Genomic DNA, 72,089 nt, shown 5'->3' with positions numbered 1-72,089 from the left:
GCAAGGAATAGAGTGAATTGGATCGATGTGGTATACCGGGGTTGACGTGCTGTCAGTGGGTTGAATCAGGGCATGTGAAGCGTCTGGGGTAAACCATGGAAAGCTGTGTACCCTACTGTACCCTGTGTACCCTACTGTACCTAATATATATTATTATTTTTTTTTTTTTTTTTTTTATACTTTGTCGCTGTCTCCCGCGTCTGCGAGGTAGCGCAAGGAAACAGACGAAAGAAATGGCCCAACCCCCCCCCATACACATGTACATACACACGTCCACACACGCAAATATACATACCTACACAGCTTTCCATGGTTTACCCCGGACGCTTCACATGCCTTGGTTCAATCCACTGACAGCACGTCAACCCCTGTATACCACATCACTCCAATTCGCTCTATTTCTTGCCCTCCTTTCACCCTCCTGCATGTTCAGGCCCCGATCACGCAAAATCCTTTTCACTCCATCTTTCCACCTCCAATTTGGTCTCCCTCTTCTCCTCGTTCCCTCCACCTCCGACACATATATCCTCTTGGTCAATCTTTCCTCACTCATTCTCTCCATGTGCCCAAACCATTTCAAAACACCCTCTTCTGCTCTCTCAACCACGCTCTTTTTATTTCCACACATCTCTCTTACCCTTACGTTACTCACTCGATCAAACCACCTCACACCACACATTGTCCTCAAGCATCTCATTTCCAGCACATCCATCCTCCTGCTCACAACTCTATCCATAGCCCACGCCTCGCAACCATACAACATTGTTGGAACCACTATTCCTTCAAACATACCCATTTTTGCTTTCCGGGATAATGTTCTCGACTTCCACACATTTTTCAAGGCTCCCAAAATTTTCGCCCCCTCCCCCACCCTATGATCCACTTCCGCTTCCATGGTTCCATCCGCTGACAGATCCACTCCCAGATATCTAAAACACTTCACTTCCTCCAGTTTTTCTCCATTCAAACTCACCTCCCAATTGACTTGACCCTCAACCCTACTGTACCTAATAACCTTGCTCTTATTCACATTTACTCATAACTTTCTTCTTCCACACACTTTACCAAACTCAGTCACCAGCTTCTGCAGTTTCTCACATGAATCCGCCACCAGCGCTGTATCATCAGCGAACAACAACTGACTCACTTCCCAAGCTCTCTCATCCCCAACAGACTTCATACTTGCCCCTCTTTCCAAAACTCTTGCATTTACCTCCCTAACAACCCCATCCATAAACAAATTAAACAACCATGGAGACATCACACACCCCTGCCGCAAACCTACATTCACTGAGAACCAATCACTTTCCTCTCTTCCTACACGTACACATGCCTTACATCCTCGATAAAAACTTTTCACTGCTTCTAACAACTTGCCTCCCACACCATATATTCTTAATACCTTCCACAGAGCATCTCTATCAACTCTATCATATGCCTTCTCCAGATCCATAAATGCTACATACAAATCCATTTGCTTTTCTAAGTATTTCTCACATACATTCTTCAAAGCAAACACCTGATCCACACATCCTCTACCACTTCTGAAACCACACTGCTCTTCCCCAATCTGATGCTCTGTACATGCCTTCACCCTCTCAATCAGTACCCTCCCATATAATTTACCAGGAATACTCAACAAACTTATACCTCTGTAATTTGAGCACTCACTCTTATCCCCTTTGCCTTTGTACAATGGTACTATGCACGCATTCCGCCAATCCTCAGGCACCTCACCATGAGTCATACATACATTAAATAACCTTACCAACCAGTCAACAATACAGTCACCCCCTTTTTTAATAAATTCCACTGCAATACCATCCAAACCTGCTGCCTTGCCGGCTTTCATCTTCCGCAAAGCTTTTACTACCTCTTCTCTGTTTACCAAATCATTTTCCCTAACCCTCTCACTTTGCACACCACCTCGACCAAAACACCCTATATCTGCCACTCTGTCATCAGACACATTCAACAAACCTTCAAAATACTCATTCCATCTCCTTCTCACATCACCACTACTTGTTATCACCTCCCCATTTGCGCCCTTCACTGAAGTTCCCATTTGCTCCCTTGTCTTATGCACCCTATTTACCTCCTTCCAGAACATCTTTTTATTCTCCCTAAAATTTACTGATAGTCTCTCACCCCAACTCTCATTTGCCCTTTTTTTCACCTCTTGCACCTTTCTCTTGACCTCCTGTCTCTTTCTTTTATACTTCTCCCACTCAATTGCATTTTTTCCCTGCAAAAATCGTCCAAATGCCTCTCTCTTCTCTTTCACTAATACTCTTACTTCTTCATCCCACCACTCACTACCCTTTCTAAACAACCCACCTCCCACTCTTCTCATGCCACAAGCATCTTTTGCGCAATCCATCACTGATTCCCTAAATACATCCCATTCCTCCCCCACTCCCCTTACTTCCATTGTTCTCACCTTTTTCCATTCTGTACACAGTCTCTCCAGATACTTCTTCACACAGGTCTCCTTCCCAAGCTCACTTACTCTCACCACCTTCTTCACCCCAACATTCACTCTTCTTTTCTGAAAACCCATACTAATCTTCACCTTAGCCTCCACAAGATAATGATCAGATATCCCTCCAGTTGCACCTCTCAGCACATTGACATCCAAAAGTCTCTCTTTCGCACGCCTGTCAATTAACACGTAATCCAATAACGCTCTCTGGCCATCTCTCCTACTTACATAAGTATACTTATGTATATCTCGCTTTTTAAACCAGGTATTCCCAATCATCAGTCCTTTTTCAGCACATAAATCTACAAGCTCTTCACCATTTCCATTTACAACACTGAACACCCCATGCATACCAATTATTCCCTCAACTGCCACATTACTCACCTTTGCATTCAAATCACCCATCACTATAACCCGGTCTCGTGCATCAAAACCGCTAACACACTCATTTAGCTGCTCCCAAAACACTTGCCTCTCATGATCTTTCTTCTCATGCCCAGGTGCATACGCACCAATAATCACCCACCTCTCTCCATCAACTTTCAATTTTACCCATATTAATCGAGAATTTACTTTCTTACATTCTATCACATACTCCCACAACTCCTGTTTCAGGAGTATTGCTAGTCCTTCCCTTGCTCTTGTCCTCTCACTAACCCCTGACTTCACTCCCCAGACATTTCCAAACCACTCTTCCCCTTTACCCTTGAGCTTCGTTTCACTCAGAGCCAAAACATCCAGGTTCCTTTCCTCAAACATACTACCTATCTCTCCTTTTTTCACATCTTGGTTACATCCACACACATTTAGGCACCCCACTCTGAGCCTTCGAGGAGGATGAGCACTCCCCGCGTGACTCCTTCTTCTGTTTCCCATTTTAGAAAGTTAATAAAAAAAAAAAAAAAATGGGAAACAGAAGAAGGAGTCACGCGGGGAGTGCTCATCCTCCTCGAAGGCTCAGAGTGGGGTGCCTAAATGTGTGTGGATGTAACCAAGATGTTATATATATATATATATATATATATATATATATATATATATATATATATATATATATATATATCCAAGATGTTATATATATATATATATATATATATATATATATTATTTATTTTTTTTTTTATTATACTTTGTCGCTGTCTCCCGCGTTTGCGAGGTAGCGCAAGGAAACAGACGAAAGAAATGGCCCAACCCCCCCCCCCATACACATGTATATACATACGTCCACACACGCAAATATACATACCAACACAACTTTCCATGGTTTACCCCAGACGCTTCACATGCCTTGATTCAATCCATTGACAGCACGTCAACCCCGGTATACCACATCGCTCCAATTCACTCTATTCCTTGCCCTCCTTTCACCCTCCTGCATGTTCAGGCCCCGATCACACAAAATCTTTTTCACTCCATCTTTCCACCTCCAATTTGGTCTCCCTCTTCTCCTCGTTCCCTCCACCTCCGACACATATATCCTCTTGGTCAATCTTTCCTCACTCATTCTCTCCATGTGCCCAAACCACTTCAAAACACCCTCTTCTGCTCTCTCAACCACGCTCTTTTTATTTCCACACATCTCTCTTACCCTTATGTTACTCACTCGATCAAACCACCTCACACCACACATTGTCCTCAAACATCTCATTTCCAGCACATCCATCCTCCTGCGCACAACTCTATCCATAGCCCACGCCTCGCAACCATACAACATTGTTGGAAACACTATTCCTTCAAACATACCCATTTTTGCTTTCCGAGATAATGTTCTCGACTTCCACACATTCTTCAAGGCCCCCAGAATTTTCGCCCCCTCCCCCTCCCTATGATCCACTTCCGCTTCCATGGTTCCATCCGCTGCCAGATCCACTCCCAGATATCTAAAACACTTCACTTCCTCCAGTTTTTCTCCATTCAAACTCACCTCCCAATTGACTTGACCCTCAACCCTACTGTACCTAATAACCTTGCTCTTATTCACATTTACTCTTAACTTTCTTCTTCCACACACTTTACCAAACTCAGTCACCAGCTTCTGCAGTTTCTCACATGAATCATCCACCAGCGCTGTATCATCAGCGAACAACAACTGACTCACTTCCCAAGCTCTCTCATCCCTAACAGACTTCATACTTGCCCCTCTTTCCAAAACTCTTGCATTTACCTCCCTAACAACCCCATCCATAAACAAATTAAACAACCATGGAGACATCACACACCCCTGCCGCAAACCTACATTCACTGAGAACCAATCACTTTCCTCTCTTCCTACACGTACACATGCCTTACATCCTCGATAAAAACTTTTCACTGCTTCTAACAACTTTCCTCCCACACCATATATTCTTAATACCTTCCACAGAGCATCTCTATCAACTCTATCATATGCCTTCTCCAGATCCATAAATGCTACATACAAATCCATTTCCTTTTCTAAGTATTTCTCACATACATTCTTCAAAGCAAACACCTGATCCACACATCCTCTACCACTTCTGAAACCACACTGCTCTTCCCCAATCTGATGCTCTGTACATGCCATCACCCTCTCAATCAATACCCTCCCATATAATTTACCAGGAAAACTCAACAAACTTATACCTCTGTAATTTGAGCACTCACTCTTATCCCCTTTGCCTTTGTACAATGGCACTATGCACGCATTCCGCCAATCCTCAGGCACCTTACCATGAGTCATACATACATTAAATAAATATAATATAAATAAATATAAATAATATATATATATATATATATATATATATACATATATATATATATATATATATATATATTATTATTTATTTATTTGTATATTTTATTATACTTTGTCGCTGTCTCCCGCGTTTGCGAGGTAGCGCAAGGAAACAGATGAAAGAAATGGCCCAACCCCCCCCCATACACATGTATATACATACGTCCACACACACAAATATACATACCTACACAGCTTTCCATGGTTTACCCCAGACGCTTCACATGCCTTGATTCAATCCACTGACAGCACGTCAACCCCGGTATACCACATCGCTCCAATTCACTCTATTCCTTGCCCTCCTTTCACCCTCCTGCATGTTCAGGCCCCGATCACACAAAATCTTTTTCACTCCATCTTTCCAACCCCAATTTGGTCTCCCTCTTCTCCTTGTTCCATCCACCTCCGACACATATATCCTCTTGGTCAATCTTTCCTCACTCATTCTCTCCATGTGCCCAAACCACTTCAAAACACCCTCTTCTGCTCTTTCAACCACGCTCTTTTTATTTCCACACATCTCTCTTACCCTTACGTTACTCACTCGATCAAACCACCTCACACCACACATTGTCCTCAAACATCTCATTTCCAGCATATCCATCCTCCTGCGCACAACTCTATCCATAGCCGACGCCTCGCAACCATACAACATTGTTGGAACCACTATTCCTTCAAACATACCCATTTTTGCTTTCCGAGATAATGTTCTCGACTTCCACACATTCTTCAAGGCCCCCAGACTTTTCGCCCCCTCCCCCACCCTATGATCCACTTCTGCTTCCATGGTTCCATCCGCTGCCAGATCCACTCCCAGATATCTAAAACACTTCACTTCTTCCAGTTTTTCTCCATTCAAACTCACCTCCCAATTGACTTGACCCTCAACCCTACTGTACCTAATAACCTTGCTCTTATTCACATTTACTCTTAACTTTCTTCTTCCACACACTTTACCAAACTCAGTCACCAGCTTCTGCAGTTTCTCACATGAATCAGCCACCAGCGCTGTATCATCAGCGAACAACAACTGACTCACTTCCCAAGCTCTCTCATCCCCAACAGACTTCATACTTGCCCCTCTTTCCAAAACTCTTGCATTTACCTCCCTAACAACCCCATCCAAGGAATAGTGGTTCCAACAATGTTGTATGGTTGCGAGGCGTGGGCTATGGATAGAGTTGTGCGCAGGAGGATGGATGTGCTGGATATGAGATGTTTGAGGACAATGTGTGGTGTGAGGTGGTTTGATCGAGTGAGTAACGTAAGGGTAAGAGAGATGTGTGGAAATAAAAAGAGCGTGGTTGAAAGAGCAGAAGAGGGTGTTTTGAAGTGGTTTGGGCACATGGAGAGAATGAGTGAGGAAAGATTGACCAAGAGGATATATGTGTCGGAGGTGGATGGAACAAGGAGAAGAGGGAGACCAAATTGGGGTTGGAAAGATGGAGTGAAAAAGATTTTGTGTGATCGGGGCCTGAACATGCAGGAGGGTGAAAGGAGGGCAAGGAATAGAGTGAACTGGAGCGATGTGGTATACCGGGGTTGACGTGCTGTCAGTGGATTGAATCAAGGCATGTGAAACGTCTGGAGTAAACCATGGAAAGCTGTGTAGGTATGTATATTTGCGTGTGTGGACGTATGTATATACATGTGTATGGGGGGGGTTGGGCCATTTCTTTCGTCTGTTTCCTTGCGCTACCTCGCAAACGCGGGAGACAGCGACAAAGTATAATAATAAAAAAAAAATATATATATATATAAATATATCCCTGGGGATAGGGGAGAAAGAATACTTCCCACGTATTCCCTGCGTGTCGTAGAAGGCGACTAAAAGGGAAGGGAGCGGGGGGCTGGAAATCCTCCCCTCTCGTTTTTTTTTTTTTTTCCAAAAGAAGGAACAGAGAAGGGGGCCAGGTGAGGATATTCCCTCAGTGGCCCAGTTCTCTGTTCTTAACGCTACCTCGCTAACGCGGGAAATGGCGAATAGTTTGAAAAAAAAAAAAAAATACTTATATATATATATTTTTTTTTCATACTATTCGCCATTTCCCGCGATAGCGAGGTAGCGTTAAGAACAGAGGACTGGGCCTTTGAGGGAATATCCTCACCTGGCCCCCTTCTCTGTTCCTTCTTTTGGAAAATTAAAAAAAATTGAGAGGGGAGGATTTCCAGCCCCCCGCTCCCTCCCCTTTTAGTCGCCTTCTACGACACGCAGGGAATACGTGGGAAGTATTCTTTCTCCCCTATCCCCAGGGATAATATATAAGTATATATATATATATATGGCCAGAGAGCGTTATTGGATTACGTGTTAATTGACAGGCGTGCGAAAGAGAGACTTTTGGATGTTAATGTGCTGAGAGGTGCAACTGGAGGGATGTCTGATCATTATCTTGTGGAGGCTAAGGTGAAGATTAGTATGGGTTTTCAGAAAAGAGGAGTGAATGTTGGGGTGAAGAAGGTGGTGAGAGTAAGTGAGCTTGGGAAGGAGACCTGTGTGGGGAAGTACCAGGAGAGACTGTGTACAGAATGGAAAAAGGTGAGAACAATGGAAGTAAGGGGAGTGGGGGAGGAATGGGATGTATTTAGGGAATCAGTGATGGATTGCGCAAAAGATGCTTGTGGCATGAGAAGAGTGGGAGGTGGGCTGTTTAGAAAGGGTAGTGAGTGGTGGGATGAAGAAGTAAGAGTATTAGTGAAAGAGAAGAGAGAGGCATTTGGACGATTTTTGCAGGGAAAAAATGCAATTGAGTGGGAGAAGTATAAAAGAAAGAGACAGGAGGTCAAGAGAAAGGTGCAAGAGGTGAAAAAAAGGGCAAATGAGAGTTGGGGTGAGAGACTATCAGTAAATTTTAGGGAGAATAAAAAGATGTTCTGGAAGGAGGTAAATAGGGTGCGTAAGACAAAGGAGCAAATGGGAACTTCAGTGAAGGGCGTAAATGGGGAGGTGATAACAAGTAGCGGTGATGTGAGAAGGAGATGGAATGAGTATTTTGAAGGTTTGTTGAATGTGTCTGATGACAGAGTGGCAGATATAGGGTGTTTTGGTCGAGGTGGTGTGCAAAGTGAGAGGGTTAGGGAAAATGATTTGGTAAACAGAGAAGAGGTAGTAAAAGCTTTGCGGAAGATGAAAGCCGGCAAGGCAGCAGGTTTGGATGGTATTGCAGTGGAATTTATTAAAAAAGGGGGTGACTGTATTGTTGACTGGTTGGTAAGGTTATTTAATGTATGTATGACTCATGGTGAGGTGCCTGAGGATTGGCGGAATGCGTGCATAGTGCCATTGTACAAAGGCAAAGGGGATAAGAGTGAGTGCTCAAATTACAGAGGTATAAGTTTGTTGAGTATTCCTGGTAAATTATATGGGAGGGTATTGATTGAGAGGGTGAAGGCATGTACAGAGCATCAGATTGGGGAAGAGCAGTGCGGTTTCAGAAGTGGTAGAGGATGTGTGGATCAGGTGTTTGCTTTGAAGAATGTATGTGAGAAATACTTAGAAAAGCAAATGGATTTGTATGTAGCATTTATGGATCTGGAGAAGGCATATGATAGAGTTGATAGAGATGCTCTGTGGAAGGTATTAAGAATATATGGTGTTGGAGGCAAGTTGTTAGAAGCAGTGAAAAGTTTTTATCGAGGATGTAAGGCATGTGTACGTGTAGGAAGAGAGGAAAGTGATTGGTTCTCAGTGAATGTAGGTTTGCGGCAGGGGTGTGTGATGTCTCCATGGTTGTTTAATTTGTTTATGGATGGGGTTGTAAGGGAGGTAAATGCAAGAGTCCTGGAAAGAGGGGCAAGTATGAAGTCTGTTGGGGATGAGAGAGCTTGGGAAGTGAGTCAGTTGTTGTTCGCTGATGATACAGCGCTGGTGGCTGATTCATGTGAGAAACTGCAGAAGCTGGTGACTGAGTTTGGTAAAGTGTGTGGAAGAAGAAAGTTGAGAGTAAATGTGAATAAGAGCAAGGTTATTAGGTACAGTAGGGGTGAGGGTCAAGTCAATTGGGAGGTGAGTTTGAATGGAGAAAAACTGGAGGAAGTGAAGTGTTTTAGATATCTGGGAGTGGATCTGTCAGCGGATGGAACCATGGAAGCGGAAGTGGATCATAGGGTGGGGGAGGGGGCGAAAATTTTGGGAGCCTTGAAAAATGTGTGGAAGTCGAGAACATTATCTCGGAAAGCAAAAATGGGTATGTTTGAGGGAATAGTGGTTCCAACAATGTTGTATGGTTGCGAGGCGTGGGCTATGGATAGAGATGTGCGCAGGAGGATGGATGTGCTGGAAATGAGATGTTTGAGGACAATGTGTGGTGTGATGTGGTTTGATCGAGTAAGTAACGTAAGGGTAAGAGAGATGTGTGGAAATAAAAAGAGCGTGGTTGAGAAAGCAGAAGAGGGTGTTTTGAAATGGTTTGGGCACATGGAGAGAATGAGTGAGGAGAGATTGACCAAGAGGATATATGTGTCGGAGGTGGAGGGAACGAGGAGAAGAGGGAGACCAAATTGGAGGTGGAAAGATGGAGTGAAAAAGATTTTGTGTGATCGGGGCCTGAACATGCAGGAGGGTGAAAGGAGGGCAAGGAATAGAGTGAATTGGAGTCATGTGGTATACAGGGGTTGACGTGCTGTCAGTGGATTGAATCAAGGCATGTGAAGCGTCTGGGGTAAACCATGGAAAGCTGTGTAGGTATGTATATTTGCGTGTGTGGACGTGTGTATGTACATGTGTATGGGGGGGGGGGTTGGGCCATTTCTTTCGTCTGTTTCCTTGCGCTACCTCGCAAACGCGGGAGACAGTGACAAAGTATAAAAAAAAAAAAAAAAAAAAATATATATATATAAGTATATATATATATATATGGTGAGAGTAAGTGAGCCACGAAAGGAGACTTTTGTGAGGAAGCACCACAAGAGATTGAGTGCAGAATGGCAAAAAGTGAGAGAAAGTGATGAAAGGGGAGTGGGGAAGGAATGGGATATATTTAGGGAAGCAGTGATGGTTTGTGCAAAAGATGCTTGTGGCATGAGAAAGGTGGGAGGTGTGCAGATTAGAAATGATAGTGAGTGGTGGGTTGAAGAAGTAAGACAGCTAATGAAAGAGAATTAGAGAGGAGTTTGGACAATTTTTGCAGGGAAGTAGTGCAAATGACTGGGAGATGTATAAAAGAAAGCGGTAGGAGGTCAAGAGAAAGGTGCAAGAGGTGAAAAAGAGGGCAAATGAGAGTTAGGGTGAGATAGTATCATTAAATTTTTGGGAGAATAAACAGATGTTTTGGAAGGAGATAAATAAAGTGCATAAGACAAGAGAATAAACGGCAACATCGGTGAAGGGGGCTAATGGGGAGATAGAGCGAGTATTTTGGTTTGTTGAATGTGTCTGATGATAGAGTGGCAGATATTGGGTGTTTTGGTCGAGGTGGTGTACAAAGTGAGAGGGTCAAGGAGAATGGTTTGGTAAACAGAGAAGAGGTAGTAAAAGCTTTGCGGAAGATGAAAGCCGGCAAAGCAACGGGTTTGGATGGCATTGCAGTGGAATTTATTGAAAAAGGGGGTGACTGTGTTGTTGATTGGTTGGTAAGGATATTCAATGTACGTATGGTTCATGGTGAAGTGCCTGAGGATTGGTGGAATGCATGTATTGTGCCAATGTACAAAGGCATAGGGGATAAAGGTCAGTGTTCAAATTACAGAGACACAAGTTTCTTGAGTATTCCTGGGAAATTATATGGGAGGGTATTGACTGAGAGGGTAAAGGCATGTATAGAGCATCAGGTTGGGGAAGAGCACTGTGGTTTCAGAAGTGGTAGATGATGTGTGGATCAGGTGTTTGCTTTGAAGAATGTATGTATGAAATACTTTGAAAAACATATGGATTTGTATGTAGCATTTATGGATCTGGAGAAGGAATATGATAGGGTTAATAGAGAAGCTTTGTGGAAGGTGTTAAGAGTATACGGTGTAGGAGGTAAGTTGCAAGAAGCCGTGAAAACTTTTTACCAAGGATGTAAGGCATGTGTACGAGTAGGAAGAGAGGAAAGCGATTGGTTCCCAGTGAAAGTTGGTTTGCAGCAGGGGTGCATGATGTCTCCATGGTTGTTTGATTTGTTTATGGATGGGGTGGTTAGGGAGGTGAATGCAAGAGTTGTGGAGAGAGGGGCAAGTACACAGTCTGTTTTGGATGAGAGGGCTTGGGAAGTGAGTCAGTTGTTCGCTAGTGGCTGATTCAGGTGAGAAACTGCAGAAGTTGGTGACTGAGTTTGGTAAAGTGTGTGAATAAGAGCAAGGTTATCAGGTTCAGTAGGGTTGAGGGACAAGTAATTTGGGAGGTAAGTTTGAATGGAGAAAAACTGGAGGAAGTGAAGTGTTTTAGATATCTGGGAGTGGACTTAGCAGCAGATGGAACCATGGAAGTGGAAGTGAGTCAAAGGGTGGGGGAGGGGGTTCTGGGATCACTGAAGAATGTGTGGAAGGCGAGAATGTTATCTCAGAGAGCAAAAATGGGTATGTTTGAAGGAATAGTGGTTCCAACAATGTTATATGGTTGCGAGGCATGGTCTATAAATTTGGTTCCACGGAGGAGGGTGGATGTGTTGGAAATGAAATGTTTGAGGACAGTATGTGGTGTGAGGTGGTTTGATCAAGTAAGTAACGAAAGGGTAAAAGAGATGTATGGTAATAAAAAGAGAGTGGTTGAGAGAGCAGAAGAGGGTGAGGGTGTATGAAAGCTTAAAGTTGGCATTAAAATTGATTCATATCAGAACTAATGGTAGAGATGATCGAAGAGACTTACAAAAGTACCAGCCCGTCAGAGCTGTAATGGGGATATTATATAGCACTTAACAACCTATTCTACTGTTTAAAGATACAAATTAAACCAATCCATATGACAGTGTCACTTTCAGTATGACTGCTTGGCACTTTGACAAAACCCCAAAGTAAATTTTCGAAAGTGTTGTTTGCCACTTCAGTCTACAGTAAATTTACAGTAATTCATTGATTTAGTCAGTACCTGTTTACTTCCAAATATGTGTGAGAATGTTTGTGCAATATTCATTTTTTAATCTTATGTCGCCATGTATGTATGATCGCATCCTCTGATGTGTATTGGTATTCATATATATAACAAGTAGTGGTGAAGTGAGATGGAGTGAGTATTTTGAAGGTTTGTTAAATGTGTGATGATAAGAGTGGCAGATATAGGGTGTTTTGGTCGAGGTGGTGTGCGAAGTGAGAGGGCCAGGGAGAATGATTTGGTAAACAGAGAAGAGGTAGTGAAAGCTTTGCAGAAGATGAAAGCCGGCAAGGCGGCAGATTTGGATGGTATTGCAGTGGAATCTATGAAAAAAGGGGGTGACTGTATTGTTGACTGGTTGGTATGGATATTCAATGTATGTATGGTTTAAGGTGAAGCGCCTGAGGATTGGCAAAATGCATGCATAGTGCCACTGTACAAAGGCAAAAGGGATAAACGTGAGTGTTCAAATTACAGAGGTATAAGTTTGCTGAGTATTCCTACAAAATTATATTGGAGGATATTGATTGAGAGGGTAGAGGCATATACAGAGCATCAGGTTGGTGAAGAGCAGTGTGGCTTCAGAAGTGGTAGAGAATGTGTGTGTGGATCAGTGCTTTGAAGAATGTATGTGAGAAATACTTAGAAAAACAAATGGATTTGTATGTAGCATTTATGGATCTGGAAAAAGCATATGATAGAGTTGATAGAGATGCTCTGTAGAAGGTATCAAGGTGTGGGAGGTAAGTTGTTAGAAGCAGTGAAAAGTTTTCATCAAGAATGTAAGGCATGTGTATGAGTAGGAAGAGAGGAGGAAAGTGATTGGTTCCCAGTGAATGTCAGTTTGTGCCAGTGGTGCACGATGTCTCCATGGTTGTTTGATTTGTTTATGGATGAGGTTGTTAGGGAGGTGAACGCAAGAGTTTTGGAGAGAGTAGTAAGTATGCAATCTGTTGTGGATGAGAGGGGTTGGTTGGTGAGTCAGTTGTTGTTCGCTGATGATGCAGCACTGGTGGCTGATTCAGGTAAGAAACTGCAGAAGTTGGTGACTGAGTTTGGTAAAGTGTGTGAAAGAAGAAAGCTGAGAGTAAGGTGAATAAGAGCAAGGTTAATAGGTTCAGTAGGGTTGAGGGACAAATAAATTGGGAGGCAAGTCTGAATGGAGAAAAACTGGAGGAAGTGAAGTGTTTTAGATATCTGGGAGTGGAGGGAATGAGGAGAAGTGGGAGATCAAATTGAAGGTGGAAGGATGAAGTGAAAAAGATTTTGAGCGATCGGAGCCTGAACATGCAGGAGGGTGAAAGGCGTGCTAGGAGTAGAGTGAATTGGAACGATGTGGCATACCGGGGTTGACGTGCTGTCAATGGATTGAACCAGGGCATGTGAAGTGTCATCAGGGGTAAACCATGGAAAGTTTTGTGGGGCCTGGATGTGGCAGGATGGCGACAGGAATGGATGAAGGCAGCAAGTATGAATATGTACATATATATATATATATATATATATATATATATATATATATATATATATATTTTCTTTCTTCTTTCTTTCATACTATTCGCCATTTCCCGCATTAGCGAGGTAGCGTTGAGAACAGAGGACTGGGCCCTTGAGGGAATATCCTCACCTGGGCCCCTTCTCTGTTCCCTCTTTTGGAAAAAAAAAAAAAAAAAAAAAAAAAAAAAAAAAAAAGTGAGAGGGGAGGATTTCCAGCCCCCCGCTCCCTCCCCTTTTAGTCGCCTTCTACGACACGCAGGGAATACGTGGGAAGTATTCTTTCTCCCCTATCCCCAGATATATATATATATATATATATATATATATATATATATATATATATATATATATATATATATATATATATCTTTTTCTTTCTTTTCTTTCAAACTATTCGCCATTTCCCGCATTAGCGAGGTAGCGTTAAGAACAGAGGACTGGGCCTTTGAGGGAATACCCTCACCTGGCCCAATTCTCTGTTCCTTCTTTTGGAAAAAAAAAAAAAAAATGAGAGGGGAGGATTTCCAGCCCCCCGCTCCCTCCCCTTTTAGTCGCCTTCTACGACACGCAGGGAATACGTGGGAAGTATTCTTAATCCCCTATCCCCAGGGATCATATATATATATATATATATATATATATATATATATATATATATATTATATATATATATATATATATATATATATATATATATATATATATATATATATATATATATATATATATATATATATGTCTGTGTATGTATATGTATGTATATAATGAAATGTATAGGTATGTATATGTGAGTGTGTGGGCATTTATGTATATACATGTGTAAGTGGGTGGGTTGAGCCAATCTTTCATCTGTTTCCTTGCACTACCTCACTAATACGGGAGATAGCAACTAAGTATAATGAAAAAAATGAATAACATAAAACATGGATCAGAGTGTAAAGCCATAACACTTACTTGTTGCAACTGGCAATGTCCTACTGCACATGCAAATTAATGCTTACCTGTTCTGTGCATCATATGACACATCCATTGCAGGCTGCTCTGCATGTCACATGATGTTTTGGTGGCTCTTGTCATCACTTGAATTCCCACTGATGTGCAATTCCTCCAATTACTCACAAAAGTCATTAGCATACTACTGCCACAACTGGAAAAAATATAACACCTCTTATCATCTACAGATGATCATAGAAGAGGCAAGTCAATATAGCATGATGCCATATGTGTAAAGCTTGTATACATTATAATTTTCAACTGAAGTTCAATAGGAACAGAAATATGAGTTTGTAGAAGGCAGAGTGAGAAAAACAACAGAACTACAAATTTTGACAAAAAGATAAATGATGATAACTGTTAGATAATGAATACTTGTATCAAGATTTTTGCTTAAGCAACATCTTTACAGTGGCATTCAGGATATCTATTTGTCAGATGAACTTTGCAACTGGGAATTCATTTAAGTGTCAATCATTCAACATTACAAACATGGACAATCATGAAGAAATAAAGTACACTGATGTATTGGAATGTCTTTTGTAAGCTCTTACTCTATCTCTTACTCAAATAATAGCAAAAATTTAGTTTGTTTTAAACTAAACAATTACTGTAGCATTGGTTCATATATTATTGTTGATACAATTATTTATGAATTTACTCATGTTCACACAACAAACAATCCTAAACTTATGTCTGTGTAAATAATGCATGCATGTAGCATATGTCTAGTGCGATGAAAAATATACAAAACATGACAGGAACATTCACCAGTTTGCTGGGGATCCTCCCTCATCAGTTAATGATAGGGAACCTATCATGTCTTCGGTGAATAACGATGGAATAGGATTTAATGTGGAAATACTGAACACAGAATTAGAAAGAGAAGATAGCTCTTGTCACTGGTTGAGTTGCCCTTGGAGTAGGGCAGGGTGAAATATAACAACTGTCCCAATTTCCCAATTGAGTTTGATTTTTCAAGACTCTAAGTTGTTAACTTGCACAAGATGGGGCTGGCATATTTAGATCAATCTACTTTAACAAGAATAGATGATCTAGCGTACATCATTTAAACACTGTCAATTGCAAAAACAAATTCATGATTCAGTAAAATGTACCTAATCCTCAAAATGCTTCTTCAGCACTTTCTCCATATAATGTTGTCGACTTTACACTGCACAGCATACTTTACAACAGGAAACCTTCATTTGCTTTGTTACTTTGACGGCGTTCTCCAAAATGATGGTGAAGACAACTGCAATTTGTTAAATATCTGCCACCTATCTGTATTTCTGATGCCAGTTCCAACTGGTACTCCCTCAAAGGGGTGGCCACAGCAACAGCAACAGAATGAGGAGAAGTGGGAGATCAAATTGGAGGTGGAAGGATGGAGTGAAAAAGATTTTGAGCAATCGGGGCCTGAACATGCAGGAGGGTGAAAGGCGTGCAAGGAATAGAGTGAATTGGAACAATGTGGCATACCGGGGTTGACGTGCTGTCAACGGATTGAACCAGGGCATTTGAAGTGTCAGGGGTAAACCATGGAAAGTTTTGTGGGGCCTGGATGTGGTGGGATGGCGAGAGGAATGGATGAAGACGGCAAGTATGAATATGTACATGTGTATATATGTATATGTCTATGTATGTATGTATATGCCTATGTATGTATATGTATGTATACAATGAAAAATGTATAGGTACGTATATGTGAGTGTGTGGGCATTTATGTATATACATGTGTAAGTGGGTGGGTTGGACCAATCTTTCATCTGTTTCCTTGCACTACCTCGCTAATGCGGGAGACAGCGACTAAGTATAATGAAAAAAAAAATGAATAACATAAAACTTGGATCAAAGTGTAAAGCCTTAACACTTACTTGTTGCAACTGGCTGCAATGTCCTACTGCACATGCAAATTAATGCTTACCTGTTCTGTGCATCATATGACACATCCATTGCAGGCTGCTCTGCATGTCACATGATGTTTTGGTGGCTCCTGTCATCATTTGAATTCCCACTGATGTACAATTCCTCCAATTACTCACAAAAGTCATTAGCATACTATTGCCACAACTGGAAAAAATATGACAACTCTTTATCATCTACAGATGATCATAGAAGAGGCAAGTCAATATGGCATGATGCCATATGTACACGCCCAATATCTTATGATATGTATTATACACAGGGTTAAAGGTGAAATGAAAAGCTTGTATACATTATAATTTTCTACTGAAGCTCAATAGGAACAGAAATATGAGTTTGTAGAAGGTAAAGTGAGAAAAACAACAGAACTACAAATTTTGACAAAGATCAATGATGATAACTGTTAGATAATGAATACTTGTATCAAGATTTTTGCTTAAGCAACAGCTTTACAGTGGCATTCAGGATATCTATTTGTCAGATGAACTTTGCAACTGGGAATTCATTTAAGTGTCAATCATTCAACACTACACACATGGACAATCATGAAAGAATAAAGAACACTGATGTATTGGAATGTCTTTTGTAAGATCTTACTCTATCTCTTACTCAAATAAAAGCAAAAATTTAGTTTGTTTTAAACTAAACAATTACTGTAGCATTGGTTCATATATTTTTGTTGATACAATTATTTATGAATTTACTCATGTTCACACAACAAACAATCCTAAACTTATGCCTGTGTAAATAATGCATAAATGTAGCATATGTCTAGTGTGATGAAAAATATACAAAACATGACAGGAACATTCACCAGTTTACTGGGGATCCTCCCTCATCAGTTAATGATAGGGACCCTATCATATCTTCAGTGAATAACGGTGGAATAGGATTATATGCGGAAATACTGAACACAGAATTAGAAAGAGAAGAGAACTCTTGCCACTGGTTGAGTTGCCCTTGGAGTAGGGTAGGGTGAAATACAACTGTCCCAATTGAGTTTGATTTTTCAAGACTCCAAGTTGTTAACTTGCACAAGATGGGGCTGGCATATTTGGATCAATCTACTTTAACAAGACAAGATGATCTAGCATACATCATTTAAACAATGTCAAGTGCAAAAACAAATTAATAATTCAGTAAAATGTACCTAATTCTCAAAATGCTTCTTCAGCACTTTCTCCATATAATTTTGTCGACTTTACACGGCACAGCATACTTTACAACAGGAAACCTTCATTCACTTTGTTACTTTGATGGCGCTCTCCAAAAAGGTAGGGAAGACAATTGAAATTTGGTAAATATCTGCTACCTATCTGTATTTCTGACACCTGCTCTAACTGGTACTCTACTCCCTCAAAGGGGTGGCCACAGCAACAGTCTCCATAACTAAAGAATTCCAGTGCTGCTTCTTAATCTTTAGTGCCTCATCTTTAACAGGCCACTGACAGAAAGCAAGTCTAGCGTAGTGTTTGCAGAGGCTCCTACCTAATATTCCTAATGACTACTGCTATCTAATGCTCCTACCTTCTACTTAATTTTACTACCTACTGCTCCTGCCTAAATCTTCCTACCTACTACTTCTATCAACTGCTCCTACCATTTTGCCAAAAGGCAGGACTAGTGCATAGTGCTCACCACAGGAATATCTAGGGTTACGAGAAATGAGGTGCATGAGTTATATGTTTGTGGTCACACAATGCCAGTAGTCCATATGTTAGTGAGGCATAAAGAAAAGACAGCTGCCAGAGTCAGAGGAGTTCAACTTGACAACCACTAAAGTGCTGGCTCACTAAGCAGATGGTTGTACAACCACTAAAGTGGTGGCTCACTAAGCAGGTGTCACTAAACCTTCTAATACCCAGGCAGGCAGTACTGGTAATATACCTCAAAGGTCATTGGCTCTCTACCAACTACTACCTACTGCACTGTAGTATTTAAATGGCCAATGTATTTGCTTTCTCAGTCCTACAGTCACTGGATCTCTAAACCTAAAACCTGGAGAGAACAAATATACCCTCTATTTCAAAAAGAATAAGCTCATGCATAACCTGTTCCAAGTACCTCAGTTACTGCACAGTTCAAATATTTTGATGAGACACCAAACCAACAATGCATTCCTGATGATGATATGTTCATGGGGTGCTCAGGGTCAAGCACATAGGTTTGAATCCTGGTTGCCGCAGTTGGTCCACAATCAACCCTGCTGTTTATTCACCCCTTGGGGTTGGTTGATAAAATGGGTACCTGGTTCAGGATAGGATACCCATAGGGTAGAAAGAATACTTCCCACGCATTCCTCACGTGTCGTAGAAGGCGACTAAAGGGGACGGATCAGGGGGCTGTAAACCCTCCCCTCCTTGTATTTTAACTTTCTAAAACGGGAAACAGAAGGAGTCACGCGGGGAGTGCTCATCCTCCTCGAAGGCTCAGACTGGGGTGTCTAAATGTGTGTAGATGTAACCAAGATGAGAAAAAACGAGAGATAGGTAGTATGTTTGAGGAAAGGAACCTGGATGTTTTGGCTCTGAGTGAAACGAAGCTCAAGGGTAAAGGGGAAGAGTGGTTTGGGAATGTCTTGGGAGTAAAGTCAGGGGTTAATGAGAGGACAAGAGCAAGGGAAGGAGTAGCACTACTCCTGAAACAGGAGTGGTGGGAGTATGTGATAGAGTGTAAGAAAGTAAACTTTAGATTGATATGGGTAAAACGGAAAGTGGATGGAGAGGGATGGGTGATTATTGGTGCATATGCACCTGGGCATGAGAAGAATGATCATGAGAGGCAAGTGTTTTGGGAGTTGCTGAGTGAGTGTGTTAGTAGTTTTGATGCACGAGACCAAGATATAGTGATGGGTGATTTGAATGCAAAGGTGAGTAATGTGGCAGTTGAGGGAATAATTGGTGTACATGGGGTGTTCAGTGTTGTAAACGGAAATGGTGAAGAGCTTGTAGATTTATGTGCTGGAAAAGGATTGGTGAGTGGGAATACCTGGTTTAAAAAGAGAAATATACATACGTATACGCATGTAAGTAGGAGAGATGGCCAGAGAGCATTATTGGATTACGTGTTAATTGATAGGCACGCAAAAGAGAGACTTTTGGATGTTAATGTGCTAAGAGGTGCAACTGGATGGATGTCTGATCATTATCTTGTGGAGGCGAAGGTGAAGATTTGTAGAGGTTTTCAGAAAAGAAGAGAGAATGTTGGGGTGAAAAGAGTGGTGAGAGTAAGTGAGCTTGGGAAGGAGACTTGTGCAAGGAAGTACCAGGAGAGACTGAGTACAGAATGGAAAAAGGTGAGAACAAAGGACATAAGGGGAGTGGGGGAGGAATGGGATGTATTTAGGGAAGCAGTGATGGCTTGCGCAAAAGATCCTTGTGGCATGAGAAGCGTGGGAGCTGGGCAGATTAGAAAGGGTTGTGAGGGGTGGGATGAAGAAGTAAGATTATTAGTGAAAGAGAAGAGAAAGGCGTTTGGACGATTCTTGCAGGGAAAAAATGCAAATGACTGGGAGATGTATAAAAGAAAGAGACAGGAGGTCAAGAGAAAGGTGCAAGAGGTGAAAAAGAGGGAAAATGAGAGTTGGGGTGAGAGAGTATCATCAAATTTTAGGGAGAATAAAAAGAAGTTTTGGAAGGAGGTAAATAAAGTGCGTAAGACAAGGGGACAAATGGGAACTTCAGTGAAGGGGCAAGTGGGGAGGTGATAACAAGCAGTAGTGATGTGAGAAGGAGATGGAGTGAGTATTTTGAAGGTTTGTTGAATGTGTTTGATGACAGAGTGGCAGATATAGGGTGTTTTAGTCGAGGTGGTGTGCAAAGTGAGAGGGTTAGGGAAAATGATTTGGTAAACAGAGAAGAGGTAGTAAAAGCTTTGCGGAAAATGAAAGCCAGCAAGGTAGTGGGTTCGGATAGTATTGCAGTGGAATTTGTTAAAAAAGGGGTGACTGTATTGTTGACTGGTTGGTGAGGTTATCTAATGTATGTATGACTCAGGTGAGGTGCCTGAGGATTGGCGGAATGCTTGCATAGGGCCATTGTACAAAGGCAAAGGGGATAAAAGTGAGTGCTCAAATTACAGAGGTATAAGTTTGTTAAGTATTCCTGGTAAATTATATGGGAGGGTATTGATTGAGAGGGTGAAGGCATGTACGGAGCATCAGATTGGGGAAGAGCAGTGTGGTTTCAGAAGTGGTAGAAGATTTGTGGATCAGGTGTTTGCTTTGAAGAATGTATGTGAGAAATACTCAGAAAAGCAAATGGATTTGTATGTAGCATTCATGGATCTTGAAAAGGCATATGATAGAGTTGATAGAGATGCTCTGTGGAAGGTATTAAGAATATATGGTGTAAGAGGCAAGTTGTTAAAAGCAGTGAAAAGTTTTTATCAAGAATGTAAGGCATGTGTACATGTAGGAAGAGAGGAAAGTGATTGGTTCTCAGTGAATGAAGGTTTACTGCAGGGGTATGTGATGTCTCCATGGTTGTTTAATTTGTTTATGGATGGGGTTGTTAGGAAGGTGAATGCAAGAGTTTTGGAAAGAGGGGCAATTATGCAGTCTGTTGTGGATGAGAGAGCTTTGGAAGTGTGTCAGGTGTTGTTCGCTGATGATACAGCGCTGGTGGCTGATTCGTGTGAGAAACTGCAGAAGCTGGAGACTGAGTTTGGTAAAGTGTGTGAAAGAAGAAAGCTGAGAGTAAATGTGAATAAGAGCAAGGTTATCAGGTACAGTAGGGTTGAGGGACAAGTCAATTGGGAGGTAAGTTTGAATGGAGAAACACAGGAGGAAGTGAAGTGTTTTAGATATCTGGGAGTGGATTTGGCAGCGGATGGAACCATGGAAGTGGAAGTGAAACATAGGGTTGGGGAGGGGGCAAAAGTTCTGGGAGCATTAAAAAATGTGTGGAAGTCGAGAACATTATCTCTGAAAGCAAAAATGGGTATGTTTGAAGGAATAGTGATTCCAACAATGTTATATGGTTGTGAGGCATGGGCTACAGATAGAGTTGTGCATAGGAGGGTGGATATGCTGGAAATGAGATGTTTGAGGACAATATGTGGTGTGAGGTGGTTTGATCGAATAAGTAATGAAAGAGTAAGAGAGATGTGTGGTAATAAAAAGAGTGTGATTGAGAGAGCAGAAGAGAGTGTTTTGAAATGGTTTGGTCATGTGGAGAGAATGAGTGAAAAGAAGTTGACAAAGAGGATATATGTATCAGAGGTGGAGGGAACGAGAGAAGTGGGAGACCAAACTGGAGGTGGAAAGATGGAGTGAAAAAGATTTTGAGTGATCAGGGCCTGAACATGCAGGAGGGTGAAAGGCATGCAAGGAATTGAGCGAATTGGAACGATGTGGTATACCAGGGTCGACGTGCTGTCAATGGATGGAAGCAGGGCATGTGAAGCGTCTGGGGTAAACCGAGGAAAGTTCTGTGGGGCCTGGATGGGGAAAGGGAGCTGTGGTTTCGGTGCATTATACATGACAGCTAGAGACTGTGAACGAATGTGGCCTTTGTTGTCTTTCCCTAGTGCTACCTCGTGCACATGCAGGGGCAGGGGGTTGTTATTTCATGTGTGGCAGGGTGGCGATGGGAATGAATAAGAGCAGACAGTATGAATTATGTACATGTGTATATATGTATATGTCTTGTGTGTGTATATATATGTATACGTTGGGATGTATAGGTATGTATATTTGCATGTGTGGATGTGTATGTATATACATGTGTATGTGGGTGGGTTGGGCCATTTTTTGTCTTTTTCCTTGCGCTACCTCGCTAATGCAGGAGACAGCGACAAAGTAAAATATAATAGAATAAAATAAATATATATATATTTTTCTTTTTTTGTTTTGTCGCTGTCTCCCGCATTTGCGAGGTAGCGCAAGGAAACAGACGAAAGAAATGGCCCAACCCACCCCCATACACATGTATATACATATGTCCACACACGCAAACATACATACCTACACAGCTTTCCATGGTTTATCCCAGACGCTTCACATGCCCTGATTCAATCCACTGACAGCACGTCAACCCCGGTATACCACATCGATCCAATTCACTCTATTCCTTGCCCTCCTTTCACCCTCCTGCATGTTCAGGCCCCGATCATACAAAATCTTTTTCACTCCATCTTTCCACCTAAAATTTGGTCTCCCACTCTCCTCGTTCCCTCCACCTCCGATACATATATCCTCTTGGTCAATCTTTCCTCACTCATTCTCTCCATGTGCCCAAACCATTTCAAAACACCCTCTTCTGCTCTCTCAACCACGCTCTTTTTATTTCCACACATCTCTCTTACCCTTACGTTACTTACTCGATCAAACCACCTCACACCACACATTGTCCTCAAACATCTCATTTCCAGCACATCCATCCTCCTGCGCACAACTCTATCCATAGCCCACGCCTCGCAACCATACAACATTGTTGGAACCACTATTCCTTCAAACATACCCATTTTTGCTTTCCGAGATAATGTTCTCGACTTCCACACATTCTTCAAGGCTCCCAGAATTTTTGCCTCCTCCCCACCCTATGATCCACTTCCGCTTCCATGGTTCCATCCGCTGCCAGATCCACTCCCAGATATCTAAAACACTTTACTTCCTCCAGTTTTTCTCCATTCAAACTTACCTCCCAATTGACTTGACCCTCAACCCTACTGTACCTAATTACCTTGCTCTTATTCACATTTACTCTTAACTTTCTTCTTTCACACACTTTACCAAACTCAGTCACCAGCTTCTGCAGTTTCTCACATGAATCAGCCACCAGCGCTGTATCATCAGCGAACAACAACTGACTCACTTCCCAAGCTCTCTCATCCCCAACAGACTTCATACTTGCCCCTCTTTCCAAAACTCTTGCATTCACCTCCCTAACAACCCCATCCATAAACAAATTAAACAACCATGGAGACATCACACACCCCTGCCGCAAACCTACATTCACTGAGAACCAATCACTTTCCTCTCTTCCTACACGTACACATGCCTTACATCCTCGATAAAAACTTTTCACTGCTTCTAACAACTTGCCTCCCACACCATATATTCTTAATACCTTCCACAGAGCATCTCTATCAACTCTATCATATGCCTTCTCCAGATCCATAAATGCTACATACAAATCCATTTGCTTTTCTAAGTATTTCTCACATACATTCTTCAAAGCAAACACCTGATCCACACATCCTCTACCACTTCTGAAACCACACTGCTCTTCCCCAATCTGATGCTCTGTACATGCCTTCACCCTCTCAATCAATACCCTCCCATATAATTACCAGGAATACTCAACAAACTTATACCTCTGTAATTTGAGCACTCACTCTTATCCCCTTTGCCTTTGTACAATGGCACTATGCACGCATTCCGCCAATCCTCAGGCACCTCACCATGAGTCATACATACATTAAATAACCTTACCAACCAGTCAACAATACAGTCACCCCCTTTTTTAATAAATTCCACTGCAATACCATCCAAACCTGCTGCCTTGCCGGCTTTCATCTTCCGCAAAGCTTTTACTACCTCTTCTCTGTTTACCAAATCATTTTCCCTAACCCTCTCACTTTGCACACCACCTCGACCAAAACACCCTATATCTGCCACTCTGTCATCAGACACATTCAACAAACCTTCAAAATACTCATTCCATCTCCTTCTCACATCACCACTACTTGTTATCACCTCCCCATTTACGCCCTTCACTGAAGTTCCCATTTGCTCCCTTGTCTTACGCACCCTATTTACCTCCTTCCAGAACATCTTTTTATTCTCCCTAAAATTTAACTGATAGTCTCTCACCCCAACTCTCATTTGCCCTTTTTTTCACCTCTTGCACCTTTCTCTTGACCTCCTGTCTCTTTCTTTTATACTTCTCCCACTCAATTGCATTTTTTCCCTGCAAAAATCGTCCAAATGCCTCTCTCTTCTCTTTCACTAATACTCTTACTTCTTCATCCCACCACTCACTACCCTTTCTAAACAGCCCACCTCCCACTCTTCTCATGCCACAAGCATCTTTTGCGCAATCCATCACTGATTCCCTAAATACATCCCATTCCTCCCCCACTCCCCTTACTTCCATTGTTCTCACCTTTTTCCATTCTGTACACAGTCTCTCCTGATACTTCCTCACACAGGTCTCCTTCCCAAGCTCACTTACTCTCACCACCTTCTTCACCCCAACATTCACTCTTCTTTTCTGAAAACCCATACTAATCTTCACCTTAGCCTCCACAAGATAATGATCAGACATCCCTCCAGTTGCACCTCTCAGCACATTGACATCCAAAAGTCTCTCTTTCGCACGCCTGTCAATTAACACGTAATCCAATAACGCTCTCTGGCCATCTCTCCTACTTACATAAGTATACTTATGTATATCTCGCTTTTTAAACCAGGTATTCCCAATCATCAGTCCTTTTTCAGCACATAAATCTACAAGCTCTTCACCATTTCCATTTACAACACTGAACACCCCATGCATACCAATTATTCCCTCAACTGCCACATTACTCACCTTTGCATTCAAATCACCCATCACTATAACCCGGTCTCGTGCATCAAAACCGCTAACACACTCATTTAGCTGCTCCCAAAACACTTGCCTCTCATGATCTTTCTTCTCATGCCCAGGTGCATATGCACCAATAATCACCCACCTCTCTCCATCAACTTTCAATTTTACCCATATTAATCGAGAATTTACTTTCTTACATTCTATCACATACTCCCACAACTCCTGTTTCAGGAGTATTGCTACTCCTTCCCTTGCTCTTGTCCTCTCACTAACCCCTGACTTCACTCCCCAGACATTTCCAAACCACTCTTCCCCTTTACCCTTGAGCTTCGTTTCACTCAGAGCCAAAACATCCAGGTTCCTTTCCTCAAACATACTACCTATCTCTCCTTTTTTCACATCTTGGTTACATCCACACACATTTAGGCACCCCACTCTGAGCCTTCGAGGAGGATGAGCACTCCCCGCGTGACTCCTTCTTCTGTTTCCCATTTTAGAAAGTTAATACAAGGAGGGGAGGATTTCCGGCCCCCCGCTCCCGTCCCCTCTAGTCGCTTTCTACGACACGCGAGGAATACGTGGGAAGTATTCTTTCACCCCTATCCCCAGGATAATATACATATATATAATACCACAACAACCACACACACACACAACCAACCACAACACACACACACACACACATACATATATATACATATGAAAAAGAAAAAACCAATTTGGGAAAACCCAAACCTTTTCTTAAAGTAAAAATCGCCTTAAGGGGGGAATTGGCAAATGGAAAAAAAAAAGAAAAAATTATTTATATATATAATTTTATAAAATATATGGAAAGAAAAGTGATTGGTTTTCAGTAAATGTGGGTTTGGGGCAGGGTTTTGTGATGTCCCCCATGGTTTTTTAAAATTTTTTTTAGGGAAAGGGGTTTGTTGGGGGAGGTGAATGCAAAATTTTGGAAAAAGAGGGGAAAGTAGGGAAGTCTTTTTTGGGGATGAGAAGTTTGGGGAATGATTTAGTTGTTTTTCGGGGGTGATACAGCGCTGGGGGCTGAATCATGTGAAAAAACGCGGGAATGCGGGTGACTGATTTGGTAAAGGTGTGAAAGAAAAAAGGGTTAAAGGGAGTAAATGGGGAAAAAGAGCAAGGTTATTGGGTAAAAGTGGGTTTGGGGGTTCCAAGTAAATTTGGGGAGGTGATTTTAAAATGGAAAAAACTGGGGGGAAAGTAAAGGGTTTTTTAGAAAATCTGGGAGTTGGAATGGCAGCGGATGGAACCATGGAAGCGGAAGTGGTTTAAATGGGGTGGGGGGGGGGGCAAAATTCTGGGGGGCCTTGAAAAATGTGGGGAAAAGGGGGAAAACCCTTAAATCTGGGAAAAACAAAAATGGGTAGGTTTAAAGGAAAGGGTTCCAACAATGTTGTTTGGTTGCGAAGGCGTGGGCAAAGGATAGTGTTGTCGCAGGATGATGGATGGGCGGGAAATGAGATGTTTGAGGACAATGTGTGGTTGGAGTGTTTGATCGAGTAAGTAACGGTACGGGAAGAGAGATGTGTGTAAATAAAAGAGCGTGGTTGAGAGAGCAGAAGAGGGTGCTTTGAAGTGGTTTAGGCACATGGAGAGGATGAGTGAGGAAGATTGACAAGAGGATTTATGTGTCGGAGGTGGAGGAAACAAGAGATGAGGGAGACCAAATTGGAGGTGGAAAGCTCGGAGTGAAAAAAGATTATTGTGTGATCGGGGCCTGAACATTCAGGAGGGTGAAAGGAGGGCACAGGAATAGAAGTGAATGGAGCGGATGTGGTATAACCGGTGTATGATTTTCTTCCGTGTGCCAGTGGATTGAATCAAGGACTGTAAAGCGTCTGGGGTAAGCCATGGAAAGCTGTGTAGGTATGTATTTGCGTGTGTGGACGTATGTATTATACATGTGTATGGGGTGGGTTGGGCCATTTCTTTCGTCTGTTTCCTTGCGCTACCTCGCAACGCGGGAGACAGCGGACCAAGTATAATAAAAAATAAAAAAATATATATATATTTATATATATATTATATTTTATATATTTAATATATATTAAAAAAAGGGGGTGACGTATTGTTGACTGGTTGTAAGTTATTTATGTATGGTATGACTCATGGTGAGGTGCCTGAGGATTGCGGAAAGCGTGCATAGTGCCATTGTACAAAGGCAAAGGGGATAAGAGTGAGTGCTCACATTACAGAGGTATAGTTTGTTGAGGTATTCTGGTAAATTATATGGGAGGGTATTGATTGAGAGGGTGAAGGCATGTACAAGCATCAGAATGGGGAAGAGCAGTGTGTTTCAGAAGTGGTAGAGGATGTTGATCATGTGTTTGCTTTGAAGAATGTATGTGAGAAATACTTAGACAAGCAAATGGATTTGTATGTAGCATTTATGGATCTGGAGAAGGCATATGATAGAGTTGATAGAGATGCTCTGTGGAAGGTATTAAGAATATATGGTGTGGGAGGCAAGTTGTTAGAAGCAGTGAAAAGTTTTTATCGAGGATGTAAGGCATGTGTACGTGTAGGAAGAGAGGAAAGTGATTGGTTCTCAGTGAATGTAGGTTTGCGGCAGGGGTGTGTGATGTCTCCATGGTTGTTTAATTTGTTTATGGATGGGGTTGTTAGGGAGGTAAATGCAAGAGTTTTGGAAAGAGGGGCAAGTATGAAGTCTGTTGGGGATGAGAGAGCTTGGGAAGTGAGTCAGTTGTTGTTCGCTGATGATACAGCGCTGGTGGCTGATTCATGTGAGAAACTGCAGAAGCTGGTGACTGAGTTTGGTAAAGTGTGTGGAAGAAGAAAGTTAAGAGTAAATGTGAATAAGAGCAAGGTTATTAGGTACAGTAGGGTTGAGGGTCAAGTCAATTGGGAGGTGAGTTTGAATGGAGAAAAACTGGAGGAAGTGAAGTGTTTTAGATATCTGGGAGTGGATCTGGCAGCGGATGGAACCATGGAAGCGGAAGTGGATCATAGGGTGGGGGAGGGGGCGAAAATTCTGGGAGCCTTGAAGAATGTGTGGAAGTCGAGAACATTATCTCGGAAAGCAAAAATGGGTATGTTTGAAGGAATAGTGGTTCCAACAATGTTGTATGGTTGCGAGGCGTGGGCTATGGATAGAGTTGTGCGCAGGAGGATGGATGTGCTGGAAATGAGATGTTTGAGGACAATGTGTGGTGTGAGGTGGTTTGATCGAGTAAGTAACGTAAGGGTAAGAGAGATGTGTGGAAATAAAAAGAGCGTGGTTGAGAGAGCAGAAGAGGGTGTTTTGAAATGGTTTGGGCACATGGAGAGAATGAGTGAGGAAAGATTGACCAAGAGGATATATGTGTCGGAGGTGGAGGGAACGAGGAGAAGAGGGAGACCAAATTGGAGGTTGGAAAGATGGAGTGAAAAAGATTTTGTGTGATTCGGGGCCTGAACATGCAGGAGGTGAAAAGGAGGGCAAGGAATAGGAGTGAATTGAGCGAAGTGATCTACCGGGGTAGACGTGCTGTCAAGTGGATTGAACAAGGCATGTGAAGCGTCTGGGTTAGCCATGGGAAGCTGTGTAGGTATGTATATTTGGTGTGGGACGTATGTATATACATGTGTATGGGGGGGGTTTGGGCTATTTCTTTCGTCTGTTTCCTTGCGCTACCTCGCCAAACGCGGGAGACAGCGACCAAGTATAAAAAAAAATATATATATTATATTTTTTTTTTATACTATTCGCCATTTTCCGCGATAGCGAGGTAGCAGTTAAGAACAGAGGTACTGGGCTTTTGAGGGAATATCCTCACCTGGCCTCTTCTCGTTCCTTCTTTGGAAAAAAAAAAAAAAAAAAAAATGAAGAGGGGAGGATTTCCAGCCCCGCACCCTTCCCTTTTAGTCGCTTCTACGACCTCAGGGAATACGTGGGAGTATTCTTTCTCCCCCTATCCTAGGGATTTATATATATATTTTATATAGATTATTTATATATATATATTATATATTATTATATTTTTATTATATATATATATTTTTTTTATACTTGGTCGCTGTTCTCCCGCGTTTGCGATGGTAGCGCAAGGAAACAGACGAAAGAAATGGCCCAACCCCCCCCATACACATGTATATTACATACGTCCACACACGCAATATACATTACTACACAGCTTTCCATGTTTTTACCCAGACGCTTCACATGCCTGATTCAAATCACTGACAGCACGTCAACCCCTGGTATACACATCGCTCAATTTTCACTCTATTCCTTGCCCTCTTTCACCCTTCCTGCATGTTCAGGCCCCGATCACTCAAAATCTTTTTCCTCCATCTTTCCACCTCAATTTGGTCTCCTCTTCTCCTTGCTCCCTCCACCTTCCGACCTATATCCTCTTGGTCAATCTTTCCTCACTCATTCTCTCCATGTGCCCAAACCATTTCAAAACACCCTCTTCTGCTCTCTCAACCACGCTCTTTTTATTTCCACACATCTCTCTTACCCTTACGTTACTTACTCGATCAAACCATCTCACACCACACATTGTCCTCAAACATCTCATTTCCAGCACATCCATCCTCCTGCGCACAACTCTATCCATAGCCCACGCCTCGCAACCATACAACATTGTTGGAACCACTATTCCTTCAAACATACCCATTTTTGCTTTCAGAGATAATGTTCTCGACTTCCACACATTCTTCAAGGCTCCCAGAATTTTCGCCCCCTCCCCCACCCTATGGTCCAATTCTGCTTCCATGGTTCCATCCGCTGCCAGATCCACTCCCAGATATCTAAAACACTTCACTTCCTCCAGTTTTTCTCCATTCAAACTCACCTCCCAATTTACTTGACCCTCAACCCTACTGTACCTAATGACCTTGCTCTTATTCACATTTACTCTTAACTTTCTTCTTCCACACACTTTACCAAACTCCGTCACCAGCTTCTGCAGTTTCTCACATGAATCAGCCACCAGCGCTGTATCATCAGCGAACAACAACTGACTCACTTCCCAAGCTCTCTCATCCCAACAGACTTCATACTTGCCCCTCTTTCCAAAACTCTTGCCTTTACCTCCCTAACAACCCCATCCATAAACAAATTAAACAACCATGGAGACATCACACACCCCTGCCGCAAACCTACATTCACTGAGAACCAATCACTTTCCTCTCTTCCTACACGTACACATGCCTTACATCCTCGATAAAAACTTTTCACTGCTTCTAACAACTTGCCTCCCACACCATATATTCTTAATACCTTCCACAGAGCATCTCTATCAACTCTATCATATGCCTTCTCCAGATCCATAAATGCTACATACAAATCCATTTGCTTTTCTAAGTATTTCTCACATACATTCTTCAAAGCAAACACCTGATCCACACATCCTCTACCACTTCTGAAACCACACTGCTCTTCCCCAATCTGATGCTCTGTACATGCCTTCACCCTCTCAATCAATACCCTCCCATACAATTTACCAGGAATACTCAACAAACTTATACCTCTGTAATTATATATATATATATATATATATATATATATATATATATATATATATATATATATATATATATATATATATATATTAAAAAAGGGGGTGACTGTATTGTTGACTGGTTGGTAAGGTTATTTAATGTATGTATAACTCATGGTGAGGTGCCTGAGGATTGGCGGAATGCGTGCATAGTGCCATTGTACAAAGGCAAAGGGGATAAGAGTGAGTGCTCAAATTACAGAGGTATAAGTTTGTTGAGTATTCCTGGTAAATTATATGGGAGGGTATTGATTGAGAGGGTAAAGGCATGTACAGAGCATCAGATTGGGGAAGAGCAGTGTGGTTTCAGAAGTGGTAGAGGATGTGTGGATCAGGTGTTTGCTTTGAAGAATGTATGTGAGAAATACTTAGAAAAGCAAATGGATTTGTATGTAGCATTTATGGATCTGGAGAAGGCATATGATAGAGTTGATAGAGATGCTCTGTGGAAGGTATTAAGAATATATGGTGTGGGAGGAAAGTTGTTAGAAGCAGTGAAAAGTTTTTATCGAGGATGTAAGGCATGTGTACGTGTAGGAAGAGAGGAAAGTGATTGGTTCTCAGTGAATGTAGGTTTGCGGCAGGGGTGTGTGATGTCTCCATGGTTGTTTAATTTGTTTATGGATGGGGTTGTTAGGGAGGTAAATGCAAGAGTTTTGGAAAGAGGGGCAAGTATGAAGTCTGTTGGGGATGAGAGAGCTTGGGAAGTGAGTCAGTTGTTGTTCGCTGATGATACAGCGCTGGTGGCTGATTCATGTGAGAAACTGCAGAAGCTGGTGACTGAGTTTGATAAAGTGTGTGGAAGAAGAAAGTTAAGAGTAAATGTGAATAAGAGCAAGGTTATTAGGTACAGTAGGGTTGACGGTCAAGTCAATTGGGAGGTGAGTTTGAATGGAGAAAAACTGGAGGAAGTGAAGTGTTTTAGATATCTTGGAGTGGATCTGGCAGCAGATGGAACCATGGAAGCAGAAGTGGATCATAGGGTGGGGGAGGGGGCAAAAATTCTGGGGGCCTTGAAGAATGTGTGGAAGTCGAGAACATTATCTCGGAAAGCAAAAATGGGTATGTTTGAAGGAATAGTGGTTCCAACAATGTTGTATGGTTGCGAGGCGTGGGCTATGGATGGGTTGTGCGCAGGAGGATGGATGTGCTGGATATGAGATGTTTGAGGACAATGTGTGGTGTGAGGTGGTTTGATCGAGTGAGTAATGTAAGGGTAAGAGAGATGTGTGGAAATAAAAAGAGCGTGGTTGAGAGAGCAGAAGAGGGTGCTTTGAAGTGGTTTGGGCACATGGAGAGGATGAGTGAGGAAAGATTGACCAAGAGGATATATGTGTCGGAGGTGGAGGGAACAAGGAGAAGAGGGAGACCAAATTGGAGGTGGAAAGATGGAGTGAAAAAGATTTTGTGTGATCGGGGCCTGAACATGCAGGAGGGTGAAAGGAGGGCAAGGAATAGAGTGAATTGGAGTGATGTGGTATACCGGGGTTGACGTGCTGTCAGTGGATTGAATCAAGGCATGTGAAGCGTCTGGGGTAAGCCATGGAAAGCTGTGTAGGTATGTATATTTGCGTGTGTGGACGTATGTATATACATGTGTATGGGGGGGGTTGGGCCATTTCTTTCATCTGTTTCCTTGCGCTACCTCGCAAACACGGGAGACAGCGACAAAGTATAAAAAAAAAAAAAATCTTTTCTTTCTTTCATACTATTCGCCATTTCCCGCATTAGCGAGGTAGCGTTGAGAACAGAGGACTGGGCCCTTGAGGGAATATCCTCACCTGGGCCCCTTCTCTGTTCCCTCTTTTGGAAAATTAAAAAAAAAGTGAGAGGGGAGGATTTCCAGCCCCCCGCTCCCTCCCCTTTTAGTCGCCTTCTACGACACGCAGGGAATACGTGGGAGGTATTCTTTCTCCCCTATCCCCAGGGATATATATATATGAAAGGCAAATATGGCACGTAAAATTTTTACAACATTTAGAATCGAACATAAATCTCGCATTACAAACATATGACAAAGGGCAGAGGGGAGAGACATGCACATTTATGGGGGACAGTAATCCCAGAAATACATATATCAGACAAGCTGCTTACTTTGGTAAGACGAAGTGGAACACACAAGAAGAAAAGGCTGAAACTTGTACAAGAAAAGGCAATGAAGTTCTGATTGATAAGATACATGTAGGTTCCAAGACAAAAATGCCAGAAATTATGTGGTGATTTTAAACAGGTGTGTTCACATTAGATAGTTATGGAAACACACAATCCAGGAGACATGCCAACCAAAGACAACACCAATTAAACATGAATTTCCTGTAGCTGTACCTGGATGCTTCACTAAGGGGTGAACTGTGTAAGAATATAATATGCAGTATTATGCTTCCTACTGAAATATACTCAAAATTATTCAATCTTGTTTTATAACACACCTAGAATGCACATGTGTAATACTGAGCACAACATTAGTGAAAGTTTTGTTCAGTGTGATGTCGAATGAGTCAAGTGATAATAAACAGGTGCTTATCTTCAGCCACATTAAATCCATCTGTTAAGTATACAAGCCTGAATGGAGAGGTATGATATTCTAAGTACAGATAATTTTGACAGTGGTGTCTTGTTATACAGATGCAATTGTCTACTTTAACTGATAACAAATTTAAGATGTTCCTACTAAATTTTGAGATGTATCCTCAACATATTTTACAAGTAAATATTACACATACATCCAATGAGAACAAAGTGAACAGAATGGCATACAGAATTATGATGACATATGGAATCTAGTCACTTCCTTGGCCAAGTTTGAGTGTTGGTTTCAAAAAAAATATATATATATATATATATATATATATATATATATATATATATATATATATATATATATATACATATATTTTTCCTTTTTTTTTTGCTTTGTCGCTGTCTCCCGTGTTTGCGAGGTAGCGCAAGGAAACAGACGAAAGAAGTGGCCCAACCCACCCCCATACACATGTATATACATACGTCCACACACGCAAATATACATACCTACACAGCTTTCCATGGTTTACCCCAGACGCTTCACATGCCCTGATTAAACGCACTGACAGCACGTCAACCCCAGTATACCACATCGATCCAGTTCACTCTATTCCTTGCCCTCCTTTCACCCTCCTGCATGTTCAGGCCCTGATCACACAAAATCTTTTCACTCCATCTTATCACCTCCAATTTGGTCTCCCACTTCTCCTCGTTCCCTCCACCTCCAACACATATATCCTCTTGGTCAATCTTTCCTCACTCATTCTCTCCATGTGCCCAAACCATTTCAAAACATCCTCTTCTGCTCTCTCAACCACGCTCTTTTTATTTCCACACATCTCTCTTACCCTTACGTTACTTACTCGATCAAACCACCTCACACCACACATTGTCCTCAAACATTTCCAGCACATCCACCCTCCTGCGCACAACTCTATCCATAGCCCACGCCTCACAACCATACAACATTGTTGGAACCACTATTCCTTCAAACATACCCATTTTTGCTTTCCGAAATAATGTTCTCGACTTCCACACATTCTTCAAGGCTCCCAGGATTTTCGCACCCTCCCACACCCTATGATCCACTTCCGCTTCCATGGTTCCATCCGCTGCCAGATCCATTCCCAGATATCTAAAACACTTTACTTCCTCCAGTTTTTCCCCATTCAAACTTACCTCCCAATTGACTTGACCCTCAACCCTACTGTACCTAATAACCTTGCTCTTATTCACATTTACTCTTAACTTTCTTCTTTCACACACTTTACCAAACTCAGTCACCAGCTTCTGCAGTTTCTCACATGAATCAGCCACCAGCGCTGTATCATCAGCGAACAACAACTGACTCACTTCCCAAGCTCTCTCATCCCCAACAGACTTCATACTTGCCCCTCTCCCCTCTTTCCAAAACTCTTGCATTCACCTCCATAACAACACCATCCATAAACAAATTAAACAACCATGGAGATATCACACACCCCTGCCGCAAACCTACATTCACTGAGAACCAATCACTTTCCTCTCTTCCTACACGTACACATCCTCGATAAAAACTTTTCTCTGCTTCTAACAACTTGCCTCCCACACCATATATTCTTAATACCTTCCACAGAGCATCTCTATCAACTCTATCATATGCCTTCTCCAGATCCATAAATGCTACATACAAATCCATTTGCTTTTCTAAGTATTTCTCACACATTCTATCCCTGGGGATAGGGGTGAAAGAATACTTCCCACGTATTCCTCGCGTGTCGTAGAAAGCGACTAGAGGGGACGGGAGCGGGGGGCCAGAAATCCTCCCCTCCTTGTATTAACTTTCTAAAATGGGAAACAGAAGAAGGAGTCACGCGGGGAGTGCTCATCCTCCTCGAAGGCTCAGAGTGGGGTGCCTAAATGTGTGTGGATGTGACCAAGATGTGAAAAAAGGAGAGATAGGTAGTATGTTTGAGGAAAGGAACCTGGATGTTTTGGCTCTGAGTGAAACGAAGCTCAAGGGTAAAGGGGAAGACTGGTTTCGGAATGTCTGGGGAGTAAAGTCAGGGGTTAGTGAGAGGACAAGAGCAAGGGAAGGAGTAGCAATACTCCTGAAACAGGAGTTGTGGGAGTATGTGATAGAGTGTAAGAAAGTAAATTCTCGATTAATATGGGTAAAACTGAAAGTTGATGGAGAGAGGCGGGTGATTATTGGTGCATATGCACCTGGGCATGAGAAGAAAGATCAAGAGAGGCAAGTGTTTTGGGAGCAGCTGAATGAGTGTGTTAGTGGTTTTGATGCACGAGACCGGGTTATAGTGATGGGTGATTTGAATGCAAAGGTGAGTAATGTGGCAGTTGAGGGAATAATTGGTATACATGGGGTGTTCAGTGTTGTAAATGGAAATGGTGAAGAGCTTGCAGATTTATGTGCTGAAAAAGGACTGATGATTGGGAATACCTGGTTTAAAAAGCGAGATATACATAAGTATACTTATGTAAGTAGGAGAGATGGCCAGAGAGCGTTACTGGATTACGTGTTAATTGACAGGCGTGCGAAAGAGAGACTTTTGGATGTTAATGTGCTGAGAGGTGCAACTGGAGGGATGTCTGATCATTATCTTGTGGAGGCTAAGGTGAAGATTTGTATGGGTTTTCAGAAAAGAAGAATGAATGTTGGGGTGAAGAGGGTGGTGAGAGTAAGTGAGCTTGAGAAGGAGACCTGTGTGAGGAAGTACCAGGAGAGACTGAGTACAGAATGGAAAAAGGTGAGAACAATGGAAGCAAGGGGAGTGGGGGAGGAATGGGATGTATTTAGGGAATCAGTGATGGAGTGCGCAAAAGATGCTTGTGGCATGAGAAGAGTGGGAGGTGGGTTGATTAGAAAGAGTAGTGAGTGGTGGGATGAAGAAGTAAGAGTATTAGTGAAAGAGAAGAGAGAGGCATTTGGACGATTTTTGCAGGGAAAAAATGCAATTGAGTGGGAGATGTATAAAAGAAAGAGACAGGAGGTCAAGAGAAAGGTGCAAGAGGTGAAAAAAAGGGCAAATGAGAGTTGGGGTGAGAGAGTATCATTAAATTTTAGGGAGAATAAAAAGATGTTCTGGAAGGAGGTAAATAAAGTGCGTAAGACAAGGGAGCAAATGGGAACTTCAGTGAAGGGCGCAAATGGGGAGGTGATAACAAGTAGTGGTGATGTGAAAAGGAGATGGAGTGAGTATTTTGAAGGTTTGTTGAATGTGTTTGATGAAAGAGTGGCAGATATAGGGTGTTTTGGTCGAGGTGGTATGCAAAGTGAGAGGGTTAGGGAAAATGATTTGGTAAACAGAGAAGAGGTAGTGAAAGCTTTGCGGAAGATGAAAGCCGGCAAGGCAGCAGGTTTGGATGGTATTGCAGTGGAATTTATTAAAAAAGGGGGTGACTGTATTGTTGACTGGTTGGTAAGGTTATTTAATGTATGTATGACTCATGGTGAGGTGCCTGAGGATTGGCGGAATGCGTGCATAGTGCCATTGTACAAAGGCAAAGGGGATAAGAGTGAGTGCTCAAATTACAGAGGTATAAGTTTGTTGAGTATTCCTGGTAAATTATATGGGAGGGTATTGATTGAGAGGGTGAAGGCATGTACAGAGCATCAGATTGGGGAAGAGCAGTGTGGTTTCAGAAGTGGTAGAGGATGTGTGGATCAGGTGTTTGCTTTGAAGAATGTATGTGAGAAATACTTAGAAAAGCAAATGGATTTGTATGTAGCATTTCTGGACCTGGAGAAGGCATATGATAGAGTTGATAGAGATGCTCTGTGGAAGGTATTAAGAATATATGGTGTGGGAGGAAAGTTGTTAGAAGCAGTGAAAAGTTTTTATCGAGGATGTAAGGCATGTGTACTTGTAGGAAGAGAGGAAAATGACTGGTTCTCAGTGAATGTAGTTTTGCGGCAGGGGTGTGTGATGTCTCCATGGTTGTTTAATTTGTTTATGGATGGGGTTGTTAGGGAGGTGAATGCAAGAGTTTTGGAAAGAGGGGCAAGTATGAAGTCTGTTGGGGATGAGAGAGCTTGGGAAGTGAGTCAGTTGTTGTTCGCTGATGATACAGCGCTGGTGGCTGATTCATGTGAGAAACTGCAGAAGCTGGTGACTGAGTTTGGTAAAGTGTGTGGAAGAAGAAAGTTAAGAGTAAATGTGAATAAGAGCAAGGTTATTAGGTACAATAGGGTTGAGGGTCAAGTCAATTGGGAGGTGAGTTTGAATGGAGAAAAACTGGAGGAAGTGAAGTGTTTTAGATATCTGGGAGTGGATCTGGCAGCGGATGGAACCATGGAAGCGGAAGTGGATCATAGGGTGGGGGAGGGGGCGAAAATTCTGGGGGCCTTGAAGAATGTGTGGAAGTCGAGAACATTATCTCGGAAAGCAAAAATGGGTATGTTTGAAGGAATAGTGGTTCCAACAATGTTGTATGGTTGCGAGGCGTGGGCTATGGATAGAGTTGTGCGCAGGAGGATGGATGTGCTGGAAATGAGATGTTTGAGGACAATGTGTGGTGTGAGGTGGTTTGATCGAGTGAGTAACGTAAGGGTAAGAGAGATGTGTGGAAATAAAAAGAGCGTGGTTGAGAGAGCAGAAGAGGGTGTTTTGAAGTGGTTTGGGCACATGGAGAGAATGAGTGAGGAAAGATTGACCAAGAGGATATATGTGTCGGAGGTGGAGGGAACGAGGAGAAGAGGGAGACCAAATTGGAGGTGGAAAGATGGAGTGAAAAAGATTTTGTGTGATCGGGGCCTGAACATGCAGGAGGGTGAAAGGAGGGCAAGGAATAGAGTGAATTGGAGCGATGTGGTATACCGGGGTTGACGTGCTGTCAGTGGATTGAATCAAGGCATGTGAAGCGTCTGGGGTAAACCATGGAAAGCTGTGTAGGTATGTATATTTGCGTGTGTGGACATATGTATATACATGTGTATGGGGGGGGGTTGGGCCATTTCTTTCGTCTGTTTCCTTGCGCTACCTCGCAAACGCGGGAGACAGCGACAAAGTATATAAAAAAAAAAAAAAAACATTCTTTAATAAAAGCAAACACCTGATCCACACATCCTCTACCACTTCTGAAACCACACTGCTCTTCCCCAATCTGATGCTCTGTACATGCCTTCACCCTCTCAATCAATACCCTCCCATATAATTTACCAGGAATACTCAACAAACTTATACCTCTGTATAAGGGGTGAAGAGGGTGGTGAGAGTAAGTGAGCTTGGGAAAGAGACTTGTGTGAGGAAGTACCAAGAGAGACTGAGTACAGAATGGAAAAAGCTGAGAACAATGGAAGTAAGGGGAGTGGGGGAGGAATGGGATGTATTTAGGGAATCAGTGATGGATTGCGCAAAAGATGCTTGTGGCATGAGAAGAGTGGGAGGTGGGTTGATTAGAAAGGGTAGTGAGTGGTGGGATGAAGAAGTAAGAGTATTAGTGAAAGAGAAGAGAGAGGCATTTGGACGATTTTTGCAGGGAAAAAATGCAATTGAGTGGGAGACGCATAAAAGAAAGAGACAGGAGGTCAAGAGAAAGGTGCAAGAGGTGAAAAAAAGGGCAAATGAGAGTTAGGGTGAGAGAGTATCATTAAATTTTAGGGAGAATAAAAAGATGTTCTGGAAGGAGGTAAATAAAGTGCGTAAGACAAGGGAGCAAATGGGAACTTCAGTGAAGGGCGCAAATGGGGAGGTGATAACAAGTAGTGGTGATGTGAGAAGGAGATGGAGTGAGTATTTTGAAGGTTTGTTGAATGTGTGTGATGATAGAGTGGCAGATATAGGGTGTTTTGGTCGAGGTGGTGTGCAAAGTGAGAGGGTTAGGGAAAATGATTTGGTAAACAGAGAAGAGGTAGTAAAAGCTTTGCGGAAGATGAAAGCCAGCAAGGCAGCAGGTTTGGATGGTATTGCAGTGGAATTTATAAAAAAGGGGGTGACTGTATTGTTGACTGGTTGGTAAGGTTATTTAATGTATGTATGACTCATGGTGAGGTGCCTGAGGATTGGCGGAATGCGTGCATAGTGCCATTGTACAAAGGCAAAGGGGATAAGAGTGAGTGCTCAAATTACAGAGGTATAAGTTTGTTGAGTATTCCTGGTAAATTATATGGGAGGGTGTTGATTGAGAGGGTGAAGGCATGTACAGAGCATCAGATTGGGGAAGAGCAGTGTGGTTTCAGAAGTGGTAGAGGATGTGTGGATCAGGTGTTTGCTTTGAAGAATGTATGTGAGAAATACTTAGAAAAGCAAATGGATTTGTATGTAGCATTTATGGATCTGGAGAAGGCATATGATAGAGTTGATAGAGATGCTCTGTGGAAGGTATTAAGAATATATGATGTGGGAGGCAAGTTGTTAGAAGCAGTGAAAAGTTTTTATCGAGGATGTAAGGCATGTGTACGTGTAGGAAGAGAGGAAAGTGATTGGTTCTCAGTGAATGTAGGTTTGTGGCAGGGGTGTGTGATGTCTCCATGGTTGTTTAATTTGTTTATGGATGGGGTTGTTAGGGAGGTGAATGCAAGAGTTTTGGAAAGGGGCAAGTATGAAGTCTGTTGGGGATGAGAGAGCTTGGGAAGTGAGTCAGTTGTTGTTCGCTGATGATACAGCGCTGGTGGCTGATTCATGTGAGAAACTGCAGAAGCTGGTGACTGAGTTTGGTAAAGTGTGTGAAAGAAGAAAGTTAAGAGTAAATGTGAATAAGAGCAAGGTTATTAGGTACAGTAGGGTTGAGGGTCAAGTCAATTGGGAGGTGAGTTTGAATGGAGAAAAACTGGTGGAAGTGAAGTGTTTTAGATATCTGGGAGTGGATCTGGCAGCGGATGGAACCATGGAAGCGGAAGTGGATCATAGGGTGGAGGAGGGGGCGAAAATTCTGGGAGCCTTGAAGAATGTGTGAAAGTCGAGAACATTATCTCGGAAAGCAAAAATGGGTGTGTTTGAAGGAATAGTGGTTCCAACAATGTTGTATGGTTGCGAGGCGTGGGCTATGGATAGAGTTGTGCGCAGGAGGATGGATGTGCTGGAAATGAGATGTTTGAGGACAATGTGTGGTGTGAGGTGGTTTGATCGAGTAAGTAACGTAAGGGTAAGAGAGATGTGTGGAAATAAAAAGAGCGTGGTTGAGAGAGCAGAAGAGGGTGTTTTGAAATGGTTTGGGCACATGGAGAGAATGAGTGAGGAAAGATTGACCAAGAGGATATATGTGTCGGAGGTGGAGGGAACGAGGAGAAGAGGGAGACCAAATTGGAGGTGGAAAGATGGAGTGAAAAAGATTTTGTGTGATCGGGGCCTGAACATGCAGGAGGGTGAAAGGAGGGCAAGGAATAGAGTGAATTGGAGCGATGTGGTATACCGGGGTTGACGTGCTGTCAGTGGATTGAATCAAGCCATGTGAAGCGTCTGGGGTAAACCATGGAAAGCTGTGTAGGTATGTATATTTGCGTGTGTGGACGTATGTATATACATGTGTATGGGGGTGGGTTGGGCCATTTCTTTCGTCTGTTTCCTTGCGCTACCTCGCAAACGCGGGAGACCGACAAAAAAAAATATATATATATATATATATATATATATATATATATATATATATATATATATATATATATATATATATTTTTTTTTTTTTTCATACTATTCGCCATTTCCCGCATTAGCGAGGTAGCGTTAAGAACAGAGGACTGGGCCTTTGAGGGAATATCCTCATATGGCCCCCTTCTCTGTTCCTTCTTTTGGAAAATTTAAAAAAAAAATGAGAGGGGAGGATTTCCAGCCCCCCGCTATATATATATATATTTATATATATAGAGCATTAATGGAATAGCCTTGATAAGGGCCTCAGCTGCCCATGCCATCTCAGCTAACATAAAAAATGCCACTTCAGCCAATTCACATCGAACCACAACACATAGAGAACAGTGCTCCACTTCTTTATATCCCTGAATGCCTCTAATGTTTCCAAATGTTGAAGACTCAATACCCCAAAGCCTTCTTTACTCCATCCTTGTATCACCTTCTTAGTCTAGCTGTGCACCCTGCACCTTCCCCTTCATCTATTTATCTACAATTACCCCAAGACCAATTTCTATGAGAGTCCTGGTGTTATTCAGGAGCTCTTTCTAAAGGCTCCTGCAGACCAAGGCTGGACTAACTCCAGCAGATATGAAGAGTAGACTTTTACAGTGATAAGTTGTTTAACAAGATTGTATTCCCAGCAATACAGCTTTGTCAATGGTGACTTTTCCCTTGCAGTGTAACCTCTTGCAGATAAAGCCCAGTAACACCTGCCCTCTACTCATATATGTACTACTTACTTACTTCCTGCTCTAGGAGTCCCTTCAATCTTTATGAGGCTCCTTCAGCACTCAGAAAACTAGCCACAGCCACTGGTCAGGGCCAGAGGTCATAAAGGGATGCAATGTTGTGTGTGCTGATATGGGCAGAGTGCAAAGCAAAATACAAAGCAATTAAGTAGTAAGTGCTTGGTGTCTTTCTTATGGTAACTGCATCATGGCCATGAAGGGTCTTGGGATGTTCTGAAAGTGTTTGTAGCATTAAAGAAATGTGGTATTATCCAAAGCGTATGTTCTGTTGGTCTGGGAAGCGTGGTCTCTGATGGATGTGTTTGGTGGGAGGGAGTCTAACCCATTAAAAGGGGGTGACATTACCTAACTCTCGTGTGGCAGAGGCTGTGCAATACTGCATACCATTAGGCTATTTTGTGTCTTAATTATTTTTTGAATTTTGGAGGTGACATCACTGTCATCTACTATCATGACCTGTTTACCCATTCCTGTAAACAGCTACCCTCGCTCGCCCATCCATTCATACAGAAGTAGGCGGGCAACATAACGCTGGGCCCCTTTTGCATCATAATTGTATGGCAAAATTGGGTGATGTGGCATCTCTGATATGTACTATCATGCTCTCTATTTGGACACGCCTGTAAACAGCCACCCACCCTCGCCCAGCCAGGGTCAACATCAGTATTCGCTTAGACATTGGAAGGTAAAGATTGGTTGTGCTCTCCCCTGACAAGCACTCCTTCCCTCCTCTCACAGCCAGCTAAGATGCAGTATTTAATAAGTAACACCTTTGTTTTTCATCCAGTTTTACCTATGTATGTATGTATTGGTTTATTCCTTGAACATTTTTTATAACTAAAATATACTGTCTTACATGGAAGTATGAAAAAAATGTCACCCGCCTTAAATGGGTTGCCCATGAGTTGGGAGGTTGGCTGTTTAATGCTTATACAATTATTTCAGTGTGTGTTCGTTAGTCATTTTTGCTGAGGGTAGAGGGATCTGTAAGCAAATGTTACTGAAGTGTGAGGGAAGGGTAAGCTTTTCATTTCTAGTTGGGGGTTGGCAGTTAGTTATAGAGCAGTATGAGTGATAGTGGTTGCATAGATTTGAATGTTGAGGTGGGACTGTTTTGGGAGGATCTTTCCTTCAATGTGTTGACGTTGTGTGTTTGTGGTTGGTTGCTAGGTGGCCAGTGATTGTTCAAAGTGAACTATTTCATGAAGTTTGCAGCTTTGTTATGCCACACAACTATTTTTTGAAAGATCTAGATTCCCTTTCTAAGCTCTTTTTTTCTCAACCAAAATTCCTGTTATCCTCTCTCCGCCATGCTACTCCTCTCTTTCCACAACCGACTGCTGCTGCATAACACATCTCTATTGCAGCACCTATTAATGTTCTCTGTTCTCACACACAACATAAAAACCATATGAAAACCTTTTTTTTAACCCACATGACATGCATTATTCTGAAATATAGCTAAAAGGATCTTTACACAAAGAATGAAACATCTGCCCTGAAGGATATGTAGATGTACAGGTGTATGCATACTCCACCACAGGGAAGATATTTTAGCAATATTTTAACTGACTGATCAGCTCAGTATACGGCCACATACTTTTCCCCTGATAAAAGATAATCATATTCATGCTACAATACAGGACCACGTTTTCTAGAAGCTGCTGATCTTTTCAGATCTGCAAGAGAATAAAAAATCATTTCAACCTATGCTACCAATACATTGGATATCGATGGCCACATAAATCAAAGGGCATAGTAAAAGTATAGCTTAGCCTTGGGAGAATGAAAGACTTGCCAAATATACATAAGCAGCTTCAAAACAAAAAATACCATCAAATAAGAGATGCAACAAACCTCCCATTGCACTATCACTCACCATCAAGTTCTGTATGGAGGAAGACACCACAAACCTCGCCATTAATAGACCCTCAATAAACAAGAATTCACTTCAAAGGTCGTCTTTATTATACTATCATTTTCCCAACACCCTCCTTAACCCCCACCTTTACCACATTCCCATGGATCAATTCAAAGACCATCTTCATTACATCCTCATCTCCACAGCTTCCACAGCACCACTGGCCTTTATTTACACCCCCCCTTTTTTTTTTTTCCCTACCCATGTGTGCTATGGGGTGTGTTTGTGCTCCAATGCCTGGCCCTAAGGACTTGTCAAAAGAGGATATTGCTCTTCTGGAATTATCTATGGTGTAAGAATAAAGTCTGTCAAGTATTGCCTTTATCATGATGACAAGAATGTGCCTATGGACAAATGGATGTGTTGCTGCATGAAATAAAAATAAAGTTAGATGATCAAGTTCCAATGAAATATCCCATTCATTACACTTTAGATCAATACTTCTTAACCTTTATGGGCAATAACTTAAATTCCAATTGTGGTCTAGCTCAGTGACACAATACACATGGAGTGAATTATAAATCAGGGGCCTTGAGTCCCCAAACTATGATGTTATGTGGTTAAAGGTCTGTTTCCCACCTACTGTCCTTTTTCTCTGTTCTACCTATTGCTCCTTTGATTCTACACATCTTATATCTTCCTCTATCAAAACTCTAGCCATGAGACTGTGGCATCCTCTCATCTGCAAGCCGAGGACTTCTACTTAGGAGATTTTAACGCTCACCAAAGGGTATGGCTGACTCCCCCCCAAATGGACAGTGGAGGATTAAAGCCCTCACATTCTCCATTCTCAATAATCTAGAGCACACTGTCCCCATCCCACCCATATTCCTGACTGCAGTGACTGCTCTTCTAATATTCTGAATCTGTTTTTCACTTCTATTCCATCCCACTGTAACTACACAATCTTGCCCCAGTTGGTTTATCTGATCACAGTCTCATAAATCTATCTAACTTAATAGCATCCCTCTCTCTAGTAACCCCATCTAAGCATAAATACTAGCACCTCAACAAAGCAGACTGGAAAAACTAACAAAAATTCTTTTCTGACCTTGTCTCATATTTGGAGATGCTTTTGTCTCTGCCTCATGCACAGCAGAGATTATTCTTGTGGGAATAGAAGCAGTTATCCCCTCTTCCTTTTTCCTCCTCTTCTAATCCATGGTTCAACCATTCCTGTTTGAAGCCATTCAGGCAAAGGATCAGGCATGTTGGGCTTGAGAAAAAAAAAAAACATTCCTTCCTCTGACTCCCATTCAGCAAGCATTTATCCCCTCTTCTTCTTCCTTTTTCCTCCTCTTCTTCTAATCCACGGTTCAACCATTCTTGTTCTGAAGCCATTCAGGCAAAGGATCAGGCATATCAGGCTTGGAAAAAAAAATCTCCTTCCTCCGACTCCCAGTCAACGTTTATCACTGCCAGTAATCTTTGTTAGAACGTTATCTATGAGTCAAAACATTTCTTTACACAAAGGAAGTGTGATAACCTCTCCTTGTTATCCACAGAAAAGTCTTTCTGTCTTAAGCTAAGGGGATCTTTTACAACTTCAGTTCTGATGGTTCTATAGCTGTCTCTTCCATAGACAAAGCAACTCTGGTTCCCATTAGTCCTCTAACTCTTCCTTAGACGACTCTCACATTCCTTCACCCCATCATAATCCTCTTACTAATCCTATGCCCCTTCCTGTAATCCCTTTTCAATCTCTCCAAAAAGCACTTCTCTTTCTGAACACAAGCAAGGCTTATGGTCCTGATGATATCCATCCCCATATACTGAAAGAGCATGCCTCTGAACTTGGACCTGGGCTTGCTTGTCTGTTGCATTTCTGTTTAAAAACCAGAACTCTTCCTTCTTCTTAGAAGCATGCTTTGGTGCATCCCATCCAAAAGAAGGGTGACCGTTCTACCCCTCTAACTATCATCCTGTTGCTCAGACATCTACCATTTCCAAAGACTTTGAATCCCTCCTCAGCTCCCATATCTTAGACATCTTGAATCTTACAATCTTCTCTCTGGTCACCAATATCGCTTTCATAAGGCAAGATCCACTGGTAGTATTTTTCCTATCTTGCTAATGTCTGGTCATCAGACCTGAAAAATTTTCGGGTTGTTGCCCTTGACATCCAAAGCTTTTGACAGGGTCTAGTGTCAGAGTTTCATCTCTAAGCTTCTCGCTTTTGGCTTCCCTTCCTTAATTTGTTCCCTCATATCTAGCTTCCTCTCTGGCCAATCAACAGTGGTGTCCCTCAAGGTTCTGTCCTGTCCCCTACACTTTTTTCTCTTATCATCAATGATTTCCTCTCTTCCACAAACAACCAAAAGATGACTCAACGCTGCATTCTGCCACATCCTTCAATTATGCTCCTTCTTCTTTCACAGGATCTCCATCTTGTCTCAGCACAGCTTTCTAAACAAACTCAGACTTGGAAAGGATATCTCAGTGGGGTAGATGAAATCTGGATGAGTTTAATACCTCCAAGACATAGTTTCTACCCATCTCTCTAAAGGAAACTCTTCACAAACCTCATCTCTCCTTTGACAGTCCTGAATTCCATTCCATTTCTTCTGAAGAGTTCCTCCAATTATATAAAGGACTGTGTCATGCTTGTATGGAGCACTGCTCTCACATCTGGGATGGTTCTACATCTGCATCTTACTTGACAGAGTCAAGTCAAAAGTAGTCTAACTTGTAAACTCTCCCAGACTAACTTCGAAACTTGAACCACTTTCCCTATGCCACAATGTTGGTCCATTTTCCCACTCCTAGAAGCATTATTTTGGTTTTTCCTTCCAAGAACTGACCGCTTGTATGCACCCAGCAGTAGCTAGACCATGCACTACTCAGCAAGCTACTATATCACATGGCTACTGTGTGGTCACAGGGCAACTCAAGGATGGGTGGTTCTGATTATTTCTTTCTCCACAACTAGAAGCTTTGAACCTCTCTACCTTCTCATGTCTTTCCCAATACCTATGGCCTGGAACATTATAAAAAACAGGTTCTGCACTACCACTAAAAGAATTAATAAATATTTTCTCATCTCTTTTTCCTTTCATAATTCTCTCTATATTCTAATTAAGACCTGGCCTTGGTGCAGACTTTTCTTCATAACTGGAGCCTAAAAAAAAAGAGAGAAATTAAACTTACTAAGTGAACAACTTTGACCAAAGAACTCTATCTTGAAGGCCCGCTCCTTTTGGGAACTCCCTCAAGGAGGTGGCCATGGCAAGAGTCTCCATAACTGATGAACTCAAGTGCAGCTTCTTAGCCTGTGGTTCCTCACCCTTAACAGGCTACTGGCACAGGATAACTCTAGTGCAGTGTTTTCCCATGTTCCTACCAACTACTACCTAATGTGTTTACCTAATATCTATGCTGTATATTACAACTTAATGCTCCTACCAACTGCCAAACATTCCTACCTATTATTTCCATCTATTGCTCCTACCATTTTGGGAAAAGGCAGGGATAGTGCAAAGCACTCACCACAGGAATATCTAGTTTTGTGAAGAATGAGTTGTGTGAGTTAAGTGTTGTCCAGTGTTAACTGTGACAACAAGAGATTGTATGTTTGTGGATAGAATACCAGCAGTCCATGTGTAGGTGAGGCAAAAAGAAAACAGCAACCTGGGTCAAAGGACTGCAACTTGATAACCAGTGAAGTGCTTGCTCACTACACAGATATCACTTACCTCTTTCAATACCCAGGCAGGCAGTGGTAGTAATATGCCTCCCTGGTTGGTGGCAGCCTTCCAACTACTACCTACAAAAGAATCTTGTGGCAAGTTAATGGTTTTTTCCAACAACAAAATTTCAACCTCATCACACGATATTGCTACTCACTGAAGCACCTTTCCTCACAAAAACAATCTAACCTCAGAGAAGCAGAGTACAAGCACTTGATCAAAATAAAAATCAGATCACATTTGACTTTATATTCCTGAAATGAGAGACTTTGATGAAATTCACAAGAATACCTTTTTGCATCACAATCTCCAAATCATGCACAGTCCTCTGAAAGGAGATATTCTATTCAAGTGGACAAAGAAGAACTAACAATACTTGATAACTCACTCTGCTCAAGCAGTGACACCCCTGAGTGCTCCTGAAATCAGTAATGTGCCATCAGCATAAACTGAAGCAGTGATTGCACCTTAATCGTTCATCCTTTAAAAATGGATCCACAATCTTGGATTATATCTTTTCCGAAGGAAGTGGCGCCCAATAGCTGGTAAGAGAGGAACTCTTCTTCCGTATCTTTTGGACTGTAGCATAAATACACCAAAAGTCACACATCATCATTAACATGTATCTTTTTATCAAAAGGAAGAGTGAACTGTCCACAACCTTTATAGCTACAGTCACCTGCTGTCTGACGTCATTTCACATGATACAGTCGTACAAACAAGTCATCATTCAACAAAGGATTCTGCCTGATCTTTCAAATGATATCACCTCTGCTGATAATATGTGTCATGTCAACAGTTGCTGGTTTCACCTATTCCTCACCAATAGTGGGTGGCTTGTTTTGTGATGTCAAGATACAAAACAGGAGGCCACCTTATTTGTTGTTCCTTTCTTTTGACGAAACTTAAACATTTCTCCAAATAACTAAAGTGCTTTCCTTTATGATGTTACCTAGTTTATTCATGAAAAAACTCAGCGCTCAAGTTTTCTCCACAAATGACAAAACTGTGGCTTCAAACAGTCATTTTACAATTTTCATTGCTGGCATAAAAACTGAAAAGTAAATCACAATAAATAATTCAACTGTGACAAATGAGAATACAATCTTACCAGAAAATGTAAAAAACAGAGGACTAAGGATAATTTTCATGCACTTCTGTTATAAGCTTGGGATCCAGTCTACTAATTTTTTCAGTATCTTAACATCCTAACAGAAAGAAATGGTATGTTCTGGCAGCATGAGTGATCTGCATTATAAAGGCAAGTTCAGACATCCATTGGACACCAGTGACAATCCATCCAAAGTGGGCTGTCAAGCCAATTTTGGGTATGAACCATGGGTTAAAAACTACCGCCTTTTAGAGGTAAGTGCCAAGTTTATACTTTCATCATGCATTATCACAAACTGCTCTGTCCTGTGTTACAGCAAAGAAAACAACTAATCAAAACCAAAACACACTAACCTTCTTTGCATTGGGGTGGGAGTTGATGGGCAAGAAGGTTATCATCTCGTCCCACTCAGTGAATTGGATAGCTCCATCCAGTACCAAAACTATCCCATAATGTGTGCTGTAGATGAATGCACTACTTTAAACTTCACAAATTTTAATATCTATGATGCTATTTTAATAATTTTACCAGTATTGTCATATGAATAAAGAACAAAGCCACATCCACACACATAGAGTGTAAGAAAGTAAATTCTAGATTGATATGGGTAAAACTGAAAGTGGATGACAAGAAATGGGTGATTATTGGTGCTTATGCACCTGGATACACACACAAAAAAAAAAAAATCATGAGGCAAGTGTTTTGGGAGCAGTTGAGCATGTCAGTAGCTTTGGTGCATGTTACCAGATATTAGTGATGGGTGATTTAAACACAAAGGTAAGTAATGTGGCAGCTGAGGATATAGCTGGTGCGCAAGGGGTAATCAGTGTTATAAATGGAAATGGTGAAGAGCTTGTGGAGTTGCGAGCTGAAAAGACTGGTGACTAGGAAGAGATACACACAAGTACATGTATGTGAGTAAGAGAGATGGTCAACGGGCATTATTATATTATGTATTATTTGACAGGCATGTAAAGAGAGACTTTTGGATGTAAATATGCAGAGGAGGCAGCTGGTAGGATGTCTGATCACTATCTTGGGGAGGCGAAGGTGAAGATTTATAAACATCTTTGAAAAAGAGGAGACAATATCGTGAAGAAGAGAGTGGTGAGAGTATGTGGGCTTGGAAAGGAGACTCGTGTGAATAAATACCAGGAAAGATTGAGAGTGGTGAGAGTATGTGGGCTTGGAAAGGAGACTTGTGTGAAGAAATACCAGGAAAGATTAAGTGAAAATGGCAAAAGGTGAGAGCAAATGAAGTGAGGGGAGTGGGAGAGGTATGGGAGGTATCTAGAGAAGCAGTGGTGGCATGCGCAGGAGATGCATATGGCATGCGAAAGGTGGGAGGTGGGCAGATTAAACAGGGTAGTGAGTGGTGGGATGAAGGTGGTGAAAGAGAAAAGTGGCATCTGATCAGTATTTACAAGGATGGAGTGCAAATGATTGGGAGATGTATAAGAGAAAGCGGCAGGAGGTCAAGAGGTAGGTGCAGGGGTAGAAAAAGAGGGCAAATGAGAGTTGAGGTTAAAGCATCAATAAACTTTAGGGAGAATGAAAAGATGTTTTAGAAGAAGGTAAATAATATGCAAAAGACAAGGGAACAAATGGGGACATCGTTGAAGTGATGAGATGGAGAGTATCTTTAAGGAATGTTAAATGTGTTTGATGATAGTGGCAGATATAGAGTGTTTAGGTCGAGGTGGTATGGTATGGAAAGTGAGTCAGAAAGAGCGGTTTGCAAAAGATGAAATCTGGCAAGGCGGTGAGACTGGATAGTAATGCAGATGAATTCATTACGATGGTGACTGTTATTGATTGGTTGGTACATAATCCACATCCAGGCCCCACAGACCTTTCCGTGGTTTACCTCAGACGCTTCATATGCCCTGGTTCAGTCCATGCGTGTGTGTGTGTGTGTGTGTGTGTAGGTGTGTGAATCAGAGGTAAAACAACCAAGCATCGAAAATACTTTTATATATTGAATTAATCTATAATACTAGTGTAGCGCTCAGAGAATACAATACGACTTAAGGATCCTGATTCGGGGCACTGCAGTTTATTATGCGATATACAAGACGATAGTGGTGAGGGTCAATGGTCATCAGGGAAAATGGAGTTCATTAAACGTAAAAGCAAGTAATACATTTACAAAAATCAACATATGATAAGCCTACTTTCAAACTACTACCTGACAACTTTATCCTTATTCTAAAGGAAATACACCAGTCATGAGCGAGTGTCGCGCTAATTGATTGACGGACGTCTACATGCAGACAACACACTAAGCGGCCACTCATTCCACTCCTAACTTCTCATGCAGCCAGTCACCATATTCATAAGGCAGGTTTAAATGACAGTAAAATACCGAGATCATTATATTTAGAGCTGATAATCATCGGAAACTGGTCTTACCCCATTTAACAAAAACCTAAGCTCCTCTTCCTATGACTGTAATTCTTGCAGGTGTTTTACGGTGAACATCTGATCATCGTGTATGACGTAGGAAACATCGAGGTCCTACAGTGAACTTTTGGTCATTATATATAACGTCGAAAACGTCGAGGGAAAGCGATATAATCGATCGAACGTGTGGGTGACAGTAACGGCAAGCGGGCTACCGCATACCACCAGACGTTTTTAGAGCTAGCATGAATTACCGTTTTCTGTGGAGCAGTAAGATGAATTATCGTTTTTGTGGAGCAGTAGGATGAATTATCGTTTTTGTAGAGCAGTAGGATGAATTATCGTTTTCTGTGGAGCCGAAGTACATTACGAGTAATGAAAGGCAAGATATTTTGCTCTACACTCAGACTTAAACTAGGTGTAATATCATACGGGGTTAGTGAGAGGACAATAGCAAGGGAAGGAGTAGCACTACTCCTGAAATAGGAGTGGTGGGAGTATGTGATAGAGTGTAAGAAAGTAAACTCTAGATTGATATGGGTAAAACTGAAAGTGTATGGAGAGAGATGGGTGATTATTGGTGCATATGCACCTGGGCATGAGAAGAACGATCATGAGAGGCAAGTGTTTTGGGAGCAGCTGAGTGAGTGTGTTAGTAGTTTGATGCACGAGACCAGGTTATAGTGATGGGTGATTTGAATGCAAAGGTGAGTAATGTGGCAGTTGAGGGAATAATTGGTATACACGGGGTGTTCAGTGTTGTAAATGGAAATGGTGAAGAGCTTGTAAATCTATGTGCTGAAAAAGGGCTGGTGATTGGGAATACCTGGTTTAAAAAGAGATATACATAAGTATAAGTATGTATGTAGGAGAGATGGCCAGAGAGCGTTATTGGATTACGTGTTAATTGATAGGCACGCGAAAGAGAGACTTTTGGATGTTAATGTGCTGAGAGGTGCAACTGGAGGGAGTGTCTGATCATTATCTTGTGGAGGCGAAGGTGAAGATTTGTAGAGGTTTTCAGAAACGAAGAGAATGTTAGGGTGAAGAGAGTGGTGAGAGGAAGTGAGCTTGGGAAGGAGACTTGTGTGAGGAAGTACCAGGAGAGACTGAGTACAGAATGGAAAAAGGTGAGAAGAAAGGACGTAAGGAGAGTGGGGGAGGAGTGGGAGTTATTTAGGGAAGCAGTGATGGGTTGCGCAAAAGATGCTTGTGGCATGAGAAGCGTGGGAGGTGGGCAGGTTAGAAAGGGTAGTGAGTGGTGGGATGAGGAAGTAAGATTATTAGTGAAGGAGAAGAGAGAGGCATTTCGACGATTTTTGCAGGGAAATAATGCAAATGACTGGGAGATATATAAAAGAAAGAGACAGGAGGTCAAGAGGAAGGTGCAAGAGGTAAAAAAGAGGGCAAATAAGAGTTGGGGTGAGAGAGTATCATTAAATTTTAGGGAGAATTAAAAGATGTTTTGGAAGGAGGTAAATAAAGTGTGTAAGACAAAGGAACAAATGGGAACTTCAGGGAAGGGGGCTAATGGGGAGGTGATAACAAGTAGTGTTATGTGAGAAGGAGATGGAGTGAGTATTTTGAAGGTTTGTTGAATGTGTTTGATGATAGAGTGGCAGATATAGGGTGTTTTGGTCAAGGTGGTGTGCAAAGTGAGAGGGTTAGGGAAAATGATTTGGTAAACAGAGAAGAGGTAGTAAAAACTTTGAGGAAGATGAAAGCCGGCAAGGCAGCAGGTTTGGATGGTATTGCAGTGGAATTTATTAAAAAAAGGGGGCGACTGTATTGTTGACTGGTTGGTAAGGTTATTCAATGTATGTATGATTCATGGTGAGGTGCCTGAGGATTGGCGGAATGCTTGCATAGCGCCATTGTACAAAGGCAAAGGGGATAAGAGTGAGTGCTCAAATTACAGAGGTATAAGTTTGTTGAGTATTCCTTGGAAATTATATGGGAGGGTATTGAATGAGAGGGTGAAGGCATGTACAGAGCATCAGATTGGGGAAGAGCAGTATGATTTCAGAAGTGGTAGAGGATGTGTGGATCAGGTGTTTGCTTTGAAGAATGTATGTGAGAAATACTTAGAAAAGCAAATGGATTTGTATGTAGCATTTATGGTTCTGGAGAAGGCATATGATAGAGTTGATAGAGATGCTCTATGGAAGGTATTAAGAATATATGATGTGGGAGGCAAGTTGTTAGAGGCAGTGAAAAGTTTTTATCTAGGATGTAAGGCATGTGTACGTGTAGGAAGCGAGGAAAGTGATTGGTTCTCAGCGAATGTAGGTTTGCGGCAGGGGTGTGTGATGTCTCCATGGTTGTTTAATTTGTTTATGGATGGGGTTGTTTGGGAGGTGAATGCAAGAGTTTTGGAAAGAGGGGCAAGTATGAAGTCTGTTGGGGATGAGAGAGCTTGGGGAGTGAGTCAGTTTTTGTTCGCTGATGATACAGCGCTGATGGCTGATTCATGTGAGAAACTGCAGAAGCTGGTGACTGAGTTTGGTAAAGTGTGTGAAAGAAGAAAGTTAAGAGTAAATGTGAATAAAAGCAAGGTTATTAGGTACAGTAGGGTTGAGGGTCAAGTCAATTGGGAGGTAAGATTGAATGGAGAAAAACTGGAGGAAGTAAAGTGTTTTAGATACCTGGGAGTGGATCTGGCAGCGGATGGAACCATGGAAGCGGAAGTGAATCATAGGGTGGGGAGGGGGCGAAAATCCTGGGAGCCTTGAAGAATGTGTGGAAGTCGAGAACTTTATCTCGGAAAGCAAAAATGGGTATGTTTGAAGGAATAGTGGTTCCAACAATGTTGTATGGTTGCGAGGCGTGGGCTATGGATAGAGTTGTGCGCAGGAGGGTGGATGTGCTGGAAATGAGATGTTTGAGGACAATGTGTGGTGTGAGGTGGTTTGATCGAGTAAGTAATGTAAGGGTAAGAGAGATGTGTGGAAATAAAAAGAGTGTGGTCGAGAGAGCAGAAGAGGGTGTTTTGAAATGGTTTGGACACAGGGAGAGAATGAGTGAGGAAAGATTGACCAAGAGGATATATGTGTCGGAGGTGGAGGGAACGAGGAGAAGTGGGAGACCAAATTGGTGGAAGGATGGAATGAAAAAGAATTTGAGTGATCGGGGTCTGAATATGCAGGAGGGTGAAAGGAGGGCAAGGAATAGAGTGAATTGGATCGATGTGGTATACCAGCGTCGACGTGTTGTCAATGGATTTAATCAGGGCATGTGAAGCGTCTGAGGTAAGCCATGGAAAGTTCTGTGGGGCCTGGATGTGGAAAGGGAGCTGTGGTTTCGAGCATTATTGCATGACAGCTAGAGACTGAGTGGGAACGAATGTGGCCTTTGTTGTCTTTTCCTAGCGCTACCTCGCACACATGTGGGGGGAGGGAGGTGTTATTCCATGTGTGGCGAGGTGGCGATGGGAATGAGTAAAGGCAGACTGTGAATTGTGTGCATGTGTATATATGTATGTGTCTGTGTGTGTACATATATGTGTACATTGAGATGTATGGGTATGTATATTTGCGTGTGTGGACGTGTATGTATATACATGTGTAGGGGGGTGGGTTGGGCCATTTCTTTCGTCTGTTTCCTTGCGCTACCTCGCAAACGCGGGAGACAGCGACAAAGCAAAATAATAATAATAATATATATATATATATATATATATATATGGAAGCGGAAGTGGATCATAGGGTGGGGGAGGGGGCGAAAATTCTGGGGGCCTTGAAGAATGTGTGGAAGTCGAGAACATTATCTCGGAAAGCAAAAATGGGTATGTTTGAAGGAATAGTGGTTCCAACAATGTTGTATGGTTGCGAGGCGTGGGCTATGGATAGAGTTGTGCGCATGAGGATGGATGTGCTGGAAATGAGATGTTTGAGGACAATGTGTGGTGTAAGGTGGTTTGATCGAGTGAGTAACGTAAGGGTAAGAGAGATGTGTGGAAATAAAAAGAGCGTGGTTGAGAGAGCAGAAGAATGTGTTTTGAAGTGGTTTGGGCACATGGAGAGGATGAGTGAGGAAAGATTGACCAAGAGGATATATGTGTCGGAGGTGGAGGGAACAAGGAGAAGAGGGAGACCAAATTGGAGGTGGAAAGATGGAGTGAAAAAGATTTTGTGTGATCGGGGCCTGAACATGCAGGAGGGTGAAAGGAGGGCAAGGAATAGAGTGAATTGGAGCGATGTGGTATACCGGGGCTGACGTGCTGTCAGTGGATTGAATCAAGGCATGTGAAGCGTCTGGGGTAAACCATGGAAAGCTGTGTAGGTATGTATATTTGCATGTGTGGACGTATGTATATACATGTGTATGGGGGGGGGTTGGGCCATTTCTTTCGTCTGTTTCCTTGCGCTACCTCGCAAACGCGGGAGACAGCGACAAAGTATAAAAAATATATATATATATATATATATATATATATATATATATATATATATATATATATATATATATATATATATGTTATCTCGGAAAGCAAAAATGGGTATGTTTGAAGGAATAGTGGTTCCAACAATGTTGTATGGTTGCGAGGCGTGGGCTATAGATAGAGTTGTGCGCAGGAGGATGGATGTGCTGGAAATGAGATGTTTGAGGACAATGTGTGGTGTGAGATGGTTTGATCGAGTAAGTAACGTAAGGGTAAGAGAGATGTGTGGAAATAAAAAGAGCGTGGTTGAGAGAGCAGAAGAAGGTGTTTTGAAATGGTTTGGGCACATGGAGAGAATGAGTGAGGAAAGATTGACCAAGAGGATATATGTGTCGGAGGTGGAGGGAACGAGGAGAAGTGGGAGACCAAATTGGAGGTGGAAAGATGGAGTGAAAAAGATTTTGTGTGATTGGGGCCTGAACATGCAGGAGGGTGAAAGGAGGGCAAGGAATAGAGTGAATTGGATCAATGTGGTATACCGGGGTTGACGTGCTGTCAGTGGATTCAATCAGGGCATGTGAAGCGTCTGGGGTAAACCATGGAAAGCTGTGTAGGTATGTATATTTGCGTATGTGGACGTATGTATATACATGTGTATGGGGGTGGGTTAGGCCATTTCTTTCATCTGTTTCCTTGCGCTACCTCGCAAACGCGGGAGACAGCGACAAAGCAAAAAAAAAAAAAAAATATATATATATATATATATATATATATATATATATATATATATAAGAGTATTAGTGAAAGAGAAGAGAGAGGCATTTGGACGATTTTTGCAGGGAAAAAATGCAATTGAGTGGGAGAAGTATAAAAGAAAGAGACAGGAGGTCAAGAGAAAGGTGCAAGAGGTGAAAAAAAGGGCAAATGAGAGTTGGGGTGAGAGACTATCAGTAAATTTCAGGGAGAATAAAAAGATGTTCTGGAAGGAGGTAAATAGGGTGCGTAAGACAAGGGAGCAAATGGGAACTTCAGTGAAGGGCGTAAATGGGGAGGTGATAACAAGTAGCGGTGATGTGAGAAGGAGATGGAATGAGTATTTTGAAGGTTTGTTGAATGTGTCTGATGACAGAGTGGCAGATATAGGGTGTTTTGGTCGAGGTGGTGTGCAAAGTGAGAGGGTTAGGGAAAATGATTTGGTAAACAGAGAAGAGGTAGTAAAAGCTTTGCGGAAGATGAAAGCCGGCAAGGCAGCAGGTTTGGATGGTATTGCAGTGGAATTTATTAAGAAAGGGGGTGACTGTATTGTTGACTGGTTGGTAAGGTTATTTAATGTATGTATGACTCATGGTGAGGTGCCTGAGGATTGGCGGAATGCGTGCATAGTGCCATTGTACAAAGGCAAAGGGGATAAGAGTGAGTGCTCAAATTACAGAGGTATAAGTTTGTTGAGTATTCCTGGTAAATTATATGGGAGGGTATTGATTGAGAGGGTGAAGGCATGTACAGAGCATCAGATTGGGGAAGAGCAGTGCGGTTTCAGAAGTGGTAGAGGATGTGTGGATCAGGTGTTTGCTTTGAAGAATGTATGTGAGAAATACTTAGAAAAGCAAATGGATTTGTATGTAGCATTTATGATTCTGGAGAAGGCATATGATAGAGTTGATAGAGATGCTCTGTGGAAGGTATTAAGAATATATGGTGTGGGAGGCAAGTTGTTAGAAGCAGTGAAAAGTTTTTATCGAGGATGTAAGGCATGTGTACGTGTAGGAAGAGAGGAAAGTGATTGGTTCTCAGTGAATGTAGGTTTGCGGCAGGGGTGTGTGATGTCTCCATGGTTGTTTAATTTGTTTATGGATGGGGTTGTAAAGGAGGTAAATGCAAGAGTCCTGGAAAGAGGGGCAAGTATGAAGTCTGTTGGGGATGAGAGAGCTTGGGAAGTGAGTCAATTGTTGTTCGCTGATGATACAGCGCTGGTGGCTGATTCATGTGAGAAACTGCAGAAGCTGGTGACTGAGTTTGGTAAAGTGTGTGGAAGAAGAAAGTTGAGAGTAAATGTGAATAAGAGCAAGGTTATTAGGTACAGTAGGGGTGAGGGTCAAGTCAATTGGGAGGTGAGTTTGAATGGAGAAAAACTGGAGGAAGTGAAGTGTTTTAGATATCTGGGAGTGGATCTGTCAGCGGATGGAACCATGGAAGCGGAAGTGGATCATAGGGTGGGGGAGGGGGCGAAAATTTTGGGAGCCTTGAAAAATGTGTGGAAGTCGAGAACAGTATCTCGGAAAGCAAAAATGGGTATGTTTGAGGGAATAGTGGTTCCAACAATGCTGTATGGTTGCGAGGCGTGGGCTATGGATAGAGATGTGCGCAGGAGGATGGATGTGCTGGAAATGAGATGTTTGAGGACAATGTGTGGTGTGAGGTGGTTTGATCGAGTAAGTAACGTAAGGGTAAGAGAGATGTGTGGAAATAAAAAGAGCGTGGTTGAGAGAGCAGAAGAGGGTGTTTTGAAATGGTTTGGGCACATGGAGAGAATGAGTGAGGAGAGATTGACCAAGAGGATATATGTGTCGGAGGTGGAGGGAACGAGGAGAAGAGGGAGACCAAATTGGAGGTGGAAAGATGGAGTGAAAAAGATTTTGTGTGATCGGGGCCTGAACATGCAGGAGGGTGAAAGGAGGGCAAGAATAGAGTGAATTGGAGTCATGTGGTATACAGGGGTTGACGTGCTGTCAGTGGATTGAAGCAAGGCATGTGAAGCGTCTGGGGTAAACCATGAAAAGCTGTGTAGGTATGTATATTTGCGTGTGTGGACGTGTGTATGTACATGTGTATGGGGGGGGGGGGTTGGGCCATTTCTTTCGTCTGTTTCCTTGCGCTACCTCGCAAACGCGGGAGACAGCGACAAAGTATAAAAAAAAAAAAAAAAAAAAAAAAAAAAAAATATATATATATATATATATATATGTTTCTTACCCTATTATTACTTACTCGATCAAACCACCTCACACCACATATTGTCCTCAAACATCTCATTTTCAGCACATCTATCTTCCTCCGCACAACTCTATAGCCCACGCCTCGCAACCATATAACATTGTTGGAACCACTATTCCTTCAAACATAACCATTTTTGCTTTCCGAGATAATGTTCTCGACTTCCACACATTCTTCAACGCTACCAGAACTTTCGCTCCCTTCCCCACCCTATGATTCACTTCCGCTTCTATGGTTCCATCCGCTGCCAAATCCACTCCCATATATCTAAAACACCACTCCCTCCAGTTTTTCTCCATTCAAACTTACCTCCCAATTGACTTGTCCCTGAACCCTACTGTACCTAATAGCTTTGCTCTTATTCACATTTACGCTCAGCTTTCTTCTTTCACACACTTTACCAAACTCAGTCACCAGCTTCTGCAGTTTCTCACATGAATCAGCCACCAGCGCTGTATCATCAGCGAACAACTGACTCACTTCCCAAGCTCTCCCATCCACAACAGAGTGCATACTTGCCCCTCTTTCCAAAACTCTTGTATTCACCTCCCTAACAACCCCATCCATAAACAAATTAAACAATCACGGAGACATTACACACCCCTGCCGCAAACCAACATTCTCTGAGAACCAATCACTTTCCTCTCTTCCTACACGTACAAATGCCTTACATCCTCGATAAAAACTTTTCACTGCTTGTAACCCCCCCCCCCCCCACACCATATATTCTTAATACCTTCCACAGAGCATCTCTATCAACTCTTATCATATGCTTTCTCCAGATCCATAAATGCTACATACAAATCCATTTGCTTTTCTAAGTATTTCTCACATACATTCTTCAAAGCAAACACCTGATCCACACAGGTGTTTGCTTTCCGAGCGCTACCTCACGCGCATGCGCGAGGTAGCGCTCGGAAAACTTTATTTCTAACTCACACATAGCTAGTGATAAAACTGATCTGTTGACAAAATTCGGTGCATCAGGCCATGCCAATTCGCGTTCAAAATCTGCCTTGAAATGACATACATTCATGCAATAGTACAGAAGAGACATTAACGTAGGAAATACAAACCTTACGTGCACTTTCGTTAATCGTATATCATTGCCTGAGGTACAGCCAGATCCACCATTACGTTTGATCTATATACTATTCGCTTTTGGACCTGCCACCATGACACATGAAATTACTGCTTGATAGCAAATGTAGAACCATGGCTGATGCTCTAACTAGTCTTTCTCTGCAGAACAATGACAGATACAACCAATGTTCATGGCCGCCTAAGATACTGGTGTAACCAGGAAAACCGGGCAATTTCCTTTCTACTGTCCTGTACGTTATAAGTTCCTACATACACGTACATCCACAACTAACATGACCTGACCTCAGCCAAAAAACTGAATAGTTAACATACAATAAAAACCAATGAATCTTCATAATATTTAAAGACTTGATAACCACTGGATATGGAACTTAACAATGTTTCCTTTCGTCGATGATTGAACAGTCTGTTAAGATAATCTACCTATGAATTTGTACTCCCTCCAGCTGTTCCACAGTGAACTCTTTATCATCGTATATTACGCATCACGCAAAAAGAGAAATAACTATTGCACTGGCCCAATGTGTGGGTGAAAAATAACAGTAAACATGCTACGCTAAACAAACATGGCGTCTTTGAAGGGGTACTGAAAAGATGATACATCTTGTGCATATTATTCACTGTACTTAAACACAAAAGTATGAATGTTGGATACTCTTTTATCATTAAAAAGATTCTGTGAAATTTTGAAATAATTTATTGAAGTTTGGGTGGTAAACTGAATTTTCTGTGGAGCGGCAGTGCGTTTGAGGGTATTATAAAGGTCATACACTTTGTGCATATTATCCACAGCATTTAAGCAGAAAATGTGAGCTTTGAATAATTTAGTTAACATCAAAAAAAGACTTTGTGACGTTGTAAGATACTACACAATGACTTTGACGATAATATAGGTTTTCTGTGGAGATAGAGCATTATTGGCGTTTTGTGAATATTACTTACCTGTCCATTTCTGTGACTTTTAGTCATTATTCCATAAAGCGCAACTAGATTAGTTTAGTTTTGTTTATCTTAGTTTGCTTAGTATGGCTTGCGGTACCTACGTCAGGTAAGTTTAGCTTACTTTAATTTAGTTAACGATTGGTAACGTTAATTTCGTCAGGAATAGGACTGATTTCACTTACCGAGAAATATATTGGTCACGATATTCGACCATTTTCCGACAGATGACATCTAAAACGCACAAAATTCTCTCCATTCTCCCTTCTCATCCGTCCCTTCCCGTAGACTGTATCATTTCCTTGTCAACTGGTTTTATGAGTATTTTCTTTCGTCTTATTCTACTACTATAGGCCCGTCACCTGTCTCCCGTCACAGAGTCTGACAACCTCGTGAGTTCCGTAGCCCGACAGAATCTCCTCCCTTCCACTAAAAAAATAAAGTGTCATTTAACGAGACCCGTCACCACTCTCCTCAAGTTAGTCGCCTGGAGTCTCAGTAATAAGCATGTTGTCCCACATCTAACCGTAGGTGGAACTCCACTACAGGATTAGTAGTGGGAGGAATTCCACTTCAGGATTACTACTGAGTATAACTCCACTACACCACATACATCTCTCACATATACCATCACCATCGGTTCTTTTTCACCACAATTCCACAAGCGATTCACAATTCATGATACTGAACACCCCATGTCCACCCAAGTTATACCCTCAACTGCCACATTACTAACCTTCACATTCCAATCACCCATATATATATATATATATATATATATATATATATATATATATATATATATATATATATATATATATATATTTTTACTATTCGCCATTTCCCGCGATAGCGAGGTAGCGATATATATATATATATATATATATATATATATATATATATATATATATATATATATATATATATATATATATATATATATATATATATATATATATATATATATATATGTTCCCTGGGGATAGGGGAGAAAGAATACTTCCCACGTATTCCCTGCATGTCGTAGAAGGCGACTAAAAGGGGAGGGAGCGGGGGGCTGGAAATCCACTCCCCTCTCGTTTTTTTTTAATTTTCCAAAAGAAGGAACAGAGAATTGGGCCAGGTGAGGGTATTGCCTCAAAGGCCCACTCCTCTCTTCTTAACGCTACCTCGCTAATGCGGGAAATGGCGAATAGTTTGAAAGAAAAAAAAAAAAAAAAAAATATATATATATATATATATATATATATATATATATATATATATATTTTTTTTTTTTTTTTTTTTTGCTTTGTCGCTGTCTCCCGCGTTTGCGAGGTAGCGCAAGGAAACAGACGAAAGAAGTGGCCCAACCCACCCCCATACACATGCATATACATACGTCCACACACGCAAATATACATACCTACACAGCTTTCCGTGGTTTACCCCAGACGCTTCACATGCCCTGATTCAATCCACTGACAGCACGTCAACCCCGGTATACCACATCGATCCAATTCACTCTATTCCTTGCCCTCCTTTCACCCTCCTGCATATTCAGGCCCCGATCACACAAAATCTTTTTCACTCCATCTTTCCACCTCCAATTTGGTCTCCCACTTCTCCTCGTTCCCTCCACCTCTGACACATATATCCTCTTGGTCAATCTTTCCTCACTCATTCTCTCCATGTGCCCAAACCATTTCAAAACACCCTCTTCTGCTCTCTCAACCACGCTCTTTTTATTTCCACACATCTCTCTTACCCTTACGTTACTTACTCGATCAAATCACCTCACACCACACATTGTCCTCAAACATCTCATTTCCAGCACATCCATCCTCCTGCGCACAACTCTATCCATAGCCCACGCCTCGCAACTATACAACATTGTTAGAACCACTATTCCTTCAAACATACCCATTTTTGCTTTCCAAGATAATGTTCTCGACTTCCACACATTCTTCAAGGCTCCCAAAATTTTCGCCCCCTCCCCCACCCTATGATCCACTTCCACTTCCATGGTTCCATCCGCTGCCAGATCCACTCCCAGATATCTAAAACACTACTTCCTCCAGTTATTCTCCATTCAAACTTACCTCCCAATTGACTTGACCCTCAACCCTACTGTACCTAATAACCTTGCTCTTATTCACATTTACTCTTAACTTTCTTCTTTCACACACTTTACCAAACTCAGTCACCAGCTTCTGCAGTTTCTCACATGAATCAGCCACCAGCGCTGTATCATCAGCGAACAACAACTGACTCACTTCCCAAGCTCTCTCATCCCCAACAGACTTCATACTTGCCCCTCTTTCCAAAACTCTTGCATTCACCTCCCTAACAACCCCATCCATAAACAAATTAAACAACCATGGAGACATCACACACCCCTGCCGCAAACCTACATTCACTGAGAACCAATCACTTTCCTCTCTTCCTACACGTACACATGCCTTACATCCTCGATAAAAACTTTTCACTGCTTCTAACAACTTGCCTCCCACACCATATATTCTTAATACCTTCCACAGAGCATCTCTATCAACTCTATCATATGCCTTCTCCAGATCCATAAATGCTACATACAAATCCATTTGCTTTTCTAAGTATTTCTCACATACATTCTTCAAAGCAAACACCTGATCCACACATCCTCTACCACTTCTGAAACCACACTGCTCTTCCCCAATCTGATGCTCTGTACATGCCTTCACCCTCTCAATCTATACCCTCCCATATAATTTACCAGGAATACTCAACAAACTTATACCTCTGTAATTTGAGGACTCACTCTTATCCCCTTTGCCTTTGTACAATGGCACTATGCACGCATTCCGCCAATCCTCAGGCACCTCACCATGAGTCATACATACATTAAATAATTTACCTTACCAACCAGTCAATAATACAGTCACCCCCTTTTTTAATAAATGCCACTGCAATACCATCCAAACCTGCTGCCTTGCTGGCTTTCATCTTCTGCAAAGCTTTTACTACCTCTTCTCTCTTTACCAAATCATTTTCCCTAACCCTCTCACTTTGCACACCACCTCGACGAAAACACCCTATATCTGCCACTCTATCATCAAACACATTCAACAAACTTTCCAAATACTCACTCCATCTCACATCACCACTACTTGTTATCACCTCCCCATTAGCGCCCTTCATTGAAGTTCCCATTTGCTCCCTTGTCTTACGCACTTTATTTACCTCCTTCCAAAACATCTTTTTATTCTCCCTAAAATTTAATGATACTCTCTCACCCCAACTCTCATTTGCCCTCTTTTTCACCTCTTGCACCTTTCTCTTGACCTCCTGTCTCTTTCTTTTACACATCTCCCACTCAATTGCATTTTTTCCCTGCAAAAATCGTCCAAATGCCTCTCTCTTCTCTTTCACTAATAATCTTACTTCTTCATCCCACCACTCACTACCCTTTCTAATCAACCCACCTCTCACTCTTCTCATGCCACAAGGTTCTTTTGCGCAATCCATCACTGATTCCCTAAATACATCCCATTCCTCCCCCACTCCCCTTACTTCCATTGTTCTCACCTTTTTCCATTCTGTACTCAGTCTCTCATGGTACTTCCTCACACAAGTCTCCTTCCCAAGCTCACTTACTCTCACCACCCTCTTCACCCCAACATTCACTCTTCTTTTCTGAAAACCCATACAAATCTTCACCTTAGCCTCCACAAGATAATGATCAGACATCCCTCCAGTTGCACCTCTCACCACATTAACATCCAAAAGTCTCTCTTTCGCGCGCCTGTCAATAAACACGTAATATAATAACACTCTCTGGCCATCTCTCCTACTTACATATGTATACTTATGTATATCTCGCTTTTTAAACCAGGTATTCCCAATCACCAGTCCTTTTTCAGCACATAAATCTACAAGCTCTTCACCATTTCCATTTACAACACTGAACACCCCATGTATACCAATTATTCCCTCAACTGCCTCATTACTCACCTTTGCATTCAAATCACCCATCACTATAACTTGGTCTCGTGCATCAAAACCACTAACACACTCATTCAGCTGCTCCCAAAACACTTGCCTCTTATGATCTTTCTTCTCATGCCCAGGTGCATATGCACCAATAATCAACCATCTCTCTCCATCAACTTTCAGTTTTACACATATTAATCGAGAATTTACTTTCTTACATTCTATCACATACTCCCACAACTCCTGTTTCAGGAGTACTGCTACTCCTTCCCTTGCTCTTGTCCTCTCACTAACCCCTGACTTTACTCCCAAGACATTCCCAAACCACTCTTCCCCTTTACCCTTGAGCTTCGTTTCACTCAGAGCCAAAACATCCAGGTTCCTTTCCTCAAACATACTACCTATCTCTCCTTTTTTCACATCTTGGTTACATCCACACACATTTAGACACCCCAGTCTGAGCCTTCAAGGAGGATGAGCACTCCCCGCGTGACTCCTTCTTCTGTTTCCCATTTTAGAAAGTTAAAAAAATACAAGGATACAATATTATTTTGCTTTGTCACTGTCTCCCGCGTTAGCAAGGTAGCGCAAGGAAACACGAAAGAATAGCCCACCCCACCCACATACACATGTATATACATACACGTCCACACACGCAAATATGCATACCTATACATCTCAACGTATACATATATATACACACACAGACATATACATATATAGACATGTACATAATTCATACTGTCTGCCTTTATTCATTCCCATCGCCACCTCGCCACACATGAAATAACAACCCCCTCCCCCTCATGTGTGCGAGGTAGCGCTAGGAAAAGACAACAAGGGCCACATTCGTTCACACTCAGTCTCTAGCTCTCATGTAGTAATGCCCGAAACCACAGCTCCCTTTCCACATCCAGGCCCCACACAACTTTCCATGGTTTACCCCAGACGCTTCACATGCCCTGGTTCAATCCATTGACAGCACGTCGACCCCAGTATACCACATCATTCCAATTCACTCTATTCCTTGCACACCTTTCACCCTCCTGCATGTTCAGGCTCTGATCACTCAAAATCTTTTTCCCTCCATCTTTCCAGCTCCAATTTGGTCTCCCACTTCTTGTTCCCTCCACCTCTGACACATATATCCTCTTGGTCAATCTTTCCTCACTCATTCTCTCCATGTGACCAAACCATTTCAGAACACCCTCTCCTGCTCTCTCAACCACACTCTTTTCATTACCACACATCTCTCTTACCCTATTATTACCTACTCGATCAAACCACCTCACACCACGTATCGTCTTCAAACATCTCATTTCCAGCACATCCATCCTCCTCCGCACAACTCTATCCATAGCCCACGCCTTGCAACCATATAACATGGAACCACTATGCCATCAAACATGCCCATTTTTCCTTTCCGAGATAATGTTCTTGACTTCCACACATTCTTCAACGCTCCCAGAACTTTCGCCCCCTCCCCACCCTATGATTCACTTCCGCTTCCATGGTTCCATCCGCTGCCAAATCCACTCCCAGATATCTGAAACACTTCACTTCCTCCAGTTTTTCTCCATTCAAACTTACCTCCCAATTGACTTGACCCTCAACCCTACTGTACCTAATAACTTAGCTCTTATTTACGTTTACTCTCAACTTTCTTCTTTCACACACTTTACCAAACTCAGTCACCAGTTTCTGCAGTTTCTCACATGAATCAGCCACCACCGCTGTATCATCAGCGAACAACAACTGACTCACTTCCCAAGCTCTCTCATCCACAATAGACTGCATACTTGCCCCTCTTTCCAACACTCTTGCATTCACCTCCCTAACAACCCCATCCATAAACAAATTAAACAACCATGGAGACATCACACACCCCAGTCGCAAACCAACATGCACTGAGAGCCAATCACTTTCCTCTCTTCCTACACGTACACATGTTTTACATCCTCAATAAAAACTTTTCACTGCTTCAAACAACTTGCCTCCCACACCATATATTCTTAATACCTTCCACAGAGCATCTCTGTCAACTCTATCATATGCCTTCTTCAGATCCATAAATGCTACATACAAATCCATTTGCTTTTCTAAGTATTTCTCACATACATTCTTCAAAGCAAACACCTGGTCCACACATCCTCTACCACTTCTGAAACCACACTGCTCTTCCCCTCTCAATCAATACCCTCCCATATAATTTCCCAGGAATACTCAACAAACTTATACCTCTGTAATTTGAGCACTCACCTTTCTCCCCTTTGCCTTTGTACAATGGCACTATGCAAGCATTCCACCAATCCTCTGGCACCCCATTTTTTACAGTCACCCCTTTTTTTAATACATTCCACTGCAATACCATCCAAACCTGCTGCCTTGCCGGCTTTCATCTTCCGCAAAGCTTTTACTACCTCTTCTCTGTTTACCAAATCATTTTCCCTAACCCTCTCACTTTGCACACCACCTCGACCAAAACACCCTACATCAGCCACTCTATCATCAAACACATTCAACAAACCTTCAAAATACTCACTCCATCTCCTTCTCACATCACCACTACTTGTTATCATTTCCCCATTAGCCCCCTTCACTGAAGTTCCCATTTGCCCCCTTGTCTTACACACTTTATTTACCTCCTTCCAAAACATCTTTTTATTCTCCCTAAAATTTAATGATACTCTCTCACCCCAACTCTCATTTGCCCTCTTTTTCACCTCTTGCACCTTTCTCTTGACCTGCCTCTTACTTTTATACATCCCACTCATTTGCATTAGTTCCCTGCAAAAGTCGTCCAAATGCCTCTCTCTTCTCTTTCACTAATAATCTTACTTCTTCATCCCACCACTCACTACCCTTTCTAATCTGTCCACCTTCCATACTTCTCATGCCACAATCATCTTTTGCGCAAGCTATCACTGCTCCCCTAAATACATCCCATTCCTCCCCCACTCCCCTTACGTCCTTTGTTCTCACCTTTTTCCATTCTGTACTCAGTCTCTCTTGGTACTTCCTCACACAAGTCTCCTTCCCAAACTCACTTACTCTCACCACTCTCTTCACCCCAACATTCTCTCTTCTTTTCTGAAAACCTCTACAAATCTTCACCTTTGCCTCCACAAGATAATGATCAGACATCCCTCTAGTTGCACCTCTCAGCACATTAACATCCAAAAGTCTCTCTTTCGCACCCCTATCAATTAACACGTAATCCAATAACGCTCTCTGGCCATAGTGTGGGCTATGGATAGAGTTGTGCGCAGGTGGGTGGAGGTGCTGGAAATGCGATGTTTGAGGACAATATGTGGTGTGAGGTGGTTTGATCGAGTAAGTAATGTAAGGGTAAGAGAGATGTTTGGAAATAAAAAGAGTGTGGTTGAGAGAGCAGAAGAAGGTGTTTTGAAATGGTTTGGTCACATGGAGAGAATGAGTGAGGAAAGATTGACCAAGAGGATATATTGTCAGAGGTGGAGAGAACGAGGAGAAGTGGGAGACCAAATTGGAGGTGGAAAGATGGAGTGAAAAAGATTTTGAGTGATTGGGGCCTGAACATGCAGGAGGGTGAAAGGAGTGCAAGGAATAGAGTGAATTGGAACGATGTGGTATACCGGGGTCGACGTGCTGTCAATGGATTGAACCAGGGCATGTGAAGTGTCTGGGGTAAACCATGGAAAGTTCTGTGGGGCCTGGATATGGAAAGGGAGCTATGGTTGCGGTGCATTATTACATGACAGCTAGAGACTGAGTGAGAACGAATGGGGCGTTTGTTGTCTTTTCCTATTTGTTGTTATTCCATATGTGGCGAGGTGGCGATGGGAATAAATAAAGGCAGACAGTATGAATTATGTACTTGTGTATATATGTATATGTCTGTGTGTTTATATATGTGTGTACATTGAGATGTATAGGTATGTACATGTGCGTGTGTGGACGTGTATGTATATACATGTGTATGTGGGTGGGTTGGGCCATTCTTTCGTCTGTTTCCTTGCGCTACCTCGCTAACGCGGGAGACAGCGACAAAGCAAAATAAATAAAAATAAAACTTATGAATATCTCTCTTTTTAAACCAGGTATTCCCAATCACCAGTCCTTTTTTAGCACATAAATCTACAAGCTCTTCACCATTTCCATTTACACCACTGAACACCCGTTGTATACCAATTATTCCCTCAACTGCCACATTACTCATCTTCGCATTTAAATCACCCATCACTATAACCCAGTCTCGTACATCAAAACTACTAACACACTCATTCAGCTGCTCCCAAAACACTTGCCTCTCATGATCTTTCTTCTCAAGCCCGGGTGCATATGCACCAATAATCACCCATCTCTCTCCATCAACTTTCAGATTCACCCATATCAATCTAGAGTTTACTTTCTTACTATATCACATACTCCCACCACTCCTGTTTCAGGAGTACTGCTACTCCTTCCCTTGCTCTTGTCCTCTCACTAACTCCTGACTTTACTCCCAAGACATTCCCAAACCACTCTTCCCCTTTACCCTTGAGCTTCGTTTCACTCAGAGCCAAAACATCCAGGTTCCTTTCCTCAAACATACTACCTATCTCTCCTTTTTTCACATCTTGGTTAGATCCACACACATTTAGACACCCCAGTTTGAGCCTTCGAGGAGGATTAGCACTCCCCACGTGACTCCTTCTTCTGTTTCCCATTTTAGAAAGTTAAAAAAATACAAGGGGGAGGATTTCTGGCCCCCCCGCTCCCGTCGCCTCTAGTCGCCTTCTACGACACGCGAGGAATGCGTGGGAAGTATTCTTTCACCCCTATTCCCAGGGATAATATATATTTTTTTTTTTATACTATTCGCCATTTCCCGCGATAGCGAGGTAGCGTTAAGAACAGAGGACTGGGCCTTTGAGAGAATATCCTCACCTGGCCCCCTTCTCTGTTCCTTCTTTTGGAAAATTAAAAAAAAACGAGAGGGGAGGATTTCCAGCCCCCCGCTCCCTTCCCTTTTAGTCGCCTTCTACAACACGCAGGGAATATGTGGGAAGTATTCTTTCTCCCCTATCCCCAGGGATAATATATATATATATATATATATTTCTTTCAAACTATTCGCCATTTCCCGCGTTAGCGAGGTAGCGTTAAGAACAGAGAACTGGGCCTTTGAGGGAATATCCTCACCTGGCCCCCTTCTCTGTTCCTTCTTTTGGAAAAAAAAAAAAAAAAACTCTTTTCTTGGAAAACTGCACACATATATATATATATATATATATATATATATATATATATATATATATACGCACATATACACACACACACACATATACATATATATACATATGAAAAATGTAAGAAATAATTTAGAAAACTGAAACTTCTAGCTTGAAATGAAATGAAAATATATATATATATATATATATATATATATATATATATATATATATATATATATATTTTTTTATTTTTTTTTTTTATACTTTGTCGCTGTCTCCCGCGTTTGCGAGGTAGCGCAAGGAAACAGACGAAAGAAATGGCCCAACCCCCCCATACACATGTATATACATACGTCCACACACGCAAATATACATACCTACACAGCTTTCCATGGTTTACCCCAGACGCTTCACATGCCTTGATTCAATCCACTGACAGCACGTCAACCCCGGTATACCACATCGCTCCAATTCACTCTATTCCTTGCCCTCCTTTCACCCTCCTGCATGTTCAGGCCCCGATCACACAAAATCTTTTTCACTCCATCTTTCCACCTCCAATTTGGTCTCCCTCTTCTCCTCGTTCCCTCCACCTCCGACACATATATCCTCTTGGTCAATCTTTCCTCACTCATTCTCTCCATGTGCCCAAACCACTTCAAAACACCCTCTTCTGCTCTCTCAACCACGCTCTTTATATATATATATATATATATATATATATATATATATATATATATATATATATATATTGTACAAAGGCAAAGGGGATAAGAGTGAGTGCTCAAATTACAGAGGTATAAGTTTGTTGAGTATTCCTGGTAAATTATATGGGAGGGTATTGATTGAGAGGGTGAAGGCATGTACAGAGCATCAGATTGGGGAAGAGCAGTGTGGTTTCAGAAGTGGTAGAGGATGTGTGGATCAGGTGTTTGCTTTGAAGAATGTATGTGAGAAATACTTAGAAAAGCAAATGGATTTATATGTAGCATTTATGGATCTGGAGAAGGCATATGATAGAGTTGATAGAGATGCTCTGTGGAAGGTATTAAGAATATATGTTGTGGGAGGAAAGTTGTTAGAAGCAGTGAAAAGTTTTTATCGAGGATGTAAAGCATGTGTACGTGTAGGAAGAGAGGAAAGTGATTGGTTCTCAGTGAATGTAGGTTTGCGGCAGGGGTGTGTAATGTCTCCATGGTTGTTTAATTTGTTTATGGATGGGGTTGTTAGGGAGGTAAATGCAAGAGTTTTGGAAAGAGGGGCAAGTATGAAGTCTGTTGGGGATGAGAGAGCTTGGGAAGTGAGTCAGTTGTTGTTCGCTGATGATACAGCACTGGTGGCTGATTCATGTGAGAAACTGCAGAAGCTGGTGACTGAGTTTGGTAAAGTGTGTGGAAGAAGAAAGTTAAGAGTAAATGTGAATAAGAGCAAGGTTATTAGGTACAGTAGGGTTGAGGGTCAAGTCAATTCGGAGGTGAGTTTGAATGGAGAAAAACTGGAGGAAGTGAAGTGTTTTAGATATCTGGGAGTGGATCTGGCAGCGGATGGAACCATGGAAGCGGAAGTGGATTATAGGGTGGGGGAGGGGGCGAAAATTCTGGGGGCCTTGAAGAATGTGTGGAAGTCGAGAACATTATCTCGGAAAGCAAAAATGGCTATGTTTGAAGGAATAGTGGTTCCAACAATGTTGTATGGTTGCGAGTCGTGGGCTATGGATAGAGTTGTGCGCAGGAGGATGGATGTGCTGGAAATGAGAAGTTTGAGGAAAATGTGTGGTGTGAGGTGGTTTGATCGAGTGAGTAACGTAAGGGTAAGAGAGATGTGTGGAAATAAAAAGAGCGTGGTTGAGAAAGCAGAAGAGGGTGTTTTGAAGTGGTTTGGGCACATGGAGAGGATGAGTGAGGAAAGATTGACCAAGAGGATATATGTGTCCGAGGTGGAGGGAGCAAGGAGAAGAGGGAGACCAAATTGGAGGTGGAAAGATGGAGTGAAAAAGATTTTGTGTGATCGGGGCCTGAACATGCAGGAGGGTGAAAGGAGGGCAAGGAATAGAGTGGATTGGAGCGATGTCGTATACCGGGGTTGACGTGCTGTCAGTGGATTGAATCAAAGCATGTGAAGCGTCTGGGGTAAACCATGGAAAGCTGTGTAGGTATGTATATTTGCGTGTGTGGACGTATGTATATACATGTGTATGGGGGGGGGTTGGGCCATTTCTTTCGTCTGTTTCCTTGCGCTACCTCGCAAACGCGGGAGACAGCGACAAAGTAAAAAAAAAAAAAAAAAAAAAATATATATATATATATATATGTGTGTATGTGTATATATATATATATGTATATTATCCCTGGGGATAGGGGTAAAAGAATACTTCCCACGCATTCCTCGCGTGTCATAGAAAGCGACTAGAGGGGACGGGAGCAGGGGGCCAGAAATCCTATCTCTCGTTTTTTCTCATCTTGGTTACATCCATACACATTTAGACACCCCAATCTGAGCCTTCGAGGAAGATGAGCCCTCCCCGCGTGACTCCTTCTCTGTTTCCCCTTTTAGAAAGTCAAATATATATATATATATATATATATATATATATATATATATATATATATATATATATATATATATATATATAATATATATATATATATATATATATATATATATATATATATATATATATATATATATATATATATATATTTATACATATGTAAAATCGCCGTTTCCCACATCAGCAAGGTAGCGCCAGGAAACAGACAAAGAATGGCCAATCCACTCATATACACACACATATATATATATATATATATATATATATATATATATATATATATATATTA

General features: G+C 41.9%; 1 long non-coding RNA gene across 1 annotated transcript; it reads right to left on the bottom strand.

Annotated features, from left to right (window-relative positions):
• Positions 1-14,569: 14,569 nt before the first annotated feature.
• On the bottom strand, positions 14,570-50,891 carry LOC139748289 (uncharacterized). Its single transcript, XR_011712627.1, has 4 exons — positions 50,695-50,891; positions 48,636-48,741; positions 16,664-16,809; positions 14,570-14,890 (listed from the first exon to the last, which is right to left on the bottom strand). It is a non-coding gene; the product is annotated as an uncharacterized lncRNA (long non-coding RNA).
• Positions 50,892-72,089: the final 21,198 nt, after the last annotated feature.

This window comes from Panulirus ornatus, chromosome 73, assembly GCF_036320965.1.
Source record: "Panulirus ornatus isolate Po-2019 chromosome 73, ASM3632096v1, whole genome shotgun sequence".
NCBI classification, from domain to species: Eukaryota; Metazoa; Arthropoda; class Malacostraca; order Decapoda; family Palinuridae; genus Panulirus; species Panulirus ornatus.
Note: the sequence above shows the minus strand (reverse complement) of the source record. Positions and strands in the feature narration are given on the sequence as shown.